The 70821-nt window shown below is 33.9% G+C and overlaps 6 protein-coding genes across 17 annotated transcripts; 2 read left to right on the forward strand and 4 right to left on the reverse strand.

The window, feature by feature from the left end:
- Positions 1-229: 229 nt before the first annotated feature.
- LOC105786164 (caffeic acid 3-O-methyltransferase) lies at positions 230-2880 on the reverse strand. Its single transcript, XM_012612487.2, has 3 exons — positions 2086-2880; positions 944-1008; positions 230-820 (listed from the first exon to the last, which is right to left on the reverse strand). The coding sequence occupies exons 1-3, from the start codon at positions 2786-2788 to the stop codon at positions 512-514; spliced, it is 1077 nt and encodes a 358-aa protein (XP_012467941.2). The 5' UTR covers positions 2789-2880; the 3' UTR covers positions 230-511.
- Positions 2881-16119: 13239 nt separating this feature from the next.
- LOC105786165 (GDP-mannose transporter GONST3) lies at positions 16120-19634 on the forward strand. 2 transcript variants are annotated; one of them, XM_012612488.2, is made up of 2 exons: positions 16120-16287; positions 18015-19634. In XM_012612488.2, the coding sequence occupies exon 2, from the start codon at positions 18015-18017 to the stop codon at positions 19122-19124; it is 1110 nt and encodes a 369-aa protein (XP_012467942.1). In that variant the 5' UTR covers positions 16120-16287; the 3' UTR covers positions 19125-19634. The 2 variants fall into 2 exon arrangements, with proteins under 2 accessions (XP_012467942.1, XP_012467943.1); XM_012612489.2 differs by lacking the exon at positions 16120-16287 and adding an exon at positions 16317-16716.
- A 2417-nt stretch (positions 19635-22051) lies between these two features.
- LOC105786166 (protein disulfide-isomerase) lies at positions 22052-25313 on the reverse strand. The gene is made up of 11 exons (XM_012612493.2): positions 25069-25313; positions 24456-24486; positions 24071-24358; positions 23796-23984; positions 23588-23713; positions 23290-23427; positions 23083-23202; positions 22873-22990; positions 22676-22788; positions 22367-22567; positions 22052-22282 (listed from the first exon to the last, which is right to left on the reverse strand). The coding sequence occupies exons 1-10, from the start codon at positions 25242-25244 to the stop codon at positions 22379-22381; spliced, it is 1488 nt and encodes a 495-aa protein (XP_012467947.1). The 5' UTR covers positions 25245-25313; the 3' UTR covers positions 22052-22282; positions 22367-22378.
- Positions 25314-32451: 7138 nt separating this feature from the next.
- On the reverse strand, positions 32452-38195 carry LOC105786167 (L-2-hydroxyglutarate dehydrogenase, mitochondrial). Of its 6 annotated transcripts, none has more exons than XR_008198687.1 (5): positions 37283-38014; positions 36762-37207; positions 35034-35193; positions 33362-33532; positions 32452-32649 (listed from the first exon to the last, which is right to left on the reverse strand). XR_008198687.1 is itself a non-coding variant. In XM_052634769.1 (5 exons), the coding sequence occupies exons 2-5, from the start codon at positions 37829-37831 to the stop codon at positions 33416-33418; spliced, it is 1272 nt and encodes a 423-aa protein (XP_052490729.1). In that variant the 5' UTR covers positions 37832-37880; positions 38076-38195; the 3' UTR covers positions 33268-33415. The 6 variants fall into 6 exon arrangements, 3 of the variants coding, with proteins under 3 accessions (XP_052490729.1, XP_012467950.1, XP_052490732.1); XR_008198686.1 differs by having other exon boundaries at positions 32452-32687; XM_052634769.1 differs by lacking the exon at positions 32452-32649 and adding an exon at positions 38076-38195 and having other exon boundaries at positions 33268-33532; positions 37283-37880.
- Positions 38196-38243: 48 nt separating this feature from the next.
- Positions 38244-51266, forward strand: LOC105786168 (uncharacterized). Of its 4 annotated transcripts, XR_001131331.2 has the most exons (9): positions 38244-38595; positions 38675-38730; positions 38917-38976; positions 39071-39148; positions 39774-39903; positions 40046-40098; positions 47468-47641; positions 50061-50288; positions 50857-51004. XR_001131331.2 is itself a non-coding variant. In XM_012612497.2 (8 exons), exons 1-8 carry the CDS (start codon positions 38244-38246, stop codon positions 51004-51006), a joined length of 1053 nt encoding a protein of 350 aa, XP_012467951.1. In that variant the 3' UTR covers positions 51007-51266. The 4 variants fall into 4 exon arrangements, 3 of the variants coding, with proteins under 3 accessions (XP_012467951.1, XP_012467956.1, XP_012467957.1); XM_012612497.2 differs by lacking the exon at positions 50061-50288 and having other exon boundaries at positions 50857-51266; XM_012612503.2 differs by lacking the exon at positions 50061-50288 and having other exon boundaries at positions 38402-38595; positions 38675-38770; positions 50857-51266.
- A 7238-nt stretch (positions 51267-58504) lies between these two features.
- LOC105786169 (alcohol dehydrogenase class-P) lies at positions 58505-60721 on the reverse strand. Of its 3 annotated transcripts, XM_012612505.2 has the most exons (8): positions 60560-60721; positions 60219-60355; positions 60094-60140; positions 59610-60021; positions 59450-59525; positions 59202-59359; positions 58956-59117; positions 58505-58882 (listed from the first exon to the last, which is right to left on the reverse strand). In XM_012612505.2, exons 1-8 carry the CDS (start codon positions 60591-60593, stop codon positions 58760-58762), a joined length of 1149 nt encoding a protein of 382 aa, XP_012467959.1. In that variant the 5' UTR covers positions 60594-60721; the 3' UTR covers positions 58505-58759. The 3 variants fall into 3 exon arrangements, with proteins under 3 accessions (XP_012467959.1, XP_052490751.1, XP_012467958.1); XM_052634791.1 differs by having other exon boundaries at positions 59202-59525; XM_012612504.2 differs by having other exon boundaries at positions 60094-60355.
- Positions 60722-70821: the final 10100 nt, after the last annotated feature.

The raw sequence follows: 70821 nt of genomic DNA on the forward strand, positions 1-70821 counted from the left end.
AAGGCTCGTCTCTCTCAAATACTACGAGAGTAATCATTCCTCTCACCAAAAAGTCTCAAGGAGTCCGTAGTCCCCTCGGGGTCCTCTCTCAGCCCCTTTTGGTGCCCAAACGTCAACCACACCAGCTGCAACAATTATCATGTTTTTGCTATATGGAACTACAATATTTCAAGAAGTAAAAAGATAAATAGCGAAAAATAAGTATTAAAAGTAATAACCAAATCAAACCTTGAGCATTAATTTTGTTATTATTTAACATAATAAGTACTGTTCGTTTTTTTTTTCATTTTAGAAATTTCATAATACAAATAAATATGCATGTCTCGGGATCTTTTTAGAATTTTCTTTTCATCATCATCATCATCATCACTAGCAGAACTTAAAAGTACTGGCAACAGAAGGTAATTTTGAGTAAACCCCAAGAATATTATCAAACACTATAAAAAGTAAACATTATGTTGAATCCTCCTGTGGGGGTAGATGAAAGGAAATGGAAGTTTCCAATAGAACTTCAATAAATTGCCCTTTTCTCCATTTGCATGACCCAGCTGTTATAAGCACAGCAGATTACTTCACAGCCAGAGAAACCTGTTTTTAAAGCTAAGGCCTCATATTCCTTTAGGGTTCTCTCTTTGCCCCCCGGGTTTTGAGCTAACATAAACAGATCTTGTTCACAGACAATGTTAGAAGAAACACTGGTATCAGGAACCTCGGGTAAGATAGATTCCACAATAATCACTTTCCCACCATTAGGGAGAGCTTCCCAACAGTTCTTGACAAGCTTCAAGCAATGTTCATCACTCCAATCATGGAGTATCCACTGCAAGTTTCATAAAGTTACTAAGCTAAATAGATTTCACAACAACTACATTTATCAATTATGATAAGAAGATAGAAAAAAAAAAGCTCTCCATTTACTAAGCTATAGGACATAAAGGCTTACCTTTAAAAAAATCGCATCACCTTTTGGAACACTTTCAAACATATCTCCGCCAACATGCTCAACACCTATATTGTTAGAAAAATATGTGAGGTAAGAAAGGAAAATTTAAAACAAGATGCGTAATCACTTTCTGTAATGCTATAAGTTTCCCTCTAAGATACAACAAGTCAAAACAATAGAGCAGAGTAGCAAAAGGTATATCAATATATATATATATTTTTTTTTGTATAAGCCACAAAAAAGGGATCTGTTCAAGAACAAACACTTTTATTCGGCAAAAGATGTGTTATTTCACATCTTTTCGAAAAGGTTAACCCTTTTAATAGAATATTACCTTAACGTAATTATTCATGCATGCAGTTTTGGCAATGTAATTATTCATGTATATATGCACTTACTTTTGGTAAAATAATATGTGTAAAGGTAGAAATTTTTTAGAGTGGTTGAAATTAAGTTATATATTTTCATAAAAGTTAAAATGTGATTTTATCACTGTATTGGTTTATATTTTGATAGGTTTTGAAAGGGTTAAATTGAATTCTAACATTTTTGGGAGTAAATTATAATTTTATCATATATTAACTTAAAATTTTATAATTTTTGAGAGATTAAAGTAGCAATTTTCCATTTTGAGGGCTAGAGCCCTGCCTCTCCCTTCCCCTGAATATAATAATTATAATATAAGAAAATAATTACACCACTAAACTCAAACCAAAGTGTTTATCCTCAAATATATATATCCCACTTTAGATGAGCTAGACATGAAAATCAATAAACGAACATCACGTATAAACATTTTAACTTGTTCATTTCTTAGCAATGTGGGTTTACTCATCTTTGCCAACTACCCTGCAGAACATAATTTGAGATGAATTGGTTTATCATAAATTAATAGCAGATAGAATTAGATAGACTTAAAGAAGAAAGAAAATGATATTGTTCTGTAGTTTGCTTGTGGTTTCAATTGCTTACTGTTAAGGCATGTAAAGGGAAAACAGCACAACTAAAAGCATTTCCCAGCGATGGTAATGCTTTAAATTAACACAGATTCATATCAGATTGGACTAACAAGTATCCCATAATTCCATATAGATTTCAGAGAAATCTGTTCAAGAGATAAAAGGGAGTGATTGGTATAGAACCTGAATAAGTGGGTGCATCAGCCAAAACATGAGGCAGATCAAAGTTGATGCCCTTGATTTGAGGATACTTTGAAGTAATAAAACTGAGAGCAACCCCAATCCCACCACCCACATCAACCAACACTTTCAACCCATCAAACCCTTTATAAACATCAACAATCTTCCTCATTATCAAAGCAGTATGATTTGACATTGCCTGGTTAAATACTCTATTGAATCGTTGATCGGTTCCTGGATATTCAAATGCTGTCATCCCGTATGCCTTACTAAAAGGAACCCCTCCTTCTAGTATAGCATCATTTAAATGGTACCAGCTTTGCATGAAGACTTGGTCATGGTGCAACAAAAGGAGAGGTGCAATCGACCCTCCATCTTGATTCTTAACAAGGAACTTGCATAGTGGGCCTGCACCGTACAGTCTTTCAATTTCTCCTTTTTCCTTTGCTTTTACTGAGCATTTGAGAATGGAATGGCTGGCCAACAGGCGTAGCATTCGATCAAGTAGCACTGGTGCGTCAGGATTCTTGGAGGGAAGGGCACTCGCAATCTGGGAAGGCGACAGAAACGCGCCATCACCAGCGGCTGAGATTGTGTCAATTATGTTCAGCTCCAAGGCTGATTTCAAGACCATTGGAAGTACCACGGCGTTGGCTAGGCGGACGGCCAGTTTCCCAACTTCTTCCTCCTGATCTTCTTGAGACATGGTTTCTTTCTCAGCGCCTGTTTCTGGTTGTTTCACTTTACCAAAATTTTTGAGACCATATCCGCATATAGGGTGTTCAATCGGCCGAATCCAACTACTATTAATCGAATTCATCGATTTTTTTAATCTTTTAATCATTAATTAAATTATATTTTTTGTTTTTATTAAAATAAATATAAAATATATAAAATAAATAAATTTATAATATTCATTTGACCGAAAGCTTGATGCATATCATATATAATATTATTTATTAAGTTTAATTAATTATGTTAATTATTTAATTTTGAACCGAATTATTCATTAACCAAAATTTCAAAAAAAAATTAACCGACCTCCGACCGACTAGATCAATTAACCAAATGATTAATCGAATTAGATTACTTCAATCAATTAATTCAATTATAACCAAAATTAAAACACCATAACTACATAAATAGTCACTCAACTATTTGCACCACTAAAAGCTTTACTTGTGCCCATAATCTTCTATTGCCCTCTCCTTGACTTTCTTTGAATAAATTTTTTTAGAAGGGTAAACTATACTACTAGTCATTCAATTATGCCTAAATTTTTATTTTAGTCATTTAATTTTAAAAATTATATAACCCTTTTCTAATTGAAATAGCAATAAATTTAACCATCATCATTTATACGTTATGTCGGTTTAATCCTAATTTAAAAAAACTTTATAAATATATTGTGTCAATTTGATCTTATTTCTAAAAAAATAGAATTTATTTTAAAATTAAAAATCAAAATTTTTTAAATATAATAAATTAAAATACATAAAATTATTTTTAAAATACATAAAATAAATTAGCATAATAAAAATGACATTGATAATGGAGTTTTTAGACTTTGCAAAGAGTCGGGGGTTGACAAGTGTTCTATAAGGGTATAGTAAAATATTAAAAAAAATTTAAAAAGGGCACAAGACAATTTTTAAGATTGTTTGTGGAATAAAAAATACACTACCAACATACCAAATAGTAACCCATAAAAAATATTAAATAATAATAGTGAAAAGAGAGAAATAATAAAGGAGGTTTAGATCAAAGAGTAATATACGAGTGAGGTGCGATAAGATTCATATTCAACTAATACTTATAATTCCTCTTTGGGTTTGGTTCTGTAGAGTTTGTTCCATTATTTTGCTTTGGACCTGTTTGATTCATTTACCTGCTTTTAGTGAGTAATGGGTTAAAATCAAAAGGAAAAAGATTTATTTTGACATTTCTCACATGATGGAACTGTTGAGATAGTTTTTGAGTAGTGTCAAGGACTATTGCCTATTGGTGTCTAACACTACAAGGTCAGAAACTTGCCAAAGTTGACAAATTTTGGTAACAAAAATCTTTGAATTTCGATTCTAGTTGGTACTTTGGACGACTATAAGCCCATCTTTGGTATCCAAATTACTTATAACAACATATTTTGAAGATTTTTTGAATTTGGATCAAGGCAATCAACTTTCCAAATTTGGTAGAATTGAATTGAATAGGGTAAAACTAGGAAGTATATCTTGAAGATTCAAGACTTATCAAAGCTCATGGAAGATATTCTTTATGCTTGTAATCTTGCTGGTTATATGGGGAGATTGATTGTAATCGAGATACTATGTTAATAAGTCTCAATTCCTTATAAATTAAGGAGACTTATGTAGATTTTGTACTGAGTTGAGAGCACTTATTTTGGTTCTTTAAGGACCGTTTATTGTGAGTGCATTAAGTGAAAATCAAGTGTTACTTGGTTAATGTCCTAAGCTTTCTAAAACATGGAGTTATCTAGATTTTAGGTACAAATGCAAGAAATCTAATCTGATGCGTGTTAGAGGTTGTAATCATTTGTTTTACGAGTTGCTAATATATGGATTCCGATTATCTCTTTGGGCAAGACCCCATGAATGTTAAAAAATGGAATTGATATATATTCTATTAATTATTTTTCTGCCTTATTCATACTTAGTGCCTAATGCAGCTGGCACTAATCTGTAGCACTGCTTCTGGCACTGCTCAATATTGCTTAGAAATATCATTTTAGAACTTTCAAAAGCTATTGTGTGAAGTTGGGTTATCTTTTCCTTGCCAACAACACTTTTCAGATGGAGAATGAAGGTTGTAGTGATATGATGTGGTGGGAGAGTGACTGGAGCTTGAAAACTACACTTAGAGTTAAGATGTTCATTCTAAAGACTTATCATTTAGTTCAACTACAACCAGTGAAGCCCTTTTTAATCATCATCTAGCATCACCACTTCTATGTCTAAAGTGCTTCAATGGTGGTTTCTCATTAGGACCAAGCTCCTGGATTTACTCCATTGCAATGAGATGGAGCTTATTGGCATGGTGTGCTAGAGATTTAGAAAATGTGCTGTACCTTTGTGTTTGAAGGTAAAAGGGAGGATTATATTTTTACTTGAGATTTTGCTTTCCATCGTCAACTTTAAAGATAAAACAATGTTCATTCTTGGTCTTAAAAGGAAATCTCAATTCAATTGAAGGTTATAAATTTCCTTTAAAAGATTATTAAAGTTAACTACGAAGCCTTATTCAAAGGGAGAGACAAAGAAGTGGTATTGTTGTTACTAGAAACTACAATAGAGATATCATTGATAGAATCAACGCACTAGTGTCATGGGGCTAGATCTTTAGTCTCGCAATCCGTGCAGCTTTAAGCAATTTATTCGCTTCAAATACGCCTAAGTCAACCTAACTCCCAAAATTGAGAATTCTTTTAAAACTCTTTAAGACAGCAGCGTAAAACAGAAGTAACTCAAAAGATAAATAAATTGAAAGAACAGAAAAACAAAAGCACAAAAGAGTTGTTTGAGTGAATGCTCTCAAGAATTCTATCACTCAATGAAATGATTTACAATGAGGGGGAGAGACATTTATTTATAGTTAAGCTTCCCCAAATTCAACAGTACAGATTAAAGTACATCACAGTCAAGATTAAAAGCTATCTACAAAATCAAATCTCTAATATTTACAAAGTCAAATCTTCTAAGATTACAAATCCTATAAGATTGCATATTTTCGAAGATTATGTTTCATATTTTTCATGCTTTGTAGATGGGTCTTCAATCTCTCTGAGCAATGGACTAGTCCTGTGGGTCATGTGACTCCTCACGAATAAGATGGATCATTCAAATATGTCATGGTTGCGGGCTCCCATGCACAACCCATGACACTAGTGTTTGCATCGTTGGCACTAGTAGCTGTTAGGGATCAACCCGATTAAGCAACAAGTAACAAAAATAGCGGAATAAATTGAGAAATTGAACACACAAATTTAACGTGGAAAAACCCCTCCAAAGAGGATAAAAAACCACGGGCAAAGATAATTTTACTAAAATGACAAAAGAACGAAGAGTACAAAAGATGGCGATAAAACTAAACCCCAAAAGCCCGAAAACAAAGAACCCTCAAAACGTAAACACAAAATTCTCTAAATGTGTTATGAGTTCTAATATCTAATGGGTGTTTTTACTAAGGTTGTAAAAGAGCCTATTTATAGGCTAAATTCATATGTCAAATAATAATAAAATAATCTAAACTAATCAGTGTTTGAATGAAACAAATAAACAGAGTTTAACTAAAAGATTATTTCTCAAATTTGACTGAAAATAGGAGTCATACTTAACAAATCTCCACCTTGACTCATATTTCCACAACACCATCTTTGCCAAAGCCCGCCACGAGCCTATCTTGAACTATGCAGGGAATTAACAGAGTCGAATCTGTGCTTAGAAACTGGAAGACTTCTAGCTTTCAACTTGTACACTGCCAAATCAAAACTAGCCCAGGTCTGATTTTCACTAACACAGTGCCTTAACTTTTCAAAACCTGCATCCAAAAGAGAACCTCTATTCAACGAAACGGTCATACATTTTTCCCTCCTATGACTAAGTTGCCTCCGCTCCAAATGAGTTGACTTCGACTCTGTAACGGACGAGAGACGTCCGATTTCACCAGTCACTGTAGAACCTTCCAGAATATAAAGATTGCCAGTTCTTTTACCTTTTAACAAAACGAGAGCTCCACGAGATACTTTAATGTCGCTTGACTCGATGTTGATTCTGCATCCTTTCAAGTCTAAAATACTCAAGGAGATGAGATTCTTTCGTAAATTAGGTACATACCTGACATTTGAGAGTGTCCTAATCGTTCCATTGTGTATCCTAATTTTAACAGTACCAATACTAATTACCTTACTAGATGAATCGTTTCCCATGCACACAACTCCACCTTCAACCGAACTGTATGTAGAGAACCATTCTCTATTGGGACACATGTGGAAAGAACATCCCGAATCTAAGATCCACTCGGACGTGAGCTTGGAGTTATCACTCGTTGACACTAACAAGAAATTATCATCGCTTTCATCGATCAAATTAGCACCAGCTACATCTTTCTCGTTACTCTCAGCAGCTCTTTTATTTCGCAGTTTATAACAATCTACTTTGACGTAACCTAACTTTTTATAATAGCGACACCTTTTGTCTCGTTTCTTTGATGCTACTAAAATGGAAGCTTGCATATCTGCCTTGCTATCCAAATGAAGCTCATTGTCGAGTTTGTCTCTACTCAACAAATGACCCTTCACATCTTCGAACGAGATTTTGTCTCTGCCATAAATCAGGGTCTCCCTGAAAGACTTGTATAAAGGGGGTAAAGAGTACAATAATAGCATAACTTGATCTTCATCATCAATATGAACCTCAACATTCTTTAAATCATTTAAAAGAGTAATGAATTGACTGATGTAATCTCTAAGAAGCTCACCTTCGTTCATACGAAACGCAACACTAAACAGTTAGCCAAAGACTTAGTCGCATAAAGAGTTTCTAACCTTTTCCACAAGGCGAATGACGTCTTCTCCATCAATACCTCCTGCAATACCGTATTCGCGAGGCACAACTGGATTGCAGACAAGGCCTTTTCATCAAGCTCTTCCCATTCTGTTTTATTTAGATTCTCAGGCTTTTTCCTGGTAACAACCTTTTTCAAACCGGATTGAACTAGAATTGCCATCATCCGAACTTGCCACAGATTGAAATTTGTCTCACCATTGAACTTCTCAATTTCAAACCTTGTTGTTGCCAAATCTGAATGGGTTGATCTATGAAAATTGAACTAGCTATGATACCACTTGTTAGGGATCGACCCGATTAAGCAAAAAGTAACAAAAATAGCGGAATAAATTGATAAATTGAACACACAAATTTAACGTAGAAAAACCCCTCCAAAGAGGATAAAAAACCACGGGCAAAGATGATTTTACTATAATGGCAAAAGAATGAAGAGTACAAAAGATGGAGATAAAACTAAACCCGAAAACAAAGAACCCTCAAAACGTAAACACAAAATTCTCTAAATGTGTTATGAGTTCTAATATCTAATGGGTGTTTTTACTAAGGTTGTAAAAGAGCTTATTTATAGGTCAAATTCATATGTCAAATAATAATAAAATAATCTAAACTAATCAGTGTTTGACTGAAATAAATAAACAAAGTTTAACTAAAAGATTATTTCTCAAATTTGACTGAAAATAGGAGTCATACTTAACAGTAGCTGAAGCTCAGGTTTAGAGACTTGGTCTAAAGTCGGTTGTTGTAAAAGGATAACAATAAGTGATGGTGGAGTACTGTAAAAAGCTCATAAAATATATCAAGAAGAAAAGGGGTTGCCCATAGGAAATTTTGAGAATTGTTTATGATATTAATGGTGCCATGTAGGGTCATACGAGTTTCTCTTTTGCTTAGGTTAGACATCGATGTAGACTAGGTTGTGAAAAAAACCCATTAAGGTTCACATTCGCAACTTTGGCTCGGGTCCCCCCTTGTAGAGCACAATCTCCTTCCTTCTATGTTGTTATATAACATTTTGGGAAGACTTTTATTTCACAATATGGGGAAAAAAACTCCTAATATACATTTCTAAAAGTTATTTTTACAATATATTTTAGGGATATCTCGACATTAAGGTAGTGTTTGTTGCTTTCCTATGTTATGATTACAATGGAATGTGATTGCCAGAAAAGTTACTTTGCAATATTTAATATACATTAAAATGTATTGATTAAAATCCCCAAAAAAGTTACATTATCGGGTTTGATTCACTAACAACTTTCCTTGGAATGTAATAATAATTTACAAATTTACCCTTATTATATAAAATGTAATATTAATATATTTATTTTTGTAATAAACCTTATTCTTAACAAATATTTGAGTTAAGTATTTAATCTGAAATCTAATTGATAATTTTACAATTTTCAAAGCCCTAGTGTAACATAATTTACTTTTGATATTGAAAAAATATATTTACTTAAATAATACATAACTACTTTGAAATTTGATTGATCACTTGCCTTATCTATTCTACTTCTAAATGGATTGTCAATCATTTACTCATTCTAGAAAATCATTCTAGTAGAATTCTCAATCAGATACAACAAACCATAGTTCAAAGATAAGTTATGCATGTTGACACCATTTTTTTATTGAAAACGGGGTTGACTTGGGTTTTAGAAAATGAAAACGAAAATGGGAATCGCCACCAATCTTTTTTGATGAGGTGTGATTGGATCACCTCAAAAAGTGGTTGTTTTTAATAAACGATTTGATTTGATTAAAACAACAAGTTTGGTCCACAAAATTCAGAAAAACGGGTTCGGGAGTCGGTTACGCACGAGGAAGGATTAGCACCCTCGATATGCCCAAAATTGGTACCTAGTTGATTAATTAATGTCTTAGTGTCGAAAAACTAAAAACTTTAAAGAAATTTAAAATACGATCCTTAAAAAAACTCGAATGGGATGGATTAAAATTCAAGAGGATATTTGGCAATCTAGTTAAACGAGAAATCGAAACCCAGCACATTAGGGCACGCTCCTCGAATTTCCAAACGCAAAACATTGTCTTATTTTGAAATTTTTGGAAGGATATTTAGCTATTTTGTTGAACGAGAAAAATCGACACCCAGCACCTTAGGGCATGTTTTCTCGAATTTCCAAACACAAAACATTGCCATATTTTGAAATTTTTAAAAAAGATATTAAGCCATTTGGTTGAACGAGAAAAATCGACACCCAGCACCTTAAGGCATGTTTTCTCGAATTTCCAAACGCAAAACATTGTCATATTTTGAAAATTTTTTAAAAAGGATATTAAGCCATTTGGTTGAACGAGAAAAATCGACACCCAGCACCTTAAGGCATGTTTTCTCGAATTTCCAAATGCAAAACATTGTCTTATTTTAAAATTTTTTAAAAGGATATTTAGCTATTTGGTTGAACGAGAAAAATCGACACCCAGCACCTTAGGGCATGTTTTCTCGAATTTCCAAACACAAAACATTACCATATTTTGAAATTTTTAAAAAGGATATTAAGCCATTTGGTTGAACGAGAAAAATTGACACCCAGCACCTTAGGGCATGTTTTCTCGAATTTCCAAACGCAAAACATTACCATATTTTGAAATTTTTTAAAAAGGAATTAAGCCATTTGGTTGAACGAGAAAAATCGACACCCAGCACCTTAGGGCATGTTTTCTCGAATTTCCAAACGCAAAACATTACCTTATTTTAAAGTTTTTAAAAGGATATTAAGCCATTTGGTTGAACGAGAAAAATCGACACCCAACACCTTAGGGCATGTTTTCTCGAATTTCCAAATGCAAAACATTGCCTTATTTTAAAATTTTTAAAAGGATATTAAGCAATTTGGTTGAACGAGAAAAGTAGACACCCAGCACCTTAGGGCATGTTTTCTCGAATTTTCAAACGCAAAACATTGCCTTATTTTAAAATTTTTTAAAAGGATATTTAGCTATTTGGTTGAACGAGAAAAATCGACACCGAGCACCTTAGGGCATGTTTTCTCGAATTTCCAAACGCAAAACATTGCCATATTTTGAAATTTTTAAAAAGGATATTAAGTCATTTGGTTGAACGAGAAAAATCGACACCCAGCACCTTAGGGCATGTTTTCTCGAATTTCCAAACGCAAAACATTGCCATATTTTGAAATTTTTAAAAGGATATTAAGCCATTTGGTTGAACGAGAAAAATCGACACCCAGCACCTTAGGGCATGTTTTCTCGAATTTCCAAACGCAAAACATTGCCTTATTTTAAAATTTTTAAAAGGATATTAAGCCATTTGGTTGAACGAGAAAAATCGACACCCAGCACCTTAGGGCATGTTTTCTCGAGTTTTCTCGAATTTCCAAACGCAAAACATTGCCTTATTTTAAAATTTTTAAAAGGATATTAAACCATTTAGTTGAACGAGAAAAATAGACACCCAGCACCTTAGGGCATGTTTTCTCGAATTTCCAAACGCTAAATATTGCCTGGATTAGAAATATTTTCCTTTTTGAAACATGATATTTATGTGCACAATGGAATAATAAACATGATAATGTGAATAAAAAGAAATGAACAAAAACGAATAATAAAATAAGTCAATCATGCATATACCATAGCAAATAAATAAATAAATAAATTATAGCATAAAAAATAGACATATAAATAAATACATAAAAATAAAGGAAAATATATGAAAATTATAAAATATGAAAAATATGTATATGTATATTTTAAAATTATTAAAATAAAATAATATATATATATATATATGAGTATGTATACATATATTCATGAGGAAAAGGAGTATATAGATATACATATATAAATATGTACATATAAAAAGTATTTAATATATTAAATAAGTTAGAAAATATATATACGTATATATATATATATATATATATATATATATATAAACAATTATATAATAACAATAATATATTAAAACACATATATCGAAATTTTCATAAGTGAATATAAATAAAAGCATAATAATAATATTAATAATAGAATATGATTATACATTAAAATAATGAAGAAAATAATAAAAATGCTGAAAAGGGGACTAAATCGAAGTAAAAGCCAAAAAACGGGGCGAAATCATAATAAAGAAAACAAGAGGGACTAAATTATAACGCGTGTTAAAAGAGGGGGCACTAACAGGGTAAATAAACCAAAACCCCAAAAACGTTGCGCTGTAAAGGACCAAATTGAGGCAAAAATAAAATTTTGCGGCCAAATTGCAAATATGCGAAAAACTTCCATGAAGGCGCTACAAAGTCAAAGGGACTAATTGCACAAATATTCCATTTGGAGAAAACACGCGGATCCTCCCCTCGGGTCGGGTCACCGCGCGGGTCAAAGAAGCCTTAAACGGCGCCAAAATTTTGTTAAAAATTTTCATTTTCACTCTTTTCTTAAAAAAACTGAGAGAATCCTCTCAAATGCCCCCCTTTCCTCCAATCTCAGGTCCGCCGCACCTGCGTCCCGCCGGCCACCGTGTACGGTGGCCGGAAATTTTGAAAAAGGTATTTTTTTACTTTTCTCTTTATATATATTTTTTACGAATACAAGCTGTTCTAAAAAACGAAAAAAAAGATAAAAAAAAATAAAAATAAAAATAAACGAGTATAAAAAGAAAAGAAATACCAAAATGAAAATCACCTTTGATTTTTTTGCTTTTATTTCTGGGAAAATATTACAAAAAGAAAAAAGAAAACCCCTCTCTGGTATTTTTCGATTAAAATTTTCTTTGTATTTCCTTGAATGTTCGTTGTAAAAAAAAAGAGGAGCCCCCCCTTACAATGGTTCGAAAAATGGCTTTATAGCCGAAAAATATCCCCCTGTTTACTGTGTGTATTTTCTTTTTTGTGCTGCTGTTGCTTGTTCCTTTCATTTTGCAGGGACCGATGTTGATGGGGCATGTGGGCGATGGTGGCGGCAGTGCGCGGCAGTGACAAAGGGCGGCGGTGGCAGAGGCGGTGGCATACCACTTGCCCTGCTGATGTGATGATGGCGGCAGCACTACGCTAGGCTAGGGTTTCAGAAAACTGAAACCCTAGTTTGAAATTTAGGTTGGTTGGGCTTTGGGTAGTTGGGCCGGTGCATTTGGGCTTCGGGTTTTGGGCTAGTGTTTAGGTGGTTGGGTTTGGGTTATTTTGGGTTTGTTTAGGTTGGGTCATTTAATTTTGGTAATGGGCCCGGGCAAAAATTTGGGCTGTACAATGCAAAAAGGTTATGATCAAATCAATTTTAGAGCTAAACTTAAACCTTAGTTTTTCTGCCCTTTTGCTCGTAAAAATTCATAAATTTTATAATAAAATTGAGTTCTCAATTAATATAACGAAAATAAAAGAGAATATATAAATGGTATAATATATAGATGATTAAATATTGATATAAAATATAAAATCAAGGAAAAATTACATTCCAAAATCCGTTGAAATAGTAGAAAAAATCAAGTAGTTTTAAGAAATGAAAGACATAGAAAAATTACATTAAATGAGACGAGCAAGGGAGAAAAACAAAGGAAGAAGTAGAAGAGAATGAAAAATAAAGAAAGAAAAAAAGAAAACTAAAAGAACACAAAAGAAAAAAAATAAAAGAATATAAAAGTGACTATTTGGATAGTTTACTCTAAATAAAATTTGACATATCAAATCTAATACCACGAAAATTTTTACGAAGAAGATATTATCTTTGATGTAGTAAGAAAATAAAGTGACAAAAGGAGAATTTTGAGTTATGACAACATTGAGAAGTATATTATGACATATTAATTAAAGAAAGGATTAACTTGCAAAAGTGAGAAAAGTTTTGTTACCTAAGAGTAAATACTCAAAATCGAGGGGTTAAAGTGTAAATATGAAAAATTGAAGGATCAATAGTGTAAATATTTTAAGGGTGGAATAATATAGAAACTAAGGAAAATGGATGAATTGGGACTAAATTGAATAAATGAAGAATCATGAGAGACTAAATAGTAATTTTACCAAATTAAGTGATGACTCAAGGATGGAATTTTAAAAGATCTAAAGGGCAAAATGGTCAATTAGAAGAACGAGAAATCTAGGACATAATGATGATGTTGGAGATTTTTAGATTAAATAAATAAATAAATATTAGTTTATTAATATTTTAATTTGATTTTTAAATGATATTTTATCATTTTATTATTATTTTATTTAGTATATATATATAGAAGAAAAGATGAAGAATCATCATCTTCTCCCATGCATTCCCACGTATGAAGAGAAAAGAAAGAAAGAAACTTTCTTTTCTTTACAATTTGGTCCTCTCACTAAAAATTCACCATTTTCACTTAAAAATCAAAGAAATTTCCATAGCCACCAAGAGAGAAAATTGATAAGGAGACCATGGGGAGCTAGAATATCAAGTGAGATTCAAGAAATAGAGGCTGGAGGAGAGAAAAAAATCAAGTTAAAGATTGAAATCAATAGAGTAAGGTAAGAACATCAAGATTTCAATAAATTTTTGAGTTTGATATTATTGAAAAAGTATGAAAATTGATGTTAATGTAGGATTTTATTATATAAGGTTGTATGTTCTTGAGATGTTAGTGAAGGAAACAAGAGGAATTGATAGAAAATATTGTAGAGAAAGGAAAGGAGGGTGTTATAAAATTGATTATCAACATCTTGCACTAAAATAGTTTTGGACAACAACAGTAGGTTAACTTTGAAAAATCACCATAAATCATAGAAATTGAATTAGAGGATTAACAACATATGAAATTAAATATTATTGAGTCTAGTTTCTCATAGAAGAAGCGGTGTAAGTAATGGAATTTTAAATTATGAGTTATGATAAATTTTGCGAGATAAGGTCAGAATGATTTCGGGTTCCCTTGTTATGACTTTGGAAAATCATAAAAATTGGATAAAAATAATTATGGGCTTAAATTTATATTTTAAAATCTTGAATGAGTCTAATTTCAATAGAAATAGATGAGAATATTATCCGAATCCTGTACGAGGAGATAATTAATTTTTAGTGAAGAAGGGTCTAATGAGAATAGGGATGAATTTAAAAATAAATCAGTACTTATTGGTTAAACCAAAATTCTAAAAATTTTATAGTAAGAAGATATGTGAGTATAGTTTCATATAAAATTATCGGATCTCAATTTGGAGTTACGTAGCTCAAGATATAAATAATTTTGTGATTATGATTCAAGTGGATGACTTTGAATGAACAAATAAGTAAATAATGAAATTATAAATAATATTACATATAAGCATGTTATATACATTTAAGTATGTGGAATGGAGAGAAGGAGGAGGAAAACATATGATTATTCAACTAGCATGAGTTTTCATTAAAATGGCTAATTTGCATGTTTTAGGTTCAGGACTAAATTGAATAAAAGTAAAATTTTAAGGGTAAATTTGTAAAATGTCAAAAAGTGACCAAATTGCATGAAATGAATTGTTTTATTATTTAAATTAATAAATTGAATGAAATATTAATTTAGATCAAGATTGGGTGGGAATTCGAGGAAAATAAAAAATTACCAAAATGTCCCTGAATTTTGGTATTTCTACAATTTAGCCTGGTAAGTTCGTATGAACTATATTTTGTATAATTTTAATCAAAGTGAATGTTATTTGGTGATGAATATTATATAAATATGTATTTTATTATTGGAATTGAATTATTATTGGTAATATGTATAATTATTAGATGCATTGAAATGATTATCGGAAGCTCGATTGGATTGGAAGCTTGTCAGAGATATATCACACTATCCACTGGTTCTATTAGTAATTTTGGATGATTTGATTCTGGTTATAATGGCATGAATAAGTTAAATTGGTTAACGTTAGCTCATTAATGTTTTGATTTTGATTGGTTATAAATATGAATGCTTGATGAAATAATGAAATATTTGTAAATTAATTTGTAAACTCCGGTAATGCCTTATAACCCTATTCTGACAATGGATATGGGTTATGGGTGTTACACTAAACAAGTCTTAAAATCAATATAAAATTTTGATTACCAAACCCTCATTGGATAAGGGAGGGGTTAGCCAAAATTCTCTTTTCTCGTCTCTTCCTTGATTCCAAGAGGGCTCGATAATAAGAATTTTATACCTTCTAAAAATGCACATATATTGAGTAACTTAAAAAATATATATGCCGATAAATAATGAATTATTTTACCATATTGAGAGGGGTTGGTAAGGTTGAGCAAGAAAAATCGAAAATCGATTTTAACTAAAGTGTTTTGAAGGTTTATAGAATGCAAGCTTAAAAACCACGGTCACCGAAACCAAATTAAATTATGTTTTTCATTTAATATATATTTTATTTTAAATTGTTATGATATAAAATAAATATTTTATGATTTAAAAGTTGTTGAAAAATTATCAAATAATATTTAAAAGGTATAAAATAAATCTATAAAAAATCAAATCGAATAGGGAAAAACTTGACTGAAATTTCATCTCTAATCTTTAACCACCGTTTAAAATGAAAAAAGCAAACGAGTGAGAGTGAGATTAAAAATAAAAACCAAAACAAGCAAGAAACAGTTACGCAAGTAGCTACCAGTACTTCAAAGATCTACGCAGTGTATTCAACCTTTCCAATTTTCCCAGGTAAATAATTCTCTTTTATAAATCTCGATTTCCTCTTGCACTCCTGTGTTCCACTGATCTGAAACTGTCATGCTCTTTCATTTGCATTGACCCATTGCATTACTCCACTTCACTTTGTTCTAAATTTTCCGATTTCCATCTGGGTTTTTATCTTTCCCTGTTTTTATTTTGTGGGTTTTTGTTGTATTCTGCCAATATACTATCCAGTTCCATTCCAGCCCATAATCTTAAGCAAAGATGTTGTTTTTCGATTCTCAGATTTGTTTCTTTTGATGAAATATACAATGAAAGTGAAATTTGCTCCCTTTATTTCCTTATAAATCTACATTTTATTTGTGCAATCCTTTCTTTTTCCTTTTTCATTGGTACGTGCCTAACTGCGGTACGGGGCTTTGAATTCCCTATGAAAGTATGGGATTTCCTTTTTAGGTATGACCTTTTGCCCTAGTAGCTAGTTCTTGGGATGTGATTCTCCTAAGGTTATTATCAGTTGGTATTAGTGACATACACCATATTTCTCAGTTGCAATCATGCAGCAGGGTAGTGATGCAGTGCTCTCTCAGGCCTAGAGCTGTTTGAGCACTGTGATTGAGGAGCATTGCAGATCGTTGTATGCCTAATGTTTGTTTCATTTATTTCTTATTTGTCTGCTTGGAACTTTTTTTCTTCGCATCAATTCTTAGCTTCAGTTTTTTCTATATTTTTTGTTTTCTGTTTGAACTTTGAAAGATTTTGATGTAGTTTATCGAAGAGTTCGATTTATTGACTTTTCTTGATCTGTTTATTCTTTCTGCTGAACCGATGTGTTTGAAATTTTGGGTACTTAAGAGATTCAGGCATTTAGCAGACATTTTACTTATCTAACTCGTGTGGGATTTAGGTGACAAGATTGAAAAATTAGTTAGGCAGTTATTGGGTTTCGGTATTATGAAATATTATTAGGTTCAAGTATCAGTACCCAAAATTGTGGTTATCCTGCCCTTGCCATTCCTTGGTTCATCTGTAAGAGGCTGCTGGTGGTAGTAGTAGAGTCAAATATCTTTTTGTTTATATCTGAATATAGCCATGAGTCAACTGAGTGCTATATCTAATAGATGTGCTTTGGGAGCCTTAGTTTGCTTCAGGGTTGGCATTTTCTTGGGTTCTGGCTATTTATCTTGGACTTTAATCTTAAAAATTGTTTAGTTTAGATCATTATCAGTTTCTTAGTGCTTGCTTCCAAATTTGATGCATTCTATATTGGTCTTGATTTTGATTTGTTTGTAGTCTTACTAATAACCACATTGCATGTGTCTCCAACTCTTTAACCTTTTTATATTAAACTGTGATTCCCGTGACTTGACCTTCTGTTGCTAATCCTTTTAGCTGAGAAGTTCCTTCTGTAGGTTGGTATCAGTCTAGAAAGCCACTTTTAAGTATTTATTTTATCAACAAAAGGGATTTGTTTGGTTGTGGATGAGTCTGATTGTTATTTTATAACCCAAAATGTTGCTCAATATGTTGCAATATTCCCTTTCTACTCCAGTGCTTCCGTATAGAATGAAACTGATTTTTTATTTATGTTGATTTTAGACCTCAACTGGAGAAAAATATTACTTTTTATGCATGTTTATCTTGCAGCCAAGATAGGTGCATGCATATACAGGGCCTGTGAAATGCATGTATACACAATACGTGCTTGCTAATAGCTAGACCTAGTAATAAACTTGTAGTCGTTTTGTTTTCAGATGTCTAAGGATGTGGAGGATCCTGCTGACTGTGGTCCTGAAGTCTTGGTTCCCTCTGGTGATGCCCAAGAAACATGGTATAGTTGTGTACTAAAGCAAGTATCTGTCTATGGAGTGGCGGCTGGATACTGCATTTCAGCTTCTCTTCTCTCCATCATCAACAAATGGGCTGTAATGAAATTTCCTTATCCAGGGGCACTAACTGCTTTGCAGTATCTGACAAGCGCAGCTGGTGTAGTTCTCTGTGGATGGTTTAAGGTCCTAGAGCATGATCCGCTTGACCTTCGGACCATGGGGCAGTTCCTACCTGCAGCCATTATATTTTATCTCTCTCTCTTTACCAACAGTGAGCTCCTCCTACATGCTAATGTTGACACTTTCATTGTCTTCCGATCAGCAGTTCCTATATTTGTTGCAATAGGAGAGACCCTTTACTTGAGCCAACCTTGGCCTTCATTGAAGACATGGATCTCATTAGGCACCATCTTTGGCGGCAGTGTCCTTTATGTTCTTACTGATTACCAGTTCACATTAACTGCCTATACTTGGGCTGCTGCATACTTGGTAAGTATGTCTATAGATTTTGTTTACATAAAGCATGTGGTAATGACTATTGGTCTAAATACATGGGGTCTTGTACTGTACAATAATCTTGAGGCTCTCCTATTGTTTCCTCTTGAGCTACTAATAATGGGAGAGTTGAAGAAAATAAAGCATGAAATCTCGGATGAGTCTGATTGGCACTCTTTTCAAGTGATTCTACCTGTGGGTTTATCATGTTTATTTGGGTTGGCCATATCTTTCTTTGGGTTCTCTTGCCGAAGGGCAATTTCTGCTACAGGGTTCACTGTTCTTGGTATAGTTAACAAGCTATTGACAGTTGTGATTAATTTGGTTATTTGGGACAAACATTCGACTTTCGTGGGGACTGTGGGACTCTTGATTTGTATGCTAGGTGGTGTTATGTATCAGCAGTCGACAAGCAGTAAGCCCAAAGCTGTCAGTGAAGCTACAGTTCAAGAGACAGAGGAACAGCAGAATTTACTTGAAATGCAAAACAACTCACAAGCCAAGAACAATGAAAAAGAAGATACTAAGATAGAGAAGTGAAAGGGCTTAAAATATGAGCATTCTAGGCCTTATCCCATCTGCATATGGAAACCATTGTTTGATTCGGTATGGCTGATGAATTCTCATGAAAACAACAATCTCCATATGCACAAATACTTGCATTGAAGATTCAGGCTCAAGTCTTATACACCTACGGCGTTTCATCTGGTCGGTCTTCTATGCTCGAACTCGAATTTTTTTCTTTATCAGATTGATACATGATTTGTATTTCCCATCCAACAACCGGGGAGGACTGGATAGAACTTTAATTTCTTTTGTTTTATATTACTACCATGAACATTTTATTTGACCCAATCAGTTCATCATCTTATTGGTGCCTAAGGGCTAAGATTATATGTAGATATAAATGCATTTGTCAGATCAAGGTTTAGCTTCTAGTCTTTGGTTTCAAGTTCCCTCCATTCATTCACTTTATTTGTTGTCTGTTACCACTTTTTGACTCTTCATATTTATACATAAATGTATTTTAGTTGTACCGATTGTTATCAATCATGTTCTTGTTCTTTGTATCGTCAATAACGAACATCAGATGTATGGTTTTGGTCTTTTAAGTAACTGTGAGACTTGATTCTGTCCTTTTCTGTTTTTGTTTCCACCCTGATAACTGGAACCAAGACAAATCGTTACTTTGTATTCAAAATGGAAGAATGTAGCTTTTGAGTTGTTTTACATTGCACTTGAAGAAGTCATGGGCAAGCATCAACGCTGATGGAGTCATATTCCCATTTTCTGATTCCCAAAAGCTAACCTGGACTGGACTAGGGTGAGTGTTAGATACATGAGTAGGCTATATTGCTATTAGGCTTTTTCCTTAAAAACTTTTCCATTCAACACGTCCACAACTTATGTCCAAATATGAGCCAGGAGTCTGGGTTCGGTAAGGAGTCTTGTAAGTGTAGGATGTCTTGGGTTCAAATATGGGGAGAGTCATTTTTGAGTAACTAAGCCTCAATGAATTTATGGCTCTTCAAAGAAGATAACATGGTATTGTTGGTGTGGGGAGATTAGAATACTGGTCTGCCGGTTTTGACACCAACAACTGTTAAGCTTCGCAAACTGAGGGCAGATGATGGTTTACAAATTACTTTGTGCAACTACATTGTGGAAATTTGATGTTCCATTATCAGATTGAAGGTGCAATCTACCACTAATAGTTGGATGATGTTGCGATTAAAGTTGACAAAGCAAGTTGCGTGTGGTTTATCTTATAAGACAATAAATATTTTCAAATTGATATGTAAACTATTTTACCACCATCGTTGAAAAAAAAGTAATTTGATTTCTTTTAAAAAGTTAAGTCAAATTTAATTTAAAAAAATTGATAAAAATGTAAACTAGAAAATTATATTTTTCATATTTTAAACTATTAATATGTTCATGCAATCAATAAAATTCTTCAACTTCACTTAAAAATCTCACATAACTTGTGGAATACTTTAATTTTTTTAATATAATTATTTTTTAATCTTTTAAAGACTTACAGCTCGTTTACAAGTTTTTATATGGGATAATTTTCTTTAAATGTAGCCAAAATAAATTAAAAATGAAAATTATACTCATTTTCTTATTATAATACTTAAAATTTTTTTATCACAAGTAATAAACTAAACTATTTTTTTCTAAGTTGACTGTTAAATCTATCTGAAAAGGAAGCTTAACCCCAAAATTGATACCTAAACTATCCGGTTACAAGTGGTATTTGATTTTTTTCTAAATTGATATTTCTATTAGTTTAATTGTTAAGTTTATTTATTTTTAAAAATAACTAATTAAAATTTGACAATGACAAAAAAGATAAAATATTATTTCCTCTTTTATATATATATATATATATATATATTTCTTTCTTTAGAATCGGACCAATGGTTGAACCGGTTAGGCTACTAGATCTTGATTTGATCAATTTTTCTAGTTCGATCAAATGATTTATTAAAGATTCATAAAAATAAAAAAAAAATTTAAAAAATAGGGAAAATCAATTCAATTGTTTTTTTAGCTTGGTTCAACTAGCCTATATTAGTTTGTGGGTCAATCGGTTTAACCCCTATCTTTGGATCGGTACCCCAATCAGTTCAACTGGGCATTCCAATTTGATTTTGAAAACATTAGTTTTGATCGATGAAATAACTTTTTTAATCTTGTCAGGTCAAAGTAAACAAGCGAAGAAGTTCAAAAACAGAATTAATCGCTAGCATCTTGGCCTTAGGAGAGCAAATTTCTAGCATCGTTGGTATTGCCATACATTACAAAAAAAAAAACAGAAAAAATAGAGAGATATAATGTAAAAGAGAAAAGAAAATGAAAGAATTAAAAATATTTTTTAAGTTTATATGACATGATAAATTATTATTGGTTGAAATTTTTTAATGGATATAACATTTTGTGTAAAATGAGTAATAGAAAAATAGGTTAGGTATCACTTGTGACAAAAAATGTTGGTATAATGATTAATTTAGCCCTCAATGTTTACATATTTTCTATCAACTTGGAGCTTATTTCTTTTCAAGTTAAACTTGACTCTTAACCTTAAAAAACATTTTATATTAAAAATTTTAACATTTTAATTAGTATTCTTTTTTAGATTTTTTAAAAAATGATGGATAAATTTAAATCTTTTTAAAATTAAAGATCAAATTTAGCTAAAAAATAATTATCAAATTGACAAAATATGTAAACATGAAAGATTAAATTTGATATTATGCTAAAAATATTTAGATACCAAAATAGGAAAAAATTTAATTTGGGTTATGCTTTTATAAGAATTAAGGAAAAATAAAATTTGAAAAAAAACATAGTTCATTTATTTATTATTTTTAATATTAAGTGCACTATCAAATAATTATCATATCTCTATTACCATGTTTATATTATTAATTTTTTTCACGCCATTGAAGTCCAACAAGACATTATGCTAACCCAGAGAAGATCATTTTCATGTAAGTCGAATTTGTATTAGGCTACAGATCCTGCATTATTCATCGACACATGTTTTCATATTCAAAAAAAAAAAACGAAAGCCGCGGCGGCTACAGTTAACAAAAAGAGGAGAGCAGGTTGGCAGATGTGGCATCATCCCTCAGTCAAAGTCCACAGTGGTTCTTGTATGAAACTGGGTATCTTTGTCTCTGCTCAAATCCCTGCCAAAACAAAAACACCATTCAAAACTTGATACCCCCCATTCAGATAGTTCTTATTTTAGAAAATGTAAACAAGAAACCTACACCCTGGTCTTTTCAGAGCTCATCTTTGAGCGACTCTTGATGGACCGTTTTGTCCCTGTTCTTTTCAATGAAGTCAACAATGTCTTCTTTGGTCCTATCACCCTCATATGGAGTAATATTTCCATTAGCTGATCTAAAGTAGACAGTTGGGTAACCTCTCACATCAAAGTTCTCATCCAATATATCATTTGAAGTTGCGTCCTGTAATGTTGAACAAGTTTGGTTTTAAACCATTTTCTATTATAAAAATATAGAATCTAAACTGAAATTGAAACCTTAGAAATTGAAAAATATACAATAAAAACTTACAAGTTTTGCGATCAAAACATCGGCATCTTTTTCATAATGGACAGCAACTTCATCCAAGATTGGTGCCAATTTTTTGCAATGTCCACACCAAGGGGCATAAAACTCAAGCAGAACTGCAGAAATACAATTCCATACCAATTCTAAGCATTCATCATAAGGGGGTAAAAAGCATAAAGCAAACTACTAAATAGACGCACCATTTTTCCCTGATTTGAAAACCATGTCTTCAAGGGTGTCAGCAACCACCACTTTCACTGGTTCATTGTTCTCCTTGGGAATAGGTTCAGACTTCACATACGGTGCAACTTTTCCTTCCTGCAGTTAAGTACTTTGGTGAGCGAAACAGAATACAACCACTAAAGAGTGTATATCTCATTATGCTTGATAACCATCACCAAATTCATTACCTTGAAATCCTTCACCCATGGTGCAATGTCATCAGCCTTCAAATTTGGTTTAAAATACTTCTTCCCATCATCACTCTGAATGATGATTAGAGGTACTTGGCTTTCTTCAACTCCGAAATACTATTTTCCATCCAACAGAAAAGTTTAGACTAAGGTAGCAATTAGCGAAGGCATTAAACATGTTGCCATTTTCGAGTAGAGACTAACCTGGAAGGCAGCTTGGCTAGCCTCAACATCTCCCAAAAGGAAACTAATGCCCTTTCCTTTGTATTGCTCCGCAACTTCACGATATTTTGATTGCAATGAATCAAATCCTTCAGTACTCAAGTCAGCAAACAACATAGCCTACCCAGATTCAGAAGTCATATTAGTAGACGAACTTAAAAGGATGAATAGAAATTTTTATATGGTAGTTTAGAAAACATGAATAAAGTTAGTACTCCAAGATAACGCTTTTTATGGAATGAATACCAGTCACACTCTAGTTTCTGACTTTTGAATTTACCTTAGCATTGGGACTGTTATAGAACTTCGCAACAAAGGGGTGATTGCTTGGGTCTTTGTTAAACAGAGTCACAAGAGGAATGCTAGATTCTTCAATAAACTTCTCTAGAGCTTCCGGTTTAAAATCCTGTAAGCAATTAACTTCTTAAAATAGCTAATCTTAAACAACAGAAACTTATAGATATAGATACATTCAATGAACCAGTTACCTTAAAGTCAACAACGAGTTCATCAAAAGGCTTGAAAAGTCTAACAAGAGGGCCAACAACTGATGATTCACCACGGGGAAGGTGTTTAGCATCCAAAGTATGACCAAAGTCATAATCAGAACGTAATTTCTCAGCGAGTGCCATATAGCTCTCAAACTCTTCCCCAGAAAATTTTGGGAACACCCCAACCTAGAAAAAGAACATGTACATACATATCAGCTAATCTTTGTGATGAAAACCCAATGAAACGAAAGAACAGAGAACAGAGAGCTTACAATTACTATCTTCTTGTCATCAATAAGGTTACTGGCATCTTCTGTTAATTTTATTTCAACAGAAGCAGGGCCACTTTGTTTCTTTAAATACTCTACAATACCATCAGCTTCACGTGGACCTTTGTATTCTTGAACATTCTTTCCTCCATTTCTCAAAATTTGAAGCGTAGGGTAACCCTTGACATCGTATTGGCTTGCTAAATCTTTGTTTGCTTCATCATCGGCATCAACTTTCGCTAGAAAGATTGGAGGATCATGTTTACTCAAAATGGATGCTGCTTTCTCATACTAGACAATAAAAAACAAGTTTAATCATTAGCAGCCATTTAAACGTATAAATTATCAAGAAAAATCAATGCTTTTCGGGGAATCTAATATTGTTTACCTCGGGAGCAAGATGCTTACAGTGCCCGCACCTAAGAGTACAAGGAAAGAAGCTTATTTAGTCATAAGAAGGTAAACGACAATAACAAGGTATATCAGGAAAACCAAAAAAGAAAAAAATGTAAATTGAAAAACAGGTAAAATCTCTCGCAACGGAAGCATTTCACTGCTAAATTAAAGAATCAGTGTACAGATCATATATCTGTAGGTTGTCAACTATGGATCATGTTTCCTTTGCTTAGATAACAAAATAGGATTTTCATGCTAGTTACAAGAGAAAGTAGGATTTATGAAAATTTCTAGCTGCTTCAATAGTAAATGAGAATTAACCGATTGTTTCCGTTTGGGAGTTCAAATTATATATATAATATATATATATAATCATTGCATGCACTTTAAGAACACAGATTAAAATAAAAAATCGTCCGCTAAACTCATTGCATGCACTTTAAGCTCAAATTGAAAATCATTTCTAAGAAAAAGAAATCATCAGAAAAACAATTATATCTAATTTAACATCACCATTTAGAAATTTATGATACAAACTCCTCGAATTCTAAATCGCCTACTAAACTCATTGCATGCACTTTAAGAACACAAATGAAAAAGCTTACCAAGGAGCGTAAAATTCGACGACAATGAAATCGTGCTTGCTAACAGTGTCAGTAAAATTAGAGTGATCCAAAGTCAAAACGAATTCTTTCGCCTCACTGCTTTCTTCAGCAGAAATGGCCGATAAAGAGCATACAATTGCAGCCAAGGCAAACCAAACGCAAACACTTCTCGCCATTATCGCAAAGCTGTAAGATATCTTCACCTTTATTTTTTTTTTCTTCTTTTGGTCCGTTTTGTCTCTTAGATTTACAGAGCTTTTAAGGAGTGATGAAAGCAGTTTAAAAAGTTAATGACACACAAAAGGTAAGTTACTAGATCACGCTCGCGAGTACAGAGCTGAAATGATACTCGCTCTTTTGTGTGGCTGATTTCCTACGTGGGGGGTTATTATTGGTTGAGGTTTGTCATTGTAAGCTGATTAGGAAAGCAGTGGTGATTTAAGGCAAGTATATCCGGGATTTAGTGCCTTGGATTTTCGTGGGTTCAAGTAAGAAATGTGTGAGTGCGAACTCCGTGGCCAAATCAATAAAAACTTGCCACCTCATTTCTATTATATTTTAATTGGCTTTACTATTTTTATGTTCACGTGGTTTTGACTGTATTGGCTAAAAACGGCTACGTTCAGACATAGTATGTAATAAAACCATAAAAATGCCAATCCACCTCTAGGAGTCTTCGCCAAAGTTGAAACCATGGAATGAGATGTTTTTAGATTTATTTTAATTTAATTTTTGGGTTTTTTTTAATATTTTGATTTTTTTTTGGATTGTGTTTGGTGATGTATTATAATTAATTCAGATATACATTATTTGTAATTGCGTTTATAAATATCATTATTATTATAAACTTAAATTATACTAACAATTACTAAATTATTAGTAAATTCTTTTATTGATTATTTAATTGTGAAAAGATACAAAATATTCATTCAATTATTTAACTTTTTCTTTTTTGGCCACCAGCTAATAAACTTGTTCATAGGTCAGGTTAACCGCTCAATCTTGAAGGTTCGCCTGAAATTTGAGAGGATTTGGGTAAAAATATTAAGCCCGAAAAATGGGCTTATTCAAAAAATTAGACCCGTTTAAAATATGGGTTGAGCTTGTGCTTAAACATTCAAGACCCGAGCATGGCCTGTTTTTGAGTTTATAATATTTTATATGATGTTATTTTTATATATTATGAAATTTAGAACACATTAAAAAGATAAGCCTATACTAAATATATAATACTACTCTAATGTAAACATTAAAATAATGTTAAGATTATTATATAAAAATTTTCAATAAATAAAAAATATATAAAATTATTAAATATTAAAATAATATAATATAAACATATATTTTTAAAATTTACAAATAATATGGGTAGGCCTAAAATGAGTTTGGGTTAATTTTTTTTGCAAATATGAATGAACTTGAACAATTTTAAGCCCATATTTCGAGCCGGACCAAGTTTAGGCAAGTATAAAATATGTTAATATCATGCTTAGGCCCGGCCTGACCCATTAGCACCTCTATCAGCTAACTAATGGTGACAACTTTGAAAATTGGCTTGATAGCAACTTTAACCCTCAATATTTATAAATTGTGTCAATTTAGTATTGATTCTAAAAAATCTAACCTTCAACATTTACATATAGTGTAATTTAATATTTTTTGCAGTTTTGTTTTTCTTATGGGCTAGATTATAAGATTAGCCAAATCAGTGCGGTTAATGTGGGAAGAACTAGAAAATAAGATTTTTAGGAGGAGAGATCCTTAATTGGTAAATATCCCAAGCTCATCTAGGCAAAATGGCAAAGGAGGGATTGGTTACTCAACCATTTTCACGATTTCTTTTATTTTCGATACAAAAATTCTCTCAATTTTCTCTCGACTCCTTCCATTATCTATCTGTTCAAGGTTTTAGATTGGTGAGTTCATTTTTTAGAAAAATGTTTAGGTTAACTCGATAATTGATATGATACTTTACATCTGATCGATTTTTAGATTGAGTGTAGAATGTAACATATATTTATTATTATCATTAGTTGATCTTTACCAAGTATAAATAGTTAATAATAAATATAATGTAATTAAGTAAAGTCGGCGCAATTTATATTAAATACTAAACAATTTAGTTGAATATTTTAATTTAGTAAGTTAAAATATATGTGAATTATCGCTCATGAATAAAAATTTCAAATTATTTAAATAAAATTAGTAAAATAATATGTAATCATATTTTTAAAAAATAAAACATGTCCTAAAATTAAAACAATATTATTATTGTATAAAAATAGTCTTAAAACCAACAAGTGATTGGATGCAATGGTAAAACACATTACATTCCTAAAAGGAGGACTCAAGTTAAACCTTGAAGACACAACATTGTTGAGAAGAACAGCCACAAATCTCGAATATAGATAGTAAAACGGGCATAAAGTGCATATATATAAAAAAAAAACCAACTTTTTAAATCATATACTAGTTCAGTTGGAAATCCTTAAATAATTAAATTTAAGAGTAATTGTTTATAATTAACCACGTAATTATCATAATTTTCATCCTGCAATTGAAACCGTCCAACTACATTAATTCAGTGGTACACTGATTACTCAAACATATCATTCATATACAAACAATTAAACTCAAATCCAATTATTAGGTAATTTTTCAAACGCAGTAAGCTATTTTTTTATAATTATTAGATTGTATTTTTCTGAAAAATCTTTCATTTTTCTTTATAAAGTGATATCTAAGTAAGATTTTAGTAATTTATTCTGCCAAGTTCTGAATGGATTTGATTTTTGTTATCACTAATTAGTTTGATCCACAGATACCAATTAATAGGCGTTTACACATCACATATATAAATGGGTGATTAGATTAAACAGAAAAAGAAATGGTGATTAGTGCAACATAATAAGGAAGCTTCATTGGTAGTGGAGCAATCACAATTCTTTTGGTAGATTTGAAAGTTATTTAGGGCAGCCCTGTGACAACAAATTGGCAACTTTCAATTTTACACACAAGTTAAGTAAATGGTTATTATGTTTTATGATTAAATTCTATTTACAATATCAAATCTTATATTTTATGAATTTATGGTTAGATAATCTAAAGAAAATAAAGTTATTTTAATTAAAAATTGATTTTATTATTTTTATGTGTAAAACGTGGACAAACTATCTTGTCTTAATTTAAACACCCCAGAAAAGAATTGATCAAATTGATTACTCCACTGATAAAATGGTAACGGAAGTCTAACGATACATTTCCACATTAAGCACTCTAAAATTAAAGTAAACTACCCATTAGACACTTTAAATAGGCTCGTTTCTATTTTAGTAATTTTTTTAGTACAAATGTTCTGTTAGTGACCTATCTAATTAAATCTTTTGAGTGATTATATTAACACAAAATTTTCTATTATAATGATTAACTATTAAAAGTGTTTTTGGTAAAAAAACTATTAAAAGTTTTTAACTTAAATATATATACCTCTCATTTCAATTTCCCATAACATCAATGTTAAATACTTTAAACCCAAGTTTTAAATTTTTAACAATAATATTAAGTATAATAATTTATTTGGTCCTCCAATTTTATATATAAAAAGTCATTTTAGCTCTCCATTTAAAATTTTACTTCTTTTAATCCTTGAACTTGCATTGTTTGTCAAATCACTCCAAAATAGATGAATTTTTTTGTTAACTTTGCTAATGTGGCAATTCACGTGTATATCATATTAGCAATTAATTGTATTTTTAAAAATAAAATATTATTTAAAAATATTTTTATACTTTTTTAATAATTTAAAAAACAATTAATTGCTTACATGACATCCATGTCAATTCATGTGTATGTCACATCAGCAAAATTAACAAACGTTAGTTTTTCATTCATTTTGAGGGTGATTCGACTAACAATACAAGTTTATGGATTAAAAGAAGTGAAAAAATAAATAAAGAGCTAAAACGACTTTTTCCTTTTAAGTTAGAGGGCCAAATAAATCATTATGTTTAATATTAATGGTAAATTACCTCGTTACTCGCTCTGAATAGTGATCATCCCTTTTTTGGTCACCTCAAAAGTTTTTTTTTTTAATAATGAGGTAGTTTACTTTACCCTAATATTAAGGGTAAACTACAACTAATGCCACTAAACTATTAATAAGTTTATGTTTTAGTCACTCAACTTCAAAAAGTTACAAAATGACCAATGTACTATTCAAAAATTTTCATTTAAGTCATTGAGTTGTTAAAATCATCATTGTATGCCCTCTGTTCGTATCACTAGCACCAATCGAAATCTCTTATTCCCCTCCTCTTCTAAGATTTAGTTTTTTTCTATGAAACAACTTTGAACATCATGAATTAACGAACCAAAATTCGAATAGCTTTCTCCTCTGATGTAACAGCCCGTTTTTAGTGAAATCGAAATAGTGGTTTCTGGACCACAAATGCGAGTCAGAAAGAAAAAAACTTATTTTAATATTATTACATGGTTTGCATTATGATAGGAATAACGTATGAAAATTTTGTTAAGAAAATTTTACCAATTACATGTTTAATTAGGAGGAAAGGACTAAATTGCATAAAATGTAAAAGTTGAGTTCTAGTAGCTATAGGTAGCAAATAGCTATGAAATTCAAAACTTGAGGCCCTTATATGACAATTAGACCATTAAATAAAGTTCGTAGATAAGGATGATGATTCATCCATGAAAAATTAAATAAAGAAAATGACTAAATTGGAAATGAAAAGATGATAATTAATTAAATAACAAAATATCATCTTTTCATCATCTTTCCTAAATTATTTTCATGGAAACCCTAGCTAAGAGAAAATAATTCAAGCAAGCTTACTTAGCTTAATTAGGTAAGTAATATTGTTTTGTTTTTAGTAATTTTATATTTTCGAGATCGTAATAACCTAATCTAACTATTTTGGGGATTAATTTGTAAAGTTATCAAAGTATTAAAGTTTTGCCATGGATGAATATGCATGAATTATGAAGTTTTATGGTAGAAATGGAAAGGTTGTTGATAGACAAACAACTTTTGTAAAGGAAATTTTCATGAAATTGTGATTTAGGGACTAAATCGAACATATGTAAAATTCATGGAAAAATTCTAACTTTTGTGAAATATATGAACTGTTATTTTTATATGTAAAAATCGGTTAGGCTTGAAATAAGGATTAAATTGCATGAATTTCATTTTTCGAGCCTAGGGACGAAATTTGAATTAATTAAAAGTATAGGGGCAAAATGATACTTTTGCCTAAGATGTGAATTGGATTGAATTGAATATGAAATGTATTAAATTGATTTAAATTTACTCGTGTAGATCCGAGTAGACCTAGTATGGAATTGGATCGAGAAAAATAAAAAGTATCAGATTAGTAGCCTACAAACACGAACAAGTGTCAAGGTAAGTTCGTGTAACTAAATTGTGAATTTATACATATTAATTGAATTGTATGTACGTGATTGTTTTATTTCCATATATATGAAATTGATTACATATCCGACAATGCCTGATAATTATTAAATCCTGTTTGAATAAATAAAATTCGATCAGATATAGGGTTCCGATTTGATTGTGGTTCTGCATATGTTGCGGACACACCATAGCTCGAAAGAGCATCCCGTTATTAGCTCTAATGAGCTTCCCGTTATATGGTTCTTGCGAGCTTTCCATTATAGCTTTTCAAAGCATCCCGATAGGTTATGATTCTACATGTGTTGTGGACACACCTTGGCTCTTATGAGCGTTTTGATATACGACTCTTCGTGAGCTTCCTGATTAATTGGCTCTTATGAGCTTCCCGATATGACTTACTTGAACTTCCCTATATATGAATATCTGGAGCTTCCCGATTAATGGCTCTTCGGAGCTACCCGTTATAGGCTCGCATGAACTTCCTGTTATAGCCCGGATAAACTTCCCGTTGCATGGCTCACATGAGCTTCTCGTTTATGTGCTCTTATAAGCACTCCTGAATATGGGTTGACGAATTTACTGTATTGTACACTTCGTGTGTACTACCTATGTATCTATCAAGATTTCAAATGATTTAACGGGTGAAATTCTAATATAAATTAAGATGAATTCTGAATGAATTATTTCCCGTATTTACATGGAAACATGACATTTGATGAGCTCATTCTCGTGCTTGTTATTCATATGAAATACATAACTAACATGATTAGTGAAGTTGTGTGTTTTAGGCTTTTAGCCAAATTGCTTGGATGCAATTTATGTGTTTATTTTAGTGGAAATGAATGGTAAGTTAATTTTCCGTTATAAGAACTTACTAAGCATTATATGTTTACTTTGTTTTATTTCCTCTATTTTATAGTACTCGGAAACTCGTAACGGTTGGAAGCTGGTCGAAGCAACATCACACTATCCATCAGCTTGTTTTGGTATAAATAACAAACTTCTTTTGAGTATAATGACATGTATAAGTTAAATTAGCCAAATGATGACATATAAATATTTGGTTGTAATTAGCTATTGGAATGGCTAGTGATGGCATGTTTTGGTGTGTGTGTATATATATATATATATATGAGATTATGTTATGTTTGGTATATTTGTGCTTGGATTTGGTTGGATTAGTATATTAGGTATAAACTTGCTTAAATTAATATTTGGTCAATTTTGTAAGTTTAATACTTGAATATATGTGATGATATATCATGCATAAGACTTCGTTTTTGGCTTGATTTGAGGGTTATGAATTGGCTTGTGAATGTGCTTAAATGTTGTTGTAAGTGGAAGGCAAATTGGATAAGAAAAGTGGCCTAAGAAATGACCTATTTTTGTCTACACTAGTGGAGACACGGACGTGTGTCTCAGCCGTGTGTGACACACGGCCATGTGCACGGGCGTGTGGTTTGACCGTGTGTCCCTTGCATCTTTAAAATTGAGAAACAGAATGCCCAGATATTTTCACATGGGCAAAGACGCAGGCGTGTGTCTCAGCCGTGTGACACACGACCTAGCACATGAGCATGTGCCTTGGGCGTATGATCCTTACACCTAATTAATGTAAATTAAATTGTTCATACGACCTAGCACACGAGTGTGTAATTTAGCCGTGTGACCCAAGTCAGTAAGCAACCTAAATTGGACACGGGCTGGGACACGGCCGTGTGCCCCTATTTCGAATATCCACACGACCTAGGACACGAGCATGTCTCTTGGTTGTGTGAGCCACACAGCCTGGCTACATGGGCATGTGTCCCTTACAACTAGGCAAAATTTTAAAATTTTGCGAAAAATTTTCTGAGTTCCCGAATTAGTCCCGACTTGTTTCTAATGCATATTGGGCCTCGAGGGACAATATAAGGGATATTATGATTGATTTGTGATATGAATAGTAAATGTTAAAAATTAACTGTATTTGATCTATAAACTTCGATAATGCTCCGTAACCCTGTTCCGACAATATATATAAGTTAGGGGTATTACATCTGATCATAGACATCGATCATCAGATCAACTTGAATATAATGTATGTTCTTCTACTTGTCGAGGAATACTGTTCCATCATATTGGTTATTGAATCATCGCTTGGAGCTCACCTATCGGACATTAACTCCCCTTGTTGTAAAATTTTATCCTAATAAAAAAATCTATTTAAATCCTTTTATTGTAAAATTCTGCAATTAGTCCACATACTCTACGTAAGTTATGAATTTAGTCCCTATATTTTAATTTGATTAATTTTAATCTTTGTACTTTTCGAATTGGTTAATTTTAACCCTTATACTTTTTGAATGTTAAAATTTTAATCACAACCAAACAGTAACAATTAAATCTATATGGTTAAATTCTACTATTGATCCTGTACTATGCGCAAAATTATAGATTCAGCCCATATTCTCCAATTTGATCATTCTTAATAGGCATATTTCTCGAATTCTAAAATTTCAGTCTTGATGTAAATGACCATCATTAAATCCATTAACTAGTTTTCATGTGAGTAATATGTAGAAATAGCATGCTAACATGACATTACAAATGCGATGATATGTTTGCCGCATCAAATTTTGAAAATAACAAAATTAATGAATTTAATAACTACCATTTAGTCAAGACTAAAATTTTAAAAATAAAAAAGTTAAAGGACTGAAAACAATCAAATTAAGTATAGGGACTAAATCCACGACTTTCGCATAGTACATAGACTAATAACAAAATTTTATCCTAATAAAATGATTTATTTGTTAGTTAGGACATCAAGTTCAACATATAATCATTTTCAATGGAAATATAAATAAATGAAAATTTTACCTATAGCAATGGGAAGACACCAACTTTGTTTTGAATGTACAGTAAATATCTCCATCATCCTCCCAAAAGTAAAGCAGCTACATATTCAGCAATCGCCATGCTTGAAGTCAGCCCGGGTGACTCGATACCGAAAAGATTTACAAGACCACCCACTCCATGAATGTCTTCTCCCTACAGAAATTAGAAATTTATGTCAAAATAGCCCAATAGATCTGAATCACCAAAATCCACTCTAAACTCTTAACAGGTTTAGAATGGATAGTATCTGTATATATATACCCATGTAAATCATTAGAGACATCATCCTTTTCCTCCAAATTCTTACTGTTTAACATGAACCTATGAAACATATGCAGTTATCTTGTACCACAAGTTTATTTAAATCATGAGTAGCAATAAATAAATAAATTTACTATTACTATTTCTGTTATTACACGGTTGCGATTATTAATTATCTTTAGGATTCAAATCTAGAGTTAGGATTAAAATTTTATTTGTAATCTTAGAATAAATAAGCTTTAAAATATTTACAACAACATCCTTATCATTTTCTTGATTTAATAGAAACAAACTAGAGGTTCTCTATAAACCCTATGTTTTCTAGAGCTGTAACTTCTTTCTAACTTGTTTATATAGACCTAATTCTATTGATTTACTACTATTTTCCCATTAGATCCTAGGGTTTATATTAGGGTTTGCTATTAAGCTATCATTGGATGTGGTAGAGGTCAAGGAAGACGAAATTAGGGTCAAGAAACATAATTGGCTGCGGCAAGAATAAATGGGATCTCATTGTCTAGCAAGGTTAAACCAATATATGAGGGATGAGACAGGAGCCGTTCAGTTATTGGACCTTGAAAATACATGAAAACATGCTTTAATGGCTGAAAAACGTATTTGACAGTATGGTGCAAGAAAGCCTATATTGGGAAGGATTGAAGGAGTAGCAAAAAGGGAGCTTGAAGCAATTTAAGGCATTAAAACTAAACTAACAACCTTTAAAATTAACAGTGAGCTTCCTTTAAGAAACATGTTGATGGAGGAAACAAGGGAAATATTGAGAGGAGTGAAAAGGGGAAGGCTTTAGTTGGACATGGGGTTTGAAAATAAGGCTGGAGTCGGCTGGACAGAATGCTTCTTAAGATGGCAGCAACTCAGATTAGTTGTTTTACTTGCGGGAAAAATGGCCATAGTTCTTACTCTAGTTGTGAACAAAGGGTGAACTTAACTAAGAATAGCAAGAGGATACTAAGAATAGCAAGAGGATATGTTAGACCCTATTTATGATGAGTATGTTTAAGGAATAGAAGTAAAACTATTAAATAGGACTACAAACTTTATGCTCTTACTCAGTGGTTCAAGATAAAGAACATTAGCTAAAGCTTGTCCATTTAGCTTATCCAAGTAGTGAGAAGGGCTAGGTTCTAGTTTGTTTGTTCGCTACATTTCTCATCAATCATAAACCGTGGATAAACAATTGTCTGAATGCTAATCTGGGAACACTTCTTTTTTGTTATTCCTTTCTTAGAGAAAATTCAGCAAGGTAGTATTTCTTAGTAATAATAAGAAAAAGAGTAGCTCTTTGTACCATAAATGAAATTCAGGCATATGGCTTGACAAAGGTATATATCAGTTTTATTCCTCCATATTAAAGAGAATACATGAAACAAACCTGTATTACAAAATCACAGGCAGACTGTCCAGGTCCATGAAGTTTTGGTCGAATCCCTGCATAACCTGGTATTAGAGATCCATCTTTGAGATTTGGGTAGTACTTCCGAATCTCTGGATAAAATCTTGCAACATGATCAGCACTTACAGAATAGTCAAACCTGAGAGCATGGAACCACTAAGCTTAGTTTTTGACCACATGACAATGCCTTTCACGATACAAGCACATACATTCTGTTCAGCAAAAGAACTAACCCTTAATCAATTGCTTTTATGCAACAAATGCAGCAACTAACTTATCTGAAATGAACTCGAGGACAAATTTTGTCCTCTTTCTTATTTCAAATCCAGTGCATTTGCAGAGCCATAAAATAGCTACTGATGGAATGTCTCAAACCAGTACCCCCCCCCCCTTCAAGAAAACTCATCCCCTCTATCAAAATAAAATGGAAAAGAGCTGAAATTTTAATTTTAACCTCTAAAGAGGGTTCATTAACCAGCCAAGCTACTAAATCAATAGAATTCTTGGAGACTACCTCTGATGCCAACCCCCAATATAGCTCTTCTAACTTCAACAAAGGAAATATCAAATGAAGTACAGACTTCCTTAACGTATAAGATTACTACTAAGACTTTGAACAAAACTTACTGCACTATCTGCTACTGAGTTCTAGAACAAACTTATTCTAAGAGTCAGATTTCCACCTCCAGGACAATTGGATACAAAATGGAGTGTGTTTGCTCAAACAAAGAAAAGAGAAGCATAGCACAATCAAATTACTTGATCCAAAAACTTCTAGCAAATGAGAATATAGTATAAGTTATATTGAAATTTAATTAGATGCAATTGCAATTTCTACTGCACAAGAGAATTTTCTTACTCAAAAAGAGTTTCTCAAATGTGATCATGACAGTAGACAAATTTCCAAAAAATAAATGAAATGGAAAGAATCCTAATATGAGATAAATATTCTTCTCAGTTAGGCATCAAGAGATTTCTGCCAATCACTGTATTAGTTTAGGACATTGGCCACTGTAACAGAAAAAAGCAGGACTGACAATCTAAGTTAACACACAAACAAAACAATGAAAGTTATTGAAAGGAAGCTGGCTCTGGAAGAAAAGATAAAGTAATAACTATAACAACTCTTCATCAAATTACAAAAAGGAAAAAAATGATGAGCAATGAGGACATGAAATCTCAAAAGGAAAAAGCACCTAGCATAGAGATGGAAACAAAGTGTACAGTAGAATAGGAAGAATTTAAGTCACAACATCAGTATAAACAAATGATACATACTGAACTATTGATGCTGGGATAATTGTCATGCATGACATATTTTCCATTGCCAGCAAACAAGAGACAGATAAAAAAAAGAAGAAGAAGCAAAACGTACTGTGATTTTAATCCAAATTACTCACTAGCATGTATTTTGTGTTTTACTGAATATACCCTCAAGGGAAATGGCGCCTTCTACTACTACTCTCAAAACTTAAGTAATCACACCTGTTACAATCATAACCATTTAAAGGAAGTAAATCACTTATTCCTCTACATGGGACTGTAGTCTTGTTATTTTAAGAAATACAAATCTACAAATTATGGAACTTGTATAGGTTGTAAACAAACAAAACTATAGAAAATTCATAATCATGAAATTGAGAATGGAAAAAAAGTATTACACCCAAACCAGCATAAAAAAATTGGAATGGGAAGAGAAAAGAATACTTATTAAGGAAGTTGGTTGTATCAGGTACATGAGGAATCCACTCAACATCTGGGCCAAACTTGAGCTGACCATCTAAGTCCAGAGTAACATGAACTCCAAGACCACCTTCCTCTGGTACAGGATATATCAAGTGCTTGAAAGGAGGATGTCTAGTAGAGTTTGCATTTGAAAGGATAAAGTAGGAGCCACGAGCATAATATGCAGGAGGGATGATAGCTGTGTTTAGACCATGGAATCTCTTAGCCAGAGTGGGAGCACTCAAGCCTGAAGAATTGACTACAATTTTAGGCATAAGTAGGAGGTCCAGTTGCAATGGAGTGTTCCCATCCCAGTTTGTAAGTGTTTTGGTTTCACAAACGTGGAGGACCATTTGATTTCCTTCAAGATGACCTCCAATGACAGCAGTGTTGTAAGAGAAGGTAGCGCCATTAGTTTCAGCCTCCCCCTGGATCCTGGTATTGGTTAGTCACTTAATTAAGTAAGTCTATCACCAAATTAATTGAGAAGAAAAGAGGCATACCACTAAAGACAGCATCAGAGAATGGGAATCCAGAATGCCAGAAGCAGGGGATAGCAAGGCTTTGACACAGTGCAATTCAGGCTCCATTTTGATAGCCTCAGAAGCGTCCAACATCCGAAGATTTTCAACCCCATTTTGAATCCCACGATTGAACAGTTGATTTAACTTTGGAATCTCGGAAGTACCTGTGGCAACTATGAGTTTACCGATCTGGTTATGAGGTATCCCACGCTGAGAGCAGTAGTGATAGAGTAATTTTCTTCCTCTCACACAAAAACGAGCCTTGAGAGAATTGGAAGGATAGTAGATGCCGGCATGGATGACCTCGCTGTTGCGGCTGCTGGTGGCTGTTCCGAAGGTGGGAGCAGAGTCCAGGACCAAAACCTCTTTCCCCTTCAACGACAGCTCTCTGGCCACTGCCAGTCCCACGATTCCGGCTCCGATCACGACGCACTCCGCTTTCTCTTTTGGGGCATTCCGCCACGTTTCAGATGGTTTTGGTAAATGAAATCTCCTCTTAATCACCCTAACAACGTCCCGTTTTAGCATCTTTCTACCTTCTTATTCCGCAAACGTCATTCATGCTTACCATTTGATACTGTTGAAGCAACAAAACGATGATTCATTAGGGAAGATGGACAATATCGATAGCCTTGTGATTTTTCTGAAAGAGATGAAAATCGAAAAGGGTCTAAACATCAGCGGACAACCTGTTAATCAGTGATTGGTTTATCATTTTTTATAGTGTTAGAGATTATTATGTTATTTTTTAAAAGTTGAGTGCGTAATTTACCTTTTTGTAAATTTGTGCGACTGATTTCCCCTTTATCTGACAAGAAAATGCATATAAGGACTGTAGAAATATTAGGCCAATTGGCATATTTCCCCGCTCGCACTCATCTGAATATTTTATCATATCATTTCATATCAGGTAAACTCGAACACACACACACACAAAACAATGTTTTGGTCATCAATTTCATTGTCACCAACAGCAATAGCATCGCCCCCTTTCCCTCTCACTGAATTATTCTTCCCTCCGCTTTCTCCTACTCCTACTCTCACTGCTGCTACCTTCAAATTACGCTCTTCATCCACTTGTCGTTTTACCAAAACAGACTTAACAAGTCAACATGAAGAACCACCACCAAATCCTTATCCAAAACAAGACGAAACGCCACAAGCAGCTGCAGCTGCAGCTGCAGCAGCAGAAGAAGAAACCTTTCAAGTGCTGACAGCCATCCATACGCAATACAATGACATTCTCATTGTCGACACTCCTCAATCTAGGATGCTACTACTCGATTCCACTCGTACGCTTTTTCTTTTTCTTTTCTTTTTTAACATTTGCTATTAGACAGTGGATTGGTTCATCCCCAAATCCCTATGCAGATAATGTCCATAGCGTTCTACAAAAGGGTGATGAGAAATGGACCGGATCATATTGGGTATGCTGTGAAGAAGCCTCTTCTTTTGTTCTTTCATCATGTAATCAATTTAAACATGTTTTGTTTTGTTCTTGAACCTTATAAACCATTGATTTTGTGATTGTAATTGACAAACTTGTTCAAATTGATTTTTCTGAACCTTGTTTTGACTTTTTTTTCCCTTCTTTCTCCCCTTTTCAAAATTAGGACGAATTCGTTAGTTTGCCACCAATTGTAACAGAAGGTCCCATTGCAATCTACGGATTGGTAACACATTTCATCTCATCTGACCTGCAATTTCTTTTTCTTGTTAAATTGAAATTCAGTGAATTTGTTTGTGAAGCTATATATCATATTGTAGGGCGGCGGAACTGCTGCACATTTGATGCTTGACGTGTGGCCTTCATTGCAGCTTGAAGGCTGGGAGATTGATGAAATAGTAAGAATAAACTTATGTTGACAAATGCATAATATACATTCTCCAATTATCACATTAATTGTTTTGGCCATACAATGTTTTGATTCATGATTTCCCTTTTCCTATTCACAGTTACAAATATGATTTATATTGTTGATAGCCACCGGTAAGTCTTAGTCTCCTATTTGATGAATTTTATAAAACTTCTATTACTCGGATTTAGATTTTAGTGTTGGATTTGGGAATGTGTCTAATACGGGTACACTTAGATTTTTCTATGTCTTTCATATATTTGTGGGGTTGAACCTCCATGGATGCTTTATGAAAAAGGAAGAGTTAGAACAACATAGTTTAAAACACTAGATAGACACAATAGAAATTTTACAAGTAGCTGAATTTTTCATCTTTATTTTGACTCATTTAAACAAGGATCTGTTTATTTTATGAGTCATGGTCTATCCCTTTCCTTCTCTGCCATTTAAAGCAATTAAATAATGTGGCATTTGTTCTGGTGAGCACTTTGCTGCTATATTTATTAGCTATATTTTCCGGGTTTAAATATTTAAATCAATGAAGATTCCAGTCTCAATTGATTCCTTTCTTGGTGGATGGTTATTATTTCCTTTTTTGTATTTTTGTACAATAGTTAATTGATAAAGCAAGAGAATATTTTGGGCTATCCAATCTTGAGAAGTGTAATGACGTTGGTGGTCAGCTTCAAGTTCACATTGATGATGCTTTTTCACATGAACAACATCGTCCTTCAGGCTATGCTGGTGAGATTTCTATTTTAATTATATGCATTAACATGCGTATTTGACATTTTGAGATCACAAACACACACAGACATGCACTGAGTTTCTCTTGAGTAGATGATTGTGTTTCACAGACTAACTTGTATGAACAATTATTGTTCAGGCATCATTATTGACTTGTTCTCTGATGGAAAGGTTCTTTCACAGTTGCAAGAGGTATGTACAATGTGCCAATGATGAAACATATGTAGGTGATTGTAGAGATTATTTTTAGATTTAGTTACGGGAGATTTGGTGGGGCTTGCATAGAGTTATTATAGGGCTGAGGTTGAGTGCAGAAAATAAGGGATAAAGAGCTATAGTTCTAGTACTGTGAGCATTACTTGGGAAAATTTTGCATTTGGTTCAACCTTTTATGAGTGTGGGTGTAATTTAGGTTTTAAATAAAAATATACTTTTGTGTTTTATGAGATTATCCTTTGTCGAATTCCTAGTGAAGAGTACTAAAATTGAATAGAAAAGGTGAATAAATCACTAAACTTAGCTTGGATCATTCATTTGACATCTAAGGTTCATCACTTCATCAATCGGACTAGTTTCATTTCCTATACAATGACTACCCTCAAATGCATTGCCATGTTCTAATCCTAGTCGAATAAGGACTTATCAAGTTGAAAGCTAGCAAACTAACTTAAAGCAATATTAAGTTATTGTTGTTATTATGGATATTAGGGGATTTCTAAATCCCATAATATCATCTCTCGTCAAATCAAGAATTAAATAGGATATTGTGTTTATGATTTTAAGGATATGATAAAGGAGAATTTCGTAATTAGTGATTCTTTGTTTCCAGATTTTCCCTTGCTTTATGTGCTATAAATAAGGTTGTTTAACAATAGCCCTATGCAGAAAAGTCAGAAAAAAAAAATACAAACAAATATATGCATTCTCTTAGCCTTTTTCTCTCCATTTCTTCATGGTGTCAGAGCTGTTTCTGAAACCAAATCCCTTTTCTTTTTCTTTTGTAAATTCTTAAATTCTTCTTATCTATTAAGTTCCCATGGCAACCAAAAGGAGAACTTCCCCCACTTATTCTGAAGTCACATCCAACCAAGATCCTGCTAATACAAACACCAATGGAGGATTTGAGGGGAACTTACTACTTGTCACCAGCCACAAATTAAACTGGAACAATTATTTGCAGTAGAGCCAATCAGTAAAGTTGTTTATTTACGACAAAGGAAAAGATGATCTTATCACTGGAGCTGCTATGGTAATGTCATTAATTCTATGAACAATGAAATTGGTGAAAATTTTGTTCTTTAAGAAACTGCCGAAGGCATTTGGGATGCAGTTAAAGAAATGTATTCCAATAATGAAAATAATTTGGTCTTGTTTGAAGTCGGAAGCCTCCTTCACAACTTGAGACAAGGAGGAAATGCCACTGACAGAATATTTCAGTACTCTTACTAAGTTTTGGTAGCAAATTGATATGTACTAGAAAGGATCTCTATTTCATGAGAAATTGTTACGAGTTGAAAAAGTTAGCAGAAGACTGTTGAGGAGTTAATTGAAACGGGGAGTTTTGGAGTTAATTGAAACGGGGCATTTTGTGTTTTTGTTGTTATAACAGAATTGTCCACGTCACCTTGTTAGTTTTCTTTATATTTTGCATGTATTGCATGGAAACATTTTATCCAGAAAATATTGAATTAATTCCTCTCAATTCCAGAGTTCTCTTCATTCTCTCTTTTCCCTTCTCCAAATTTCTTCTTCTTTGTCTACTCAACTTTTAGTCTCGCATCAAGGGTATTAGAGCTTTTACGATCCCTCGTGATGGCTGGCGATGGGGTATCGACCAGATTGCAGAAGGAGGTAGGGAGTTTACAGCAGGATATTTCAAAAATCCAAGAAGAAATCGCTCGACTGGAAACTAAAATGGATGATCGGTTATAGGAGTTCAAAGTGGAGTTTCGGGGAGACTTACAGTCGTTGTTGGGCCAGTATTTTGGGCCACCTCCGACAGGTTCTTCGGTGAATGTGGCGGTTGATAAGGGTAAAGGCTTTTTGGGAGCTCCTCCTGGGTTTTTACCTAAGAATACTGAGTTACCGCAAGAACAGAAGGACCCTTATGTTGCGGATGGAGGTAGTGTACATGCGAGAGATCCTTCTTTTGTGGCAGGGGTTTCTACCAAATTCAGCCGTTTGGAGTGTCCTAAGTTCGATGGCACTGATTTCCGGGATTGGTGGACCAAACTAGAACAGTATTTTGAAGCAGAAAGTATGCCTGAAGCCAGTAAGGTTCGCTTGGTGATATTGAGTTTGGAGGGCAGGGCGTTGGAATGGCATCATTTCTATTCTCAGCGGAATGGTGGCTTGCCAATGCTGACTTGGCCGGCGTACATCAGGAGCCTTCAAGATCGTTTTGGTTGTGGACCATTTGGGGATCCAATGAGGGATCTGGTCAATTTGAAACAGCAAGGTACTGTTGAGCAATTCCAAGATCTGTTTGTAGGACTGCTTAATCAACTGCATCTGCCAGAATCATATGCTCTTAGTATTTTCATTGGGAATTTGAAGGCCGAAATAAGACACTATTTGGATTTATTTACACATGCGACGTTGACGGAAGCTTTCCAGTTAGCTAGAAAAGTCTAAGTTCTTGTGTCCCATTCGTGAAAAGGGCCTCCGACAGTGGGGGTCAGCTCGCCACGGACCGTAACCAGTACCTCATCTATTTCCAGGCATTCTTCTTTACCCACAAAATCGGTGGCAAGTTCACAGTCTGCTTCTACTGTACCATCAACCATCTATGGGTCTAAGACCATTTCTCCAGCATTAATGGCGGAAAGGAAACAGAAAGGGCTTTGTTTCTGGTGTGGGGTTAAATACCACGTAGGCCATAAATGTATAAAATCCCAATTGTATCAATTTCTTTTGAAACCTTTTTCAGAGGGTGAAGTGGAAGAATTCCATGAGTGTTCTGACAAATTGGATGGAAACGGGAACGAGGAAGATGGTCTTCAGTCTCCTACAATTTCGCTACACGCTTTGACAGGCTCACAAGGGCATAACACCATGAGGGTGACTGCTCGGGTGGGAACAAATTGGGTTATTATTTTTGTGGATTCGGGAAGTACGCATAATTTTATTGACATAAAGTTGGTCAATAGAGTCTCCTTACCAGTGCTACGCCAGAAACAACTGAAAGTTTCGGTGGCCAATGAAAATTGCTTGTTTACCAAAGGTCTATGTAAAGGGGTCAAGTGGGAGGTGCAGAACCAGAAGTTCGAAACTGACTTCATGGTTTTATCCTTGAAGGGCTGTGATATGGTTTTGGGGGTGCAATGGTTATTGGCGTTGGGAGACATAATTTGGAATTTCAGCTCTTTAACTATGCAGTTCAACTTAGTTGGGAAATCATGCGTTCTTCAAGGCATCATTCCCGGTTCGTTAGCAACTATGAAGACAGAATGCAAGCCAAGATGTTTTGCAGTAATCGGGGAGTCATTGGGACCTTATACAGCTGTGTTAAGTTCACCCGAGTAGGTGACGCTCTCTACCAAGGGGGTATGTGCCAGGGGGATCAGTTTCAGAACCTGTTGTTGGAATTTGATGACATATTCCAAGTTCCAAAAGGGTTGCCCCTAGGAGATTTCATGATCACAAAATTCCTCTAACGGATGAAAGAGCAGTAATCAAAATTAAGCCCTACAGATATCCTGCATTTCAGAAAACAGAAATAGAGAAGCTTATTCAGGAAATCCTTCAAGCAGGGTTTATTCGCAATAGTACCAGCTCATTTGCCTCTCCTATCTTCATGGTTAAAAGGAAGGATGGCAGCTGACGTTTATGTGTGGATTACAGGCAGCTCAATCAGCACACAGTTAAGGATAAGTTCCCTATTCCTGTGATCGAGGAATTACTGGACGAATTAGGGGACGCGCGGGTATTTTCTAAACTGGATTTATGACCGGGATATCATCAGATCCGTATGTGGGAACCAGACATACATAAAACGACATTTCGGACGCATGAAGAGCACTACGAATTTCTCATGATGCCCTTTGGCCTCACGAACGCTCCCTTCAGTTTTCAGGCCCTCATGAACTCTATTTTTAAGTCGTTATTGCGGAAGTTCGTGCTAGTCTTCTTCGATGACATCCTTGTCTACTCAGTATCATGGTCTGAGCACCTACAACATTCGAGGTCAGTTCTTCTTATTTTAAGAGAACAACAATTGTATGCTAAACAATCAAAATGCTGTTTTGGTTCCCTTCAAATCCAATATTTAGGTCATGTATTGCACGATGGAACGGTGTCTATGGATACCACGAAGGTTGATTGCATATCTTTATGGCCTATTCCTCGGTCAGTGAAGAAGCTGCGTAGTTTCCTTGGTCTCACAGGATACTACAGACGGTTTATAAGGAATTATAGAGAAATTGCTCAACTGTTAACTGATTTATTAAAAAAAAATTGCTGAGGATGGACCGACCGAGCTAATGAAGCCTTCCAAGCACTTAAACAAGCCTTGGTTACAGCGCCTGTGTTGGTACTTCCAAATTTTCAGCTTGAATTCACTGTGGATATAGATGTGAGCGGTGGGGGCATTGGTGCAGTTTTGCAATAGCAGGGTAGGCCGATAGCATTCTTTAGCAAAGCTCTTGGGGTGCGACATCGAGCTTTATCTATTTATGAAAAAGAAATGTTGGTAGTTTTACTAGCAGTTCGAAAATGGCATGCTTATTTGGTGGGGCGCCATTTTAAAATTCGCACAGATCATCAAAGCTTGCGGTTTTTGTAGGATCAGATGGCTATTACTCCCTTCCAGCAGCGTTGGGTAGCTAAAATGCTCGGTTATAATTTTGAAGCCTCCTATCGAAAAAGGATTAACAACAAAGTTGCGAACGCTCTCTCTCGACAACCACAACTTGAACATAGCCAGTACTATCAAATGACAGTAAGTTCAGTGATCTCGGATCTCTTGGTCCAGGTGCAGCAATCTTATACCCAAGACGATTAATTGCAGCAAATTATTCAATACACCCAGCAACATTCGAATCTTGACCAAAAATATTCTTGGGATGGTCGATTTTTGTTTCGAAAAGGGAAAATAGTCGTGGGAAAGAATCCACAGTTACGACGAGAGCTTTTTTTTCATTTTCATGCTAGTGCTATCGGGGGTCATTCTAGGGTGCATGTGACTAGGAAGCGGCTTTCGAGTCAATTGTACTGGAAGGGCCTTACTACGGATGTTAAGAGGTGGATCCGTGAATGTATCATTTGTCAAAAGTGCAAAGGGGAATCAGTGGCTCCTCCCGGTCTCCTACAGCCTTTACCGATACTTGATAGAGCTTGGTTTGTGATTAGCATGGACTTTATTGAAGGACTACCGGTTTCGAATCGGAAGAATTTCATCCTTGTCGTGGTTGACCATCTCACTAAATATGGTCATTTTTTGGCTTTGACTCACCCTTACACAGCTAGAGAGGTAGCTTCTGAGTATTTGAGTCAGGTTTACAGGCTGCATGGTATGCCCGATTCTATCATATCGGATAGAGATAGAATCTTCGTTAGTAATTTTTGGCAGGAACTCTTCCGGAAGTCAGGGACTAAGCTTTTACTATCGACGGCCTACCACCCTTAGACGGATGGCCAGACTGAAGTTTTGAACCGATGCCTTGAGAATTACTTGCGTTGTAAGACTGGGGAAACGCCTGCACACTGGTTTCAATGGTTGCCTCTAGCTGAATGGTGGTATAATTCTTCTTACCATTCTTCTATCCAGCTTACCCTGTACCAGGCCCTGTATGGTCAGCCACCCCCTACCCACATGCCCTATCTGGCAGGTTTTTCTCCTGTGGCGGTTGTAGATAGAAGCTTACAGGCGCGAGAGGCTGCTCGAAAGTTACTTCATTTTTGCCTTAAGAAAGCTCAGCATCGCATGAAGCACTTTGCAGACAAGCATCGTTCTGAGCGAAGCTTTCAAGTGGGTGATTTGGTCTATTTGCGGTTGCAACCTTATCGGCAGCAATCACTTCGAAAGGTTTCTAATTAGAAGCTCTCTCCCAAGTATTATGGTCCTTTCCCAGTGATTCAGAAAGTCGGGACAGTAGCTTATACACTGCAACTTCCACAAAATTCTCGTATTCATCCCACCTTTCATGTCTCACAATTAAAGAAGCATGTGGGGTCTGCTCCAACTCAATCACAGTTACCACTCGTGGATGCTCATGGTGCCTTACTAAAGGAGCTTGTTCGCATTATTGATAGAAGAATAGTTAAGAAGGGAAGTCAAGCTGTGATTGAAGTGCTAGTAGAGTGGGCTGACTCTTTTCCAGAAGACGCGACCTGGGAATCATTTTCTGCCTTGCAAGCCAAATTTCCTCATTTTCAGCCTTGAGGACAAGGCTGCTTTCGGGGTAGGGAGTATTGTTATGAGTTGAAAAAGTTAGCAGAAGACTGTTGAGGAGTTAATTGAAACGGGGAGTTTTGGAGTTAATTGAAACGGGGCGTTTTGTGTTTTTGTTGTTATAACAGAATTGTGCACGTCACCTTGTTAGTTTTCTTTATATTTTGCATGTATTGCATGGAAACATTTTATCCAAAAAATATTGAATTAATTCCTCTCAATTCCAGAGTTCTCTTCATTCTCTCTTTTCCCTTCTTCAAATTTCTTCTTCTTTGTCTACTCAACTTTTAGTCTCGCATCAGAAATACCGGCCAAGAGTTTGAAGTTTTCACTAATGTGCATTGGGTAGGCTTAGTAAAAGGTCGACACTCAGCTTTTGGATATTGTACATCTGTGGGGGGGAAACTTGTCACCTGGAAAAGCAAGAAACCATGTGTAGTCTCCAGAAGTAGTGCTGAGGCAAAATTTAGGTCGATAGCACTTGGAATATGTGAAAGAATACAACTTGAAAGGGTACTAAAGGAATTAAAGGTTGAAATCAACAGTGCTATAGAGACGCTTTGTGACAATCAATCATCCATCAATATTGCTAAGAATCCTGTACATGATGACTAGACCAAGCAAGTAGAGATTGATCATTATTTAATATAGGAGAAAATAGAAGAAGGGAGTGTCAAAGTACTCTAAGTTCCTACATCAACTCAAGTTGGCGATATCTTAACAAAGGTTCTTCCAATAAACAAATTCAAGATTCTTATTTCCATGCTTGGCTTTTTCAACATCTACAACCCAGCTTGAGGGTTTTTTTGTTATTATAGATAGCAAGGGAATCCCAAATCCCATAAAATCAGGAATAAATTAGGAAATTCTATTTCTGATTTTAAGGAAGAAGGTTAATGAACATATAGTAATTAGGCTGAATTTGCAATTATTCTTGTTAGATGTTTTCTTCCTATATGTACAATAAATGTCTATGTAGCTTATGTAGAAAATCAAGAAATACAAATACAGAACATTTTTTTAGCCTTTTTCTCTCAATTTCTTTACTTTCATACAATTTTAATGCACTCTTTAACTTGTACCTAGTGCCAGCTTGTTTTTAGTTACCATTTACATGTTTCATGTCCATATTTGACCGGTTGCAACATGTTTTATAATTGCCTTTGTCAGGTTGAAATATGGTTGGAATTAAGTAATAGATTGATGCCTGGTGGTCGCCTTATGGTGAATTGTGGTGGTGTAAGTGAATCATCTTTGGATGGAAAAGTACAGCTTCCATCCATTGATGACATTTGGATGCAAAATTCTACCATCAAGGCATTAGCTGAAGCATTTCCTGGACAAGTATGTTGTTTATTTCTCTGTTTTTCTTTCTTATGGACATAATGTTTTTGTGATTAGTGATTTAGGTAAGAATGGGTGATGATGCTATTTTCCAGTAATATCTTAGCAAACGGTTGAATAGTTTAAAACGAATGAAAATATAGAGCCACCTAGATTACCTGGCTTATGCTTGTTTTTGTTTCTTTTTTATTATTTAACACACTTGATAAGTAATTCTTGAATGTTTGTATTAGCACGTGAGCTTGGGAGTGAAAGGGAAACCAAGAAAGAAACTACAAATTGAACCAAGAAATAAAAAGTTAAATATAGACTGAAGGGAAATTGAATCTTGAAGTCAAAGATCTTATCTTGTATACATTACACATAGTAGCAAAGTTTTCCTGATATAAGATTATTACTCAAACCTTCTTGGTTGCGATGTGCGATTGAAGAATTGTCTCGTGCAATTTATGTGCATGCCCTTGAATTAAACGCGGGTAACACAATGCATGTGAAAGAGCAAGAGTATGATTTATTGGATCCTATGTATGATGAGTATTCTGAAGAAAGTGAAAATGTTTATGTATATCTGGTTGAGGGAATGTCTTCGGTTGTTCATAGAATTACAGTCACAACCTCGGAAGAAGGTGTAGATTGTAGGCAAGCCCGAAATCTTTTGATATCTCAAGGGAAACACAAGTGATAATTTGGAGTAAACAGAATCAATTTAGTTCAACCAATTGAAACTAACTTTACTAAGAAAATTCAACGTTGAGCTCAATAAAAAGCATGAAAACTTGAAGGCAAGTAACATTGTGAAGGTAAGGCAGCCTGTCAGAGAACAATTGCTTGCAATCAACATGAAAGCTGAGTTTCTGAAAGCTTTTTTTCCAATCGAGTTGGTTCCTAGAGAAAGTTAATTGCTAGTGGATGAAATTCATGAGAGGTACAAATGAGGACTTTTTGTTAATAATTTTGCACGACTGTTTTTCCTAGTGTCTGAACAATAATTATTTGCTTGAAGCTATATGGGACAATATTTATTTGTTCTGTTTCTCAGTTTGTTACATTCTTTGTGAAAGCACTTAAAAGGTGGTTTGAACATATAAAATAGCTTAACAGCAAGTTCTATCCCGCATCTAATGGCTCTTCATCAGTCTTGGAAGTTTTATCCCCTCTTAAAACCGCTTTGTGCTATACATTCCATTTGGTCACCATTCATATTCCAGGTTATGGCCAAGACATCTAGTGTCTATTCAAATACCTTGAATTTTCCTCATGTGGTGTTGATGATATGACAAAAAGCTAGCATATTTGGGTGAACCTGGGTTTCACTTGAGTGAAGATGTTGATCTGATGCTATTGAACTATATACCTACACAAGAAGTATATTGATTGCTATAAATACTTTTCAAAGACAGACATTTATCTGACAATTGACAAACAGGAGATGCAAAAGTGCAAAGTCGTAACTTTGGGTGAGTTGAGCCCACACCCGTTTGCAGTTGTGGATCCTGCCTATAGACAGATGATCAATAAGGGAATTAGCCTAGCAATTTTGGTAAGTGGTGAAAATGGAGTTGGTAAATATCTAGCCTACATGGGAGGGAGAGTTAACAATGCATTGGAACAGTCTGTAGAGCAGAATGTCTTGGAGTCTAATCCAGCTCTAGAAGCATTTGGCAATACAAAGACTGTCAGAAAGAATAGCTCAAGTCGCTTAGGCAAAATTGTCGTAATTCAATTTCATCACAAGGGCATGGAGTTGCAATAAGAACTTATTTTCTAGAAAGATTTCATATTTTCCAAGTGTCTAGTTTAGAGAGAAACTATCATTGCTTTTATATGCTTTACGCTGCACCAACAAAGGATGTTGAGAAGTAAAAATCGAGGAATCCATGAACTTTTCATTATTTAAACCAGTCAAATTGTATTGAGGTGGATGCCCTAGATGAATTAGAAGAGTATCTTGCAACTAGGGGAGCTATGGATGTTGTTTGGATCAGTCAGACAGAGCAAGATGCAGTATTTCTATTTGTGGTTTCAATTCTACATTTAGGAAATTTTGAGTTTGTTAAGGGACAAGAATAATATGATTCTAAACTTAAGGATGATAAATATCGATTCCATTAAAAAGTTTTCAAAAATTTTCACGTGTAGTTTCTTGAAGTCCTTGTGTTGTTTTTGTGACCCGTGATGAGATCATTTCATAATCATTGGATCTGGATGTTGTTGCTCACATTAGAGATGCTTTGTCCAAAATTGTTTATTCAAAATTTGATTGGCTTGTGGAGAAGATAAATATTGCTATTAGTCTGGATCTGGAATCAAAATCTTGATTGATCTTTATATTTATAAAATTGAGAGTTTCAAGACAATTAGTTTTGAGCAATTCTGGATCAATATGACAAGTGCAAATCGACCACATTATTTTCTGCAGGTTTTTATGATGAGCATGAGTTGTGGAATGGATTGAATGTTTTTTGCTGAAATGGTGGAAGGTCTCACCAAAATGGTGTAAAACCTTAGTGTTAGCTCAAAGTGGTGATGAAATAAAGAGGTCGGGTATTTATGGAGTTACCATAAACACTAGGTTCATGCATCTTCTCCATTGGCCGTCTTACCAAGGAATTTCCAATTCTGTATTTGAATTACTACATTTTTCATGGTAAAGAATAACTTTTACACTCTTTTACACTTGGCTATTCATGTATTTGTGTTGTGTTTGTGTTATAATTGTGAATTTTGATATGTTAATAATTCATATGATATAGAGTTTGAGACATTTATGTATTCCTATCACTTTCTCTTGTCATGTCTGCTATTTATATTCAAACTGAAACTTCTATTTTCTATCCTATGATAGAAAGATCTGAAAACCCTTTATCATATAAGTTGACATGAACTGTCCAACTCGGACTTTAGTACCTAGATTTCCTTTGTTTCTCTTACAGTTCCAAGTTTCAAACTACTATCATGGTGACGACCAAATAGTTTGAAGTTAATAATTTATTTGAAGATCCTACTTGCAAGAAGAAAAATATTGCATAAATTACTAGGTCATATATGATATGGAGAATCGCTAACCATGAATCATAAATGATTTTCACAATCAAGTTATTGCTTATTTTTAATCTTATGCAGATCAACAATTGTGAATTTAACTGTTGGTGTGGATATCTATTTTACCTTATCTCTTGGATGGAAATGTTAAATTTGGCTTCTTTCTGATATAGGTCAACTGGAAGAGAATGCCTGAAAGCCAAGGACTAAACTATCTTGCCCTAACAGGACCTTTGCCAGATTTGACCTCATGGTCAGCTATGGTCCCAAGTTGCCTAAGTGAAGCTGTGAAACAATGGAAGCCTTGTAGGCCCTTTCATTGATAACATATTAGGAGGAAGATGTGTATTGTGTGGCAAGCAAGGGATTTCGCTCATACATGTGAAACACAGGTTTGGAATTCTCAACATGTGCCACACCACTAGGTTATGCTTTTAGTCATGTAAGAATAGGTCATTTCTTTTCATTCTTACATTATACTATTCTTTCATGACAAATGATTACTCTAAAGAAAATGTTATCTAACACTAATTTAGAGCTAATTTGTTTCTTGTTCTTAAGTAAAAGCTTCTTGTTAGTGTCATTTTCGTTTATTTTCTTTTTTTAAGGTAGTTTTTATCATTTCAAGGTAGTTTTTGGTAGGAAAAATAATAATTTTGGAGCATATCGACTTATCTCAATTTGTTATTCGAATCTAATAGTTCCAAAATACTTGTAGAAAGAAGCGAACCCCTAACATTTTCAGCATTACCTCGAGTTTTAACCACCACTCCAGAAATTTTGTCTACTCTCAGAAAATTTGTCATGAATGACACAAATTGCTATATAATAATATCAATATGATAAAATATTATTTTTCATAATTAAATATAATCATTAATTAAAAAAAGTAATTATAATTAATTATGTTAAATATCTTTCAATTTTAATTATCAACTTAATTAGTTGAATTACTTTAAATAAAAACTTAATTGATATTTATATAATGAAAATAACAATAAATATTATAATATGTACATTAAAAAATATTATATTATAAATTTATGTTTTAATGGGATAATTATATTTAGCATATATTATATTATAAAAATTAGATTTTGCTCTCTTGTACCTAGGCCTCGAGATATGGCACTTTAGGCTTGAAACAGGTAAGTTAGTATCCAAAATTTAGCTCTATGGGTCCAAAGGCAAGACATAGACCCTTAGTATTGAGACAATGCATGTCAGTAGCTAAATTGCTATGGTAACAGGCCATGTCTAGAGATATAGGCCATTGCACCTATTAATTGTGTTTTTATGCCCGAAATTGATTTAAAAGTTCTCAATTTTTATTTTGAGCACAACTTGAGTTATGAAATGAGTTTTAAATATGACGTTTGAATATTTGATCATCTGATTGAACGATCGAAAATTGGATGATGTCCCTGGATATCTAAATGCAATCACTTACTCAAGACTGTTGTTAGTCTGGGTAAGGAGTGTTATAGACAATGTTTATAACACAAAAATTATCGAATAAGAAGATGATGGTCCGCTCACGTACAAAGATATTATGCATGATGTTGATTCTAAGCTTTGGAAAGAAGTTATGGATATCGAGATAGATTCTATGCAATCCAATATGAGTTAAGAAATTGTAGACTTATTAGATGAGATTAAATCTATAGGGGATAAGTGAATCTACAAGAGAAAATGAGATGTAAAAGGAAATGTTGAAACTTATAAAGCTAGACTTGTAGCAAAGGGATACATGCATAACGAAAGTATCAATTATGATGAGACATTGCTTCTAGTGATGATAAAGTATATTCACATTCTTTTATCTATTGTTGCAACTCTCAACTACAAGACTTGGCAAATAGACGTCAAGATTGCATTCTTGAATGATTAACTTAACAAAAGCATCTATATGGTGCAACCTAGTGATTACATAGCTAAAGGACAAGGGTATAGAATTTGCAAGTTGCTTAGATCCATTTATGTATTTAAGTTAGTATCTCACTTATGGAATTTAAGATTTGATCAAAAGATCAAAACCTTTAGATTTGAGCAAAATGTTGATGAACATTGTATTTATATACGTATGAAGGACAGAAAGGTGGTTATATTCTACTTATTAAAAATGATATAGCGGCACTACCATTGGTTAAACTATGGTTAACTCAAAGTTTGACATGAAGAACTTGGGTGAATTCAATCATGTTCTAGGTATTTGAATATACAATAATCGAAAAACAAATTGATAATTTTATCACAAGCTTCATACATTGGTAAGATCTTAAAACAATTTGCAATGTCTGGTGCGAAGGAAGGCATTCAACCTTCTACATCAAGTTTTCATATTTATTTGGATGATTATCTTAAAACAACAAAAAGAAAGAGAACATATAAGAAGTGTTTCATACGCATCAACAGTAGGAAGATTTATGTAAGTTATGCTTTGCACATGCCTAGAAACCTTCTACACTGAATGGTGAGTTGATATCAGGCGTGTTGGAAAAATCTGATTCCAAACCGATTTTCTTGTACAATGAAAAATAAAAAAAAAATTTGAAAACTGAGCTGATTTGTGATATTTATAGCAATAAACCCTTCACTGAAATTGCACATGTGTTTTCTGCTAGACGGATCCTTATTGTCCCTGGCTTTCAACCAAACGACCTTTTCCACCATTCTCATACCATGAACTGCTTTGAGTATGGGCTTGAACGATTCGAATCAAACACGGAACTTGAAATAGTTTTTTTAACTTTTGGTGTGAAAACGAAAAAAATCTCTTCTCAATAGAAATCGGTAGAATTGTTATTCCAAAAAATAAATTTAATACTTGATAATAAACTCTCACTATTTTTTAGCAAAGTAACAATATCGTAAAGTTGTGTAAATAACCTTACCAGTGCCATTTATTTATAAAGAGAAAAAGTAAACCCTTATTAAATTGCAGAAGTTTATTTCAATTAGGAAAACAAACTCCTAGTCTAACTAGAAGTATAAGGGGCGACAACCCTAGTTAATAATACTAGGGTTGTCGTCTCTCCCTTTAACATGAGGGGATTTTAAGCCTCTCCCATATCGGGTCCAATTACAAGTACTTGAACTTTTAACCAATTCTTTATAATTCAATCCAACCCGATATTTGTTCTTTTATTTCTCAAAATAAACATCTTAATTTATTTCCATTTAGATAATCTTCTCAGCCCAACCTTAATCTCATTAAAATCATGACTTTATCGTAAAAGAATCTATGAGAGTATTTTCACATTCAATGGGTTTACCATGACCAAATGATTTAATTCCATTTTTGAACTTCATTTTATTTGGAAAACATAAATTTATTTCCAAATATTTTTCATTTTTCATCTTCATTTTGGAGAAAACCACATTCATTTTCAAATAATTCAATTTCTCCATTTTCATTAGAAACATTTGGAAATGATTATGGTTTTCTCCAAAATGAAAATGAAAATAGGGAAATGAAATCATTTGAAAATAAATGTGGTTTTCTCTAATATCTTCTAAAGGGCATGGCTATGGGAGTAAAGGAAAGAGTGGTCGTCTTGGAAGGGCCTTAAATAAAACGATTCATGGATGTGGGAGATGTTTTAAACTTGTTGGCAATTCACATGCCCCACTTTCAGAAGCCATGACTTTTATGGAAAAGTTCTTTGGTGCACAAGTGGAAACTCCAACAGATAAGGCTGATGCCCAAGATGGTCGTGTTAAAACATCTGCTACATCCTAGTAGTTGGTTCTCCTACCTTTTTTTACTTTATTTATGAATTTTATCATTTTATCTTGGAAATTTCAGGGTTGTGCCAATTCGAAGTTTCTCCGTGTTTTTCATGAGTATAACCGAGAATATAGACCAGATTTGATTGACATTTTAAAAACGAGAGTCAACTGTAGGAAAGCAAATTTGATTATGATGAAGCTTAGTTTCCTGTGTTCTCATCATGTGGAGGCAGTTGGGTTTTCAAGTGGTATTTGGATTGGATGGAGGGAGTCGGTTTGTGTTGAGGTTCTCAAAAGTCATCCCCAATTTGTTTTAGTCACATTTGTATATGGAAGCCCTGATAGCCATAAATGGAAACAACTCTAAAGGGCCTTACAAAGTACTATTCCAATGGATGGGTTTCTGTGGATGGTGATTGGTGACTTTAACACTATTCTTTCCTCTAGCGAAAAGAGAGGAGGACGGACCTTAGGGAAAAGGTGTCCACTTTTTGGTGATTTTGTGGATTCGGCTTAGTTGCACAATTTAGGTTTCCGGGGTTCGTAGTTCACATAGCAGAGAGGAGGGATTGTTGAGTGATTGGATATGGCTATTTGCAATGATGTTTGGAACTTTGCTTTTCCACATTCCATGCTGACACACCTGTCGCGGCTTAAATTCGATCACAGACCATTAAGCTTATCTCTTATGCCTGAATATCACCTCTCAAGAAAGCGTCATTTCAGTTTATTAGTGGGTTGGGTCGAATATCAAGCATTTTCAAATTTTGTTAAAGAAAATTAGAGAGTTTTTGCTAACATGTTGACAGTACACTCCAACTTTACGGAGCATGTTAAACGATGAAATATAGAGTTGTATGGTCACATTAATACCCGTAAAAAGCATTAGACTCGAAAGTTAAAAAATATTGAGATTGCACTTGATAGAGTGAACTCTGCTTATCTTAATCAGGTTGAAATGGAGGTGAGAGAGGAATTGGAAAATGTTCTACATCATGAGGAAGTTTTATGGTATCAAAAGGCACGATGGGACTGGTTGGTGTTAGGGGACCGTAACAACAAAATTTTTCACATGCGCGCTTTGAGGAGAATGAAACAAAATATAATTGATGCCTTGAAGAATGATATGGGTGAGTGGATTTTGGATGAGGATCAATTGAAGCTTGAAACGATTAATTTCTATACGAAACTGAATGGCGAACACCCAGGCCCAATAAGAGGATTATCCCCTTATGCTTTCCCACACCTTAACTATGAATATGTTACTCTCTTAAATAGATTGATCTCTAATAAGGAGATCAAAGTTACTCTTTTTGATATGGCTCCGTTGAAAGCTCTAGGAAGTGATAGTTATCATGTCTTATTTTATCAAAACCAATGGGAATATGTAGGTGCCTCTGTTTGTAATTGGGTTAAGAGTGTTTCCGGTAGAGAACATTGACTCTGATTTGAATAATTCATTTATCGTGTTTATCCCTCAAGTCTAAAATTCGGAAGGTTTCTCTCATTTTCGGCAAATCAGTCTATGCTCTGCTTTCTACAAACTAATTATGAAGGTTATCGCAAACCGATTTAAAGTGGTCTTTCCAAGAATCATAACTCTCGAGCAAACTGGGTTTGTCGCAGGACAAAACATCATTGATAACATTGTCATTGCACAAGAGGTTATCCACTCTATGAGTACGCAGAAAAATAGGAGATGGATTACCATCAAAATTGATCTAGGGAAAGAATATGATCATGCGTGTTGGGAATTCATCGATGCCTCGCTTTAGACTGCAAGTATTTCTAATTTTCTTCGTAATGTTATTATGTTTTCAATTTCAAGTTCCACTATGCAGGTTTTGTGGAACGGGGTTCCAACACAGAAATTTCGGCCTGTTAGGGATGTTTGCTAATGATGTCTGCTATCTTCTTATTTGTTTATTTTGTGTATGCAATGGTTGGGCCAAAATATCCATTCTGCCATAGGCTCTGGTAATTGGTCCCTTATTCGTCTGGCTCGCATCGGCTTACCGTTAACTTATCTCTTATTCGCAGATGATTTGATCTTATTTGGACATGCTGAAGAACATCAAGCTTGGGTCATCAAAGACATTCTTGATAAGTTCTGTGAATATTTGAGACATCAGATTAATATGTGGAAAAAAATATCTTATTTTTTAAAGACGTTGATGGTAGCTTAGGGAGATGTATAAGCGGATACTTTGGTTTTCAAGAAGTGTGAAACTTAGGATCTTACCTTAGAGTGCTCCTCTTCCATTAGAAGGTCACTAATAACACTCTGCGTTTTGTTGTTGACAAGGTGCATAGTAAACTGTCTAGCTGGGACATCAGACAACTCTCTTTAGCTGGTAGCTGACTTTGGCTCAATCGGTTTTGCTTTCGATTCTAAGCTATTTTATGCAGACAACGATGGTTCCTAAAGGCTTGTGTGATGAGATTGAGCGAGTAATTAGGAAGATTGTTTGGGGTCCTATAATGGTGGTACCAAGATGGCTTTGGTAAGTTGAGACTCGATGTGTCAACCTAAATCGCGTGAAGGTCTTAGTGTGAGGCACTTGAAAGACCATAACACTTTTTTCATTATGTAGGTTGGATTCAACATTGTTTCAAATTCTAATGCCCTTTGTGTTCAGATTCTTCGATCGAAGTATAGGGTTACAAGTGGTTTGCTCGAGAACTTATCAAGAGGACACCGTTCTTTTTTATAGAGATCCCTTTCTAAGGTATGACCCCTTATTCACGAAAACTTATTATGATCTATCGGGGATGGGAATTTTGGACCCTTTCATAAATAGATTCCTTCCACTTCTAATCTTAATATGGATTGTCTTCTTAGCAATATGATTAGAAATGATGGATCGTGAAATTTGGACCTTTTTAGACTTTGGGTTTTAGAAGATGTTATCAATAAGATTGTAGGTGTCCCATCGCCTCACCCATCTTTTGGTCTAGATAGAATTAAATGGGGGGCTATTTCGATTGGCTCTCTCCCTCAAAAGTGCTTATGGTAAGATTCGGGAAGGTACATTGAATTTAAAAGAGTCGATTTGAGAGCTTCCTTAAAAGTTTAAAGGCCCGAAATAGGTTCAATTCTTTATTTGGCTCGCTCTCAAGTAACGTTTGCTTACGAATGCAGAATGGGCAAGGCGAGGAGTTGGTAATGACAACACGTGGTTTTTGTGGGCATGGATCTGAGGAGGTGTTGCATGTTTTCAGGTTTTTGTGGGCATGGATCTGAGGAGTTGTTGCATGTTCTCAGAGATTGCCCTATAGCTAGGAACATCTAGGAGAAGCTCATTCCAGAAGGAACGCCCTCTAGATTCTACACTGGATTCCTCCTTGAATGGATGACGAAAAACCTTTAAAACCATTAAACTCCTTTTTTGGGTGGGGTAGATTGACCGTGCCTTTTTGGGATTATCACTTGGAGCATTTGGAAGAACTACAACTTGTTTACTTTTCAAAGTATTTCCTAGAGTATTAACGAAATCCTTAAGGTTTCTCATAGCTGGGCAAGACAATGTACTTCAGTTTCAAAGGCATCACCTCATAAGATACAAGGATCTTTAGCTAGCCCTTCTATAGCTAGCAGTTGGGTGTGCTTGAACACGGATGGTTCAGTTAAGAATGAAGAAGGTTTTGCTGCAGCTGGAGGATTAGTGTGTGATCATAATGGTGGGTGGATCATTGAGTTTTGCAGATACTTGGGAAGTTGCACAATGACAGAGGTTGAGCTTTGGGGCATCTTAGATGGGCTGAAGCTTATTTTAGATAGGAGATTCGAAAGAGTCTCAATTCAAACGGTCAACCTTGAGGCAGTTAATGCCATTCAGGATGGTTCTTCTAAAAACTCTAATTCTACTCTAGTCAGAAGAATTCATCTACTCCTGAAAATGGTAAAGTAGTGGAAGATTCAACTATCTCCCGAGAAGAAAACACAACCGTAGATAGTCTTGTTAAGATGGCTCGTGATAGAAGAATAGGTTTAAAATTGTTTGGGGGTCCCCTTTAAGGATCTAGTTTAATTGATTTTGTATGCTTTTATCTTTCAAAAAAAAAAAAAAAAAAGTTGGACAATCATAGTAATAGAAATTTATTTCATTAACAAAGCAAGCTTTTACAAGATAATTTATTCTCTCAGCACATAATATAAAACTCCATATAAAGAACTCTTTTCTCTTTTTTTTTTTTTTTTTGAGAGAGAGAGAGAGAGTTCTATATAGGCACTCTTGATAACCGGGAAAGGTAGCTTAAGTAGGCACATAATATAACACATAGCAGGACAAAACATTAGAGTTTTGATCCTTGGATGGGCAAATATACAGCAGCAACATTTCCTTAAGCATCCAAATGAATCATGCATCTCAGACCTATACCCTGGAGCATGTAGTCGAATGCCTTGTTAATATCGGCAAAAGGCACAGAGTGTGTGATGAACTTGTCCATATCCAGCCCCAGCTCCTGCAACAATATCAACAAAACCATCATCGAAATGAACTATATTCTGTAATCTGAATAGAGGACATCACCTTACCTTGTTCAAATATTTGTCGACAACCATGGGAATATCAGTGCGTGGTTTATAGTTGCCATAAAAAGCACCCTTAAGGGTCCTCTCACTTAGTAGATTCATTGGATGAGTTTTGAATGCATCGTCTTTCTTTGGCACACCCACCAGCACACAAACACCCCAACCCTGTAATTCAAGAAGCATCATATATGCGTGTGACAATTAATGCAAAGAGGTAGTATAGTTTTTTATTGGAAGAAGCTAAATTACATCATGGACGCATTCAAAAGCGGAAATCATGGCTTGGACGCTCCCTGTACACTCCACACTGCGATCCACTCCTCCGCCGGTCATCTCCACAATCACCTCTTGAACAGGCTTGTCGTAGTCTTTTGGATTCACAAATTCTGTAATCCCAAACCTCTTAGCTGGTGGGCAGGCAAAGAAATATGATCCATATATTAGTATTTTTAGTGAGAAACAACGACAAATCATATAAATGATGCTATGAGAGGTACCTTCTTCAAATCTTCTGGGGTTCACATCAACAGCGATGATCCGAGAAGCCCCACAAACCCTTGCACCTTCAGCGGCCTAATTTATATGGATAAAAGTGAATCAAACACATTTACCAAATAGCCTAGAGAAAAACCATAGGTGAAACAAGAATAAACTCACGGCAAGACCAACGGCACCCAGTCCAAAAACTGCAACAGTTTGACCCTTTTTGGGTTTAGCAACATTCACAGTGGCCCCAAAACCTGTACATATCCCACAGCTAATGGGACAGACTTTATCAAGAGGGGCCGTTGGACTGATCTTGGCAACCTGGCCAACATGGACGACAGTATATTGGCTAAAGGTCGAGGTTCCAACAAAGTGATAGATAGGCTTGCCGTTGATGGAAAATCTGGTTTTCCCATCAGCAAGCATAACACCTCGGTCGCAGTTGATCCTAAGCAGTTCGCACATGTTATTGCTTTCTTCTGACAGACAGTGGCGACATTCTTTGCATTCTCCGGTGAAGATAGGGAGCACATGATCTCCAGGTTTCAAATCATTCACACCCTCACCCACACTCTCCACGATCCTATAATTATAATTGTAAGATTAAATTGATACAGAAGAATATATAAAAAATAAAATGGTTTAACTTTCATACCCTGAGGCTTCATGACCAAGTATACGAGGAAACAGAGGAGTGTAACCCTGCCAAGTTAAAGGAAAACAGTGACAATACTTGCAGAAAATAAATGTTGTAATATTCATTATATCGAACAGTAATACCTTACACTCCCAGTAGTATACATCAGTGTGACATAAAGCAGTGAAGAGAATCTTAATACGGACTTCATGCTTTTGGGGTGGTGCCACTTCCACTTCTTCTATCGATAGTGGCTTCCCCGCCTCCCATGCCACCGCAGCTACAATCAAAACCACACTATTTTTACATATTTAATGCTATGGCATGAATTCAAGTATATTGTAAATGTTGTCAAAAAAGAAATCAATGTAACCCGAACCAAGAACAAAAGGTATATTTGATCATATGTAAGTAGGAGACAAGGGAATTAAGGAAAAATTGTAATTGTTGGGGTAAGGGAGAAGAGATAAGAGCTTATCATCACCTTTGCAACGAATAACCTGACCAGCAGTGCTCATTGCGTATGATTTTTTTTCTTATATTTTAAACAAGATTCTCTCCTGAGTGTAGTGAGAAAAGCAGCTTCGAATGGTTGTATATATAGAAAAAATTGTAGTCCACTGTTGACTGCACAATAAATAATATTTGAATGTACGAGATTATCTGCTTGGGTTCTTTATGAAAGCATTACGGTATTTTAGTTCAATTATGCTATATAAATATCGTATATATATATATATATATTAACTAAAGTGATTATTTTTATAGGATTAATATTTTAATAATCTAATTTTATATTTCATGCTTCACTTATATTGATAATGCATATTAAGTTTAGCATAAAATAATTTTTTAATTATTTGGTACATCTATACTATTATTTAAAGGTTTTATATATCATTCGGTACTTGAGTATCAAAATATATAACTTTAAAACCCTAATTAAGCACTAAAATTGACATTGTTACCATTGAGCACTAAAATATATAACTTTTGTCAAATATAGATATAAAATTGAACCAAAAAATAACAGAGATACCATATTAGAAAAAAATGTCTAATTTATTGTCACTCATCATGAATTCCAACTTAGTTAAGAAATTACTAAAACATATTATTTTATAAATAATAAACATTAGTACTATTAGACTTTTTTTATTTTATATTTTGTGAAAATTTAAAAAGAAATTGCACATAATAAAATTTCAACATAAAATATGATAATTTTCAATATTTTAAATCTATCGTTTCAATAAAAAAATGCATCTTGTTGGATGTGTTTTCGTCTAACTAGGTAGGAAAGCGCATCTTACAGGTGTGCTTTCAGCTAATAGTAACATCCCAACGGTCAAATTTCAAATCCGCCCAACAGTCAAATTTCAAATCCTCCCAATGGCTAGTTTATTTCCTATATAAACCCAACCATTTCCCCCATTTTCATTTAAATCCAATTGTCTCAATTGTCTCAGCTCTCTCAAGATTTTAGTTCTAAATTTTCATTAAATTTCTCTCAAAATCTTGTTGTTTTAATTTTTTTAATTCGTAATTTATTCATTTCAATTGATTTTTATAATACCAATTCCTCTTATTCGATTCGATGACAACAACATTTTTGGTGTGCAATTGCAAATGGTAAGGAAAAAATTGTAATTTTTTAAATTTTAATTAAGTTTATTTTTAAGTTGTTAACATTATTAAATTTATATTTTTTTGTTGATATAATCAAGTGGAAGATCGGATTTTGGAGACGTACATACACAATCTATCTGCGAGGGCGCTGTGTGTAATTGAACCTCAATTGCAAGAGGTAGGATTCTTGTCTGTGTCTTGTATGCTCGAGGGTGTAAATTGGATTCCACACATATCAACATTTTGGTGGAAAGATGGAGACCCGAGACACACACATTCCATCTTCCATGCGGTGAGTGTACAATCACACTCGAGGATGCAACTTTACAACTCGGTTTACCGATGGGTGGGATAGTCGTTACGGGGTCAGTGGTCATTGGCGCTTTGGGCGGAATTTGTAAGCAACTATTAGGCAAGGTGTTGGATAAGTTTTTTTGGTAGCCAGGAAGAGATGAAATGGTTGAAAGATGAAGATAACTTCGGTTATCTTGACAACACCTCGAGTGCCCTTCAAAGAGAATAACACACCCGAGCATTCATCCTGAGGTTAATCGGGGGTGTTCTAATGCCCAATAGATCTTGAACTCTGGTACATTTAAGGTGGCTACTACAACTCAATGACTTGAAAGAAGCGAGTCGACTTAGTTCGGGATCAGCTGTGTTGGCCACATTGTACGGAGAGATGTAACGGGCGACGCAACCACAAAAAATTAAGATCGGTGGTTACATACTCCTGCTGTAGTCATGGGCATGGTATCAACTACCATTTTTACTTCCCCGAGTTGATGGCCCTTATACTTTCCCACTCGTAACAAGGTAAAATTCATTTGATAATATAGTTACCATAATAATTTTTTTTCATTTTTATATTTTTGAATTAACATGTTATTTGAATAGGCGGAACAATAATCCGAGTTATGTTGGACTAGTGGAGGAGCTCGAAGATATCTGACTACTATTAGATCAACGATCGGAAGCCGAGGTTAGTTTTTTAATTTTTCAAATATGTAATATTTACGTAATGATTTGAAATTTAATATTATGTAGATAATAAAATTTATAATTTTGTACTATAGTTTGAATGGATGTCATACGCCGATCAGGAAATTCAAACATGCATTCCAGCCAAATTTTTGGCCAATTGACTACGCTCCGATTTGTGTGCACTAGGGCTGAGAATCAACGCTTAAAACAATCAATAATATGACGATATTTGCAAGTATGACAAGTCAGTTGTAATATTTATAGTGTTTAATGGAACACCAAAGTATTCTAAGGATCGAACCTAAGAAAGTCAGTGATTTAATGATTCCTATTAAACAAGCATGCAAGAAAGAGGTCAAGCTAGCTACTCACTAATTTCTATATTACGATAATGCATAATTTGAGGCTAATTAAGCTAATTGATTACCTAGCACTAAAAAAAACTAAATTGCAAATACAATTGAAATTTACCATTAATGATTTTTTATGATTCTTGAAGTTAATTGATAGGTTTTTAAGCTTGGTTGTTAATTGGAACTATTTTGTAAAGTGAATTTGGTTAGTTTTAAGTTTAGGGACTAAAATGATAAAATAATAAATTTGGCATGAAATTATTGTATAAATTTATTTATGGTCTATATGAGGGTCATAGAGAATTCAATCGTCTTGAATTGGATTTGATTATCATAAATGTGAAAGTTTCGGTTTTAGGGACTAAATTGAATAAAAGGTAAAAGTTAAGGGTAATAATGTAAAATTTCATTAAAGGGTCAATTACATGAATTTAGACATTTTAAGGTATTTGAATTGGTTAATTGAGCTAAATTATTATATATAGATCAAGAAACGAATCAATCGGTTGATAATCGCGGGAAAGGAAAAGTTGTTGAGTAGTCCTCGTCGAGGTGTTGGTAGCTACTGCATTTAGGTAAGTTCGTATTGATTTGTTATACCTATTGATGTTTTAAATTATAATTATATATGTGTACAACGGGCGTGATTAATTAAGGTAAGATTGAAGGTGGAAACAAATGTTTGAAATGTAAATAATGGCAATTATACTTGCTTGAATTGAATCGTGTTATTATATGGAATGTTTGTGATCAATTTGATCATGGTATGAGGTTATAATTATGAAAAGATTAAGGTGTACAAGTTAAGACCCATGTGAACTCAATGAATAATTAGGATACAAATGACAAGTCATTAGGGTGTTCCAGGAACTAGGTGCAGGTGATTACAGTTTCCAGGTACTATATACCAGAGTTATAGTTCCAAGCACTTTGTGCCGGTGATTTATTTCTAGATACTATGTACTGGTGGTGGATACCATACCGATGATTGGAATCTAGAATTTGTTGTAGATTCTTTTTGGCTTGTGTGAGCAACATTGTGTATTGGTTAACATTCCGATGATTAGCTCATATGAGCATTTATTCCTCATGTATCCAAAGTTAGTTACTAAAGTTGTTCGGGCAAAACAATTAATGAAATATTCAGGAATGGAACTCATGGCATGATTGGTTATTACTTAAATAGAAATCAAATGGTATGTGGAACATATATCTTGTGATCTTGCCAACGTTATGAAGTTTACTAATTTTTTGGTATGGTAGGTAATGTGAAATAAGGCACAGATTGTTGATATATGTTAAATTAAATTGTTTGCTTTAAACGAAAGATATATGATGTTTAATTTTTACGACCTTACTAAGCTTTAAGTGAGTTTACCTCGTTTTATCTTCTTTATGTAAATTGTCAGATTTGAGCTGTTTATTGGATCATTTCTGAAGATCACATTATCTGTCAACTCTTTCTGTAGCTAACCACTTATTTTGGACCGGTTATAAGTGGCATATAAATAGGATTATGGTATTGTATATGTGTATAAGTACTTTGGTTAAGCTTTGTGCTATTTTGAATAACTATGTGTATAAATATGCAAGTTATGGTGGTTGCTTTGTTGGTGATGGTTGGTGATGTTTATGCAAGTTTAGTATCTTTAGTATAACTGGCTTATTGAATGAGCATGTATGGTTTAGGTCATATGGAGTACCTTATTTGATAATGTTTAAGTCATGAGAAAATGAAGTATAAGTGTTGTTTGGAATGGATATGAAATGCTAATTTGTTTATGTTTGAATGGTTAATGTTTTATGTATGAAATGTGGTGTCAATGATGACATATTGGTGAAACACTTAGGTTGTATGTTATATGGAGTATTTTGGCAAGTTTTTGATGTACTTTGAATAGGTTAAATGGCTGGTATGACATGACTTGTGGCTTAAAGGACTATAGGTGTGATTGTTTGGGTTAGAAGGTGTTTTTAAGTGCACACGGCCTATGACACGGTCTGCCACACGGCCTTGTGTCACACACAGTTGCATGGTATGACCATGTGGTCTGTTTGATTTTGGTGCAGGTTCGTTCACACAATATCAACCTGTTACATGACCTGGTGACATAGTCGCGTGACCCAAGATTACACGACATCAATTTGTCACACGGTTAGGCAACACGACCATGTCTTAGGAATACAAAGTCTCAACCTTGCCACACAACTTGGCCACAGGATCGTGTAACCCCTATTTGTACTTTTTTCCTAAATTTTCGTAAAAGTTTCAGTTTAGTCCTGAGTTGATTCCTAATTGGTTTAAAAGTTTTATATGCTTAATTAATGCCCGATTTTGATTGTAAATCACATCATACTTGTGTTAATGTTGTTTAATATAATTTTTGGTTATTTATGCCAAATATTTTTATTACAGTAACGTTTAACAGTCGTAATACCTTATAGCTCAGGTCAAGTAATTGGACCGGGTATAGGGTGTTACATTTAGTAATATCAGAGTCACAATTTAGTCGATTCTAGGACTGAATATAACATGTATTGAGTTTAGAAAAGCATGCCAATTTATAACCTGTGATAGTGTGATGACTCCTAATCTGTTTGACTTGTTTATTACGAGTTCTGCATATTTTTGGAAAACTGAGTTTTAAGTTGAATAGTTGGATTTAACTTATGATTTTGGTTATAATGCTTAGCTGTCAGGAGAATGAAAGCTATAACATTTGAAAACGCTTGACTGAAGAGAAAGAAAAACATCATGTGAGTTTCCATATTCCATTTCTGGGATACTGCATGACTGCCATGAATCATGAATCTATGTTTTATTGATCATATATTTGTGCCTGTATTTTCATAAATTATGGGCTACGGAGGGAAATGTATTGACAAGATCGAAGAAGTTAGGATTTGGGAAATGATATTTCTATATACCGCTACATGGTGTTGTTAGGTGCAAACCGTGATGTGCGAAGCTCTAGGCCTTACGGAGGGGAGATTGTGGTGTTCGAGCTTAAAGGCAGAAATGGCGAAATAAAGGTATATTCGGATGGATAGGGAAATAAAATTCCACTAAAATTCTATCATATGATGCTGCTGGGTACAAACCGTGATGCACGAAGCTCTAGGCCTTGTAGAGAGGACATTTTGGTGTTCGAGCATCAATGTTAAATATGAAATAAATCGATATTGACAATTATTAGGTTCCATAGAGAAACATCATGACGACAGTTAGTAGGCTCTATAGGGCGACACCGCGACGACAGTAAGATCCTTTAGGGCGACACCTCAAAGAGGTTTACGGTGTAAGACCATAACTCGGCTATGACGACCAATAAAATCTGCTAGGACAATAAACATGGGGATTGCGAGGTTTAAGACCATAGGTCGGCTATGGTGACCAATAGAGCCTGTTGGGACAATAAACATAGGGATAACGAGGTGTAGGACCATAGCTCAGCTATGCCAACCATTGGAGTCTGCCGGGACGATAAACATGGGGTATACTGTTTAAGACCACAACTTGACTATGGTAGAGTAGAGAGTTCGTCGAGACATTAAAAATGAGGCAATCTACTTAGACATTAAAACAGGGCAGTCCACCGGAACATTAAATACAAGATGATTCACCAGGATGTTAAACATGGATTCATAATGTAAAGGACCATGGCATAGGCATGACAACGCATGGTATTCCATCGGAATAATAAACACGGGGTGGATCACCAAGATGATAATCGTAGGAAATCATGCAAACAAGAAAAAAAGGCTAGAGGTAAAATGAAAGTGTTGACAAGTGATATTTAGACAATAGGTTTGAGGAATCCGCCGAGAATGGAAAAAGTAATAGAAGGGGGAAAAGACTTCCAAAATAGTAGCCGTAGAAGCCGGAAGGGCATATGGATGGCAACCTAACGAGATTCATACAGGGGAAATAATGTGCCAGTAATGTCTAGTGTAAAAACAAACAAAAAGGGATTTGTCCGAGGATCACATATAAGGATCCACCATTAAGGACCGCTAGAAGGTGCTCAATGAAACTTTGACTAGAAAGAGAGAGAAATATACCAATAAGGAGTATCTAAGTGACAGATATGTCTATCAAGAGTAATCCTCTTTGGGGAAAAAAGCTATTGTGCATATAACCACCATAAAGATAGAGTCGTAGGGAAACCATTATAAAAGAGAAACCGTAAATACAAATGGTGTTAAGATAACATTTTACTATGTGTTGTCGGCCTAATGGTCCTCTACAGATAGATATGTTTCAACTTAAAAGTAAAGTATCAAGAATAGGGCAGAATACCAGGGAGTCATCCAAACAATGTTATAGCCCGAGTATAGGGCAGGATAAAGAAAGGTGAAATAAGGTTAAGACTACTAGTGCAGTGTGAGCTTTTTCTAGTAGGCCTTATGAATAGAATGTCAGTTTATCTGCCAGAGCTAGGGTGTGATACAAGCCAAGATAAACTGAGAAGAATATACATGATAGGAAGTGTGAGGAAAATGGGGACAGTAGGTGATATGTGCAAGGACATGTGAGAATCTACAAGGATGATAAATTATCTAGAATCCCACAGGATTAGTTGAATGGTCATAAGCAAACCAAGAAACAATCGCTCAACGATTATTTCGCCATCAAAGAAAGGCGGAAGGCAAACATGAGTCTAACACTCCAGACAAAACGAGATCATCTAAACGAAACATAGAGTAGTGTGTGTTTAGTTCTTTTCTATTTAAACCTTGCAGGATGGGGTTTATTTTTTAGTAATACAGTAAAGAAACTCATTGGGTTTATTCGAACTTACAAAGGTTCTGACCTGTGGTTGCAGGTATTATGGGATAAGGAACCCTAGAAGGGACCAAACCAGACTGTGTTAAGTCAATGATCATTGTCAATAAGGTGCCATGCGCATAGGAATGGGGTACCTTTAGAAGCATTGCCTTGGGGTCGAATATATTATAGTTAAATAATTTTCTTAGAATAGAGATTGGAGATAGTAAACTTTTGTTTTAATTTAAAAAGTTTCGGCTATAAAAGATATTTATTACTTAATAAAGTCTGTCTTAAATAGTTACGTTTAAAACTTGTGGGTGGGACCAATCCAATTCATTTGTGGCACTCTATACTCAGATTCGGCGATCGAGTTGGGTAAATGTGTTACATTTTCTCATAGATTCTTTTTACAATAAAGTTTCCATGATTTTAACAGAATTAAACTTGAGTTGAGAAAATTTTTTAATTTAAATTAATTTAATAAATAATATTTATTTTAGGAGATAGAAAAACATTTATTGAGTTGGATTAAATTATAAAGTGTTGAGTTAAAAGTTTAGGAAGCACATATAATTAGACCCAATATAGGAGAGGCCTGAATCCCCATAATAATACATATGAGGGGAGGCACACCCTATTAGGCGCCCCTCTCTCCTAGTTCAACTAGGGGATTGGTTTTTTTATTAACTAGTATTATTTGTGTTCTGCTAATTTAACTAGAATTTCACTTTTTCTCCTTATAAATAGATGACACTGGTAGGGCTGAAAACACAACTTTGAGATATTATTTTTCTACTCGAAAATAGTTCGAATTTATTTCTAAGTATAAATTATATTTTTCGGGAATAATAATTGTTGGTTTCTATAAGAGAGATTTACTTTACTACTAAAAGTAAGAAAATTAATTTTAGTTCTGTGTTTGGTTTGAAATTGTTCGATCCTACACTCGAAGTAGTTTGTGGTACGAGAATAGTGGGGAAGGTCGTTCGGTTGAAAACCAAGAACATTTAGAATCCATTCTCCACCAGGAACATTTAGAATCCATCTCGCTCAAAGCACATATATTATTTTAGGAAAAAGTTTATTGCTATAAATATTACAAACTGACTCGACTTTCAAAATTTTTATTTTTCCGCTATGCAAGAGAACTGCTTTCGAACCAAATTTTTTCCAACACATGGATGTCATATATTAGGAGACAGATTGCATTTTGTTTACTTTACTAAAAAATAGAGAATTAGTCCTTGTACATTAGATCAAAGAGTAAATTGATACTTTATATTAAAATTTTCATCCATTTGGTTGTTAAAAACTAGCGTAGTTGATGAAATAACTAGATAATAACATGTGGTGTGCCACATATACCTTATGCTAACATACATTAATCAGTTTTTAACAGTAGGAATAGATAAAACTTTTAACAGAAAGACTGATTTACTCTTTAATATAACATATATAAATTAATTTACTCATTTTTTAAATATAAGAGACAACATATAATGTGACCTCCATATTACTTCTAGATAACCCAACTCAACGGATAAGCTTAAAGCCGTAATAGCTGTCGCCATTAATTTTCTTTTCTTCACCTTTTGTTCAACTTTTCCACATCCTAATTAAGCATTTTTCTCTTTTATATTTTATTTGATGAGGTGACAAAGGTTGGACTACTTTAATCTATGAAAGATTAAGATATGATATGTAGCATTATAGTCGTGGTTTATCTTCAGCATTCTTTTTTGTTTTTACATGCACAAATATCCAAGCAGGAGAATTTGGACTTTGTTTCCTCTCCAAGGGTTAAATAACAAATGTCTTATTTCTATTTGTTATGGAATTGAATTTCTTCTAAAGGAAAAAAGTAAAATAAAATCTTATGCAAGTTCTAACTGTTGCATTTAACAATATATACAATTAATTTTATCAAAATATCCATATTTAGAATTTAATTTTTATATCTTTTAAATTTTAGAATTTTGTCCAATATTTAATCTCATTAAATTTCTTTTGTTAGATTAACTGGTTTAATAACCTGAAATAAATAAATCACTCACTTTGATAGTTTTTAATATTATTTTCTTATTGTTTTCTCCCTATTTTACTACCATTTTACTATTATGTTGCTACTATTTTGTTATTATTGTTTGAATATTGTATAAAACTTATTTTATTGTTAATTTTGTTATTATTTTAAAGACATTTGTTAATTTTGTTATTATTTTAAAGGCATTTGCTTGTTAAGTTGCATCTATCTTTAATTTGTTTAAGTATACATATTTTTTAAAATTTATTTTTAATTTGTTAAAAAATATTTATTTTGATATTTTTAGTATATTTGATGTATTATATATATTTTAAAATTATATAAAAATAATATAAAAATTAATATGGCGGGCCAGGTCGTGCCCAGATTTTAACATTTTTATCCGGGTCGAAATTGGGCAAATTTTTTATCCGGGCTTGAGCCTAGCAAATGGGCCTAAATTTTTAGTTGAACCCAGCCCGGTCCACGCACACCTCTAGTTAGAATCAGTGGGCGAGGTGAACATAGTACATGGCCATTCAAAACTTTGATTTCATTCGTCCAATAGAAAATGTTATTATTTATTCGATAAATTTAACTTTTAATGTTTACTCTTTTTATCATATTGGTCCTTATTTCTTTTTGGGATAATTTTAGTCTTCGACTTTTAAATTTTAGTCAAATTATTTATTTTTTACGGAAAATTTGACTAAACTGTTAAAATTTTATTGGCATTGATGTATCCACTAGCGTAACACTTATTTGAAAATTCATGTTAACAGTTTGATCAGCTTTTCTATAAAAAGGCAAGCAATTTGACCAAATTTTAAAGGTTGAACGCCAAAATGAACTCTAAAAAAAGAATAAAAACCAAAATGAGAAAATGAGTAAACGTTAGGGCTAAATTGAGCTTTATGCCTATTTATTTGATTATTATAGCACTTTATAATTATTTATGATGTTTTATTTAGTTATGTGTATTTTTT

Source organism: Gossypium raimondii, chromosome 1, assembly GCF_025698545.1.
Source record: "Gossypium raimondii isolate GPD5lz chromosome 1, ASM2569854v1, whole genome shotgun sequence".
NCBI classification, from domain to species: domain Eukaryota; kingdom Viridiplantae; phylum Streptophyta; class Magnoliopsida; order Malvales; family Malvaceae; genus Gossypium; species Gossypium raimondii.

What these genes read in the sequence shown, in the direction of transcription:
- LOC105786164 (XM_012612487.2), bottom strand. Translation starts at nt 2,788, where the DNA reads ATGTCTCAAGAAGATCAGGAGGAAGAAGTTGGGAAACTGGCCGTCCGC. An exon ending in TGATGCACCCACTTATTCAG is followed by an intron (nt 1,009 to 2,085) that starts GTTCTATACCAA and finishes CTAACAATATAG; the next exon opens with GTGTTGAGCATGTTGGCGGA. An exon ending in GTGATGCGATTTTTTTAAAG is followed by an intron (nt 821 to 943) that starts GTAAGCCTTTAT and finishes TGAAACTTGCAG; the next exon opens with TGGATACTCCATGATTGGAG.
- LOC105786165 (XM_012612488.2), top strand. Translation starts at nt 18,015, where the DNA reads ATGTCTAAGGATGTGGAGGATCCTGCTGACTGTGGTCCTGAAGTCTTG.
- LOC105786166 (XM_012612493.2), bottom strand. Translation starts at nt 25,244, where the DNA reads ATGGCGAGAAGTGTTTGCGTTTGGTTTGCCTTGGCTGCAATTGTATGC. An exon ending in ATAACAGTCCCAATGCTAAG is followed by an intron (nt 23,428 to 23,587) that starts GTAAATTCAAAA and finishes GAATCTGGGTAG; the next exon opens with GCTATGTTGTTTGCTGACTT. An exon ending in ATGTTTTGATCGCAAAACTT is followed by an intron (nt 22,568 to 22,675) that starts GTAAGTTTTTAT and finishes TCAACATTACAG; the next exon opens with GACGCAACTTCAAATGATAT.
- LOC105786167 (XM_052634769.1), bottom strand. Translation starts at nt 37,831, where the DNA reads ATGCTAAAACGGGACGTTGTTAGGGTGATTAAGAGGAGATTTCATTTA. An exon ending in ACAACCAACTTCCTTAATAA is followed by an intron (nt 35,194 to 36,761) that starts GTATTCTTTTCT and finishes CCATGCTCTCAG; the next exon opens with GTTTGACTATTCTGTAAGTG. An exon ending in CCTGTGATTTTGTAATACAG is followed by an intron (nt 33,533 to 35,033) that starts GTTTGTTTCATG and finishes TAATTTCTGTAG; the next exon opens with GGAGAAGACATTCATGGAGT.
- LOC105786168 (XM_012612497.2), top strand. Translation starts at nt 38,244, where the DNA reads ATGTTTTGGTCATCAATTTCATTGTCACCAACAGCAATAGCATCGCCC. An exon ending in GCTACTACTCGATTCCACTC is followed by an intron (nt 38,596 to 38,674) that starts GTACGCTTTTTC and finishes ATCCCTATGCAG; the next exon opens with ATAATGTCCATAGCGTTCTA. An exon ending in CCATTGCAATCTACGGATTG is followed by an intron (nt 38,977 to 39,070) that starts GTAACACATTTC and finishes ATCATATTGTAG; the next exon opens with GGCGGCGGAACTGCTGCACA.
- LOC105786169 (XM_052634791.1), bottom strand. Translation starts at nt 60,593, where the DNA reads ATGAGCACTGCTGGTCAGGTTATTCGTTGCAAAG. An exon ending in TCAGGTTATTCGTTGCAAAG is followed by an intron (nt 60,356 to 60,559) that starts GTGATGATAAGC and finishes TTTTGATTGTAG; the next exon opens with CTGCGGTGGCATGGGAGGCG. An exon ending in TCGACAAATATTTGAACAAG is followed by an intron (nt 58,883 to 58,955) that starts GTAAGGTGATGT and finishes ATATTGTTGCAG; the next exon opens with GAGCTGGGGCTGGATATGGA.